We start from the raw sequence: 72,089 nt of genomic DNA on the forward strand, positions 1-72,089 counted from the left end.
TTACGTTTTCCAACAATGCCACAATTTCTATGCCCCTTCTGGAGTCGCACTTCAAAGTGTGCTCCAGATGGTACTACACACCATCTAGATTGGCTCATATGAACTCTTCAAATTCTCCACTTTGCTGGAGAACATGCGGTTTCAGGGGGGACCTGTTACATGTTTTCTGGAGCTGTCCTACAGTGATGGCTTTCTGGTCTGAGATTTCCTCTACCATTATTTCTAAACTCACAGGTTTTACATTTACTCTATCACCTCAATTGGCCTTACTTTCTCTGGATACCAAATGCTTAGATAGAACTCTGCAATCTATTGTCCTACACATTTGTATGGTGGCTAAGAACTGTATTGCCTTTCATTGGAAAAGCCCCACCTTACCCAATTCTAGTTTCATAATCAAATTACTCTCTCAACACAGAGCACTGGAACTTAAATTTGCTTTATCTAATAATAGTTTCGGTAAGTTTTACCAGAAATGGTCTAGGTGGGACCAGGCCTTTCCACCCTCACTAGTCTAAATAGATCTAATAACCAGATTTTAGGCCTATGATATGTTATGTCGTTGCACTGTCTCTTTTGATCCGTGTATCTTTATGACTTTATGATACTGCTATTTGTCAAGGGATGATTCCCTTGTTTTTCAGGCTAAAATGTTGCTGGCCTTTAACTATATGTTTTGTTATGTATGTTCTGTTTTGAGTTCTCCTTCCCCTTTCCTTCCCTCTTTCCTCGTTCCTTCCCCCCCTCCCTGCCCTTCCTTCTCCGTCCTCCCTACACTTTAAATTTAAAAACCCAATAAAGTGTTGGAAAAGAAAAAATTGTCATATTCAAAGTATGCAGTTTTTTCTTTGCAGCAAGTTCAGCTAGCAATAAAATGCCTACTGGTAACTGAGGAAGAGAGAGTAGGTCATAAAAATTGGCATATAAGGGGTTGACTTATAAAAAGCCCCTCTGCTGCATGGTATAGTAGAATTTACAATAGCTATCACTCATGTAAGAAGTGAAATCTGGCATTGTATTATACCTATATTTCTCTGCTGTATCTGTGCATCATGAATCGTGTTATGTGATAAAGGGGGGGCCCACTGAGACCCTCAAAAACCTGGAGCCGGCCCTGGGCCCAGCCCACTTTTAACTATTAACTCTCTGCTTTCCCTAATTCTAACACACCATGTACATTTGGAACACAAACAATTTAAAGGGGCACTCACATTACATTGCATAAAGTGAATACAACAGCAGACACATATTAACATACATGACCGCAATATTCAGCACAATACAGTTAATTCAACAAAGTGCACGGGGTCAACACATAGGAGAGAGAGAGGTTCCTACCACCTCCATACATTCCCTCCAGCCCTCTGGCCTTGAACTTCTGCTATCTGTACTTGCATCTATTCTCCTCATCTCCCTGTGATCAGAAAGTGTTCCCCTTTTTAACTAACCATTCCCCTGCCAAATTGGGGCTGTTCCCTAACACTTAACTGTTCCTATCCTGTACTTATATCCACCACAATATCCTATTTCTATACCTATGTCCTAACTTCTTATCCTTAGACATTCCCTTTACTTAATACATTAGCACGTTATGAGTTTCACATCACTAGAATCTAAACGTTCTATAAAATCGTTCATATTATATGATTCACATTTTCAATATAGATTTGTCCACATTAGTGCCCGTATTATTATTATTAATACACAAAAGCACACCTGTTTTATTAGAGTGGAAAAAGAGCATAATTGTCCCTGACACATTTTTACAAGTGTGTCCAGAAGCACAAGCTGGGCACAATGTTTGCGGGTGCTATAATATATGGGTGCTCTACACTCTTTGGAGGCACAATATATGGGCACTAAACTGGCAGATTTGCAATTCGCCCGAAAAAAGCACGGTGTGGATGTTACAAAATAGTCACTACAGCCATAGATAAATTCATTGAAAAGTGCAACTTCTACAATAAGGTCACTTTTGGAGTTTTTCTGCTGTTCTACAACCTTAGGGGCTCCGCAATTGTTGCCCGCGAACTATTCTATATGTTCTCCAAAAGCCAAATAGCGCTCCTTCCTTCTCAACCCTAGCGTGTGGACTAACAGTAGTTTCCAATGACATAGAGGGCATTACAGTGTTTGTTAGAAATTGCACAATAAATTGTTGGGTCCAGTTTAACCTATTAACCCTTGTGTAACTGACAAATTTGCAGCAAATAAAAAACTACTAAATATTACTACTAAAATGTGATATTTCCACGTTGCATTGCGATAAAATGCAGTGAGACACCTGTGGGTTCAAAATATTCACTACACCCCTAGATGAAATCCTTAGGCAGTGAACTTTCTAATATGGGGTCACTTGTGGGGGACTCTGCGGATTTAGCAACTCAGGGGCTCGGCTAATGGAGCCCACAATTTATTCAAACAGAATCTGTGTTCTAAAAGCCAAGTAGTGCTCCTTCCCATCCGATCCCAGCTGTCAGCTCATACAGTAGTGTACAACCACATATGGGGTACTGCTACATTCGGCAAAAATTGCACATCAGACTATGGGTCCATTTTCTCCTACTGCCCTTGTGTAAATGATAAATGTGGTGCTAAAACAATATTTTCATGGAAAAAGTGTATTTTTTGTTTTCACATTTAAATGTTATAACGTTTTGTGTATCACCTATAGGTTAAAAATCCTCAGGACACCAAAAGATGAATTCCTTGAGGGGTCTAGTTTCCAGAATGGGGTCACTTTGGGGGGATTTCTGCTGTTTTGGCATGTCAGGGGCTCTGCACATGAGACATGGCACTCACAATCTGTTTTACAAAAATGTACACTCCAAAAATCAAAGAGCGCTCTTTCCTTTCTGAGCCTTGCCAAGTGCCCAAACTGCAATTTTTGACCACCTATTAATGTGTTCAGGAGAAATTGCGTAACAAATGATTGGGTCTGTTTTTTCCTATTATCCATTGTGAAAACAACATTTTAGCTGAAAAAAAAACTAATTTTCGCTTTCACATCCACATTTTAAAAAGTTCTGTGGATCACCTATTTTTTCAGCATGCTCAACACACCCCTCAATGAATTCCATGATGGGTCTAGCTTTAAAAATGGGGTCATTTGTGGGGTTTCTGCTGTTTTGGTACATCAGTAGCTCTGCAAATGAGACATGGTGTCTGCAATCTATTCATGGCAAATTTATATTCCAAATACCAAATGTTGCTTCTTCCCTTCTGAGCCCTGCCATGTCTTCAAACAGAAGTCTTTGACTATATGTGGGGTATCGCCGCACTCAGAAGAAAGTGGGTAACAAACTGTAGAGTCCAGTTTTTATTGTCACCTCTTGCAAAAATAAATCATTAGGTTGTTAAAGATTAACATCTTCAATTTGACGCCCTAATGTTATCAAGTTCTGTGTAGTACCTGTGAGTTCAAAATGCTCACTATACCCATGGATAAAATCCTTAAAGGGTGTTGAAAATACTCGCTATTCCTTCGATAAGATACTTGAGTGTATTTTCCAAAATGGGGTAATTTGTGGGGGATTTCTGCTGTTAATCACATAAGGACCCTGTAAATGCGACATGGTAACCACAATCTACAGTGGGTATGGAAAGTATTTAGACCCCTTTACATTTTTCACTCTTTGTTTTATTGCAGCCATTTGGTAAATTCAAAAAAGTTCATTTTTTATCATTAATGTACACTCTGCACTCCATCTTGACTGAACAAAACCAGAAATATAGAAATTTTTGCAAATTTATTAAAAAAGAAAAAGTGAAATATCACATGGTTATAAGCTTTCACGTCCTTTGCTCAGACACTCATATTTAAGTCACATGCTGTCCATTTCCTTGTGATCCTCCTTAGATGGTCCTGCACCTTCATTGGAGTTCAGCTGTGTTTAATTAAACTGATAGGACTTGATAGAAGAGTGAAAATTTTAAAGGGGTCTGAATACTTTCCGTACCCGCTGTATTTCAGCCAAATTTGTGTACCAAAATTCAAATGGTGTTCCTTCCCTTCTGAGCTGTGCTTTTTGTCGAAATAGAGGTTTCTGACCACATGTGGGGTATCAGTGTGCTCAGAAGGAACTGGGTAACAAATTGAGGAGTCCATTTTGTCGTGTTATTCCTTTTAAAAGGAAAAGAATTGGGGCTAAAGCTACACGTTAGAGTTAAAATTACTATTTATTTTTTAGAATATTTAGAATTGAGAGTCCTCAGTGGTTGATACCTTTTAATGGCTAACTGAAAAGATGGTAATGGGTCGCCCTCCCAGGGCTGTGGGGTACTCGGTACCGGGCCCGATGAGCTTCAATGGGAGATGTCACGGCAGATGTGACCCGGCCCGTGGCCCTGGGCACCCATTGTAGAAGGGGTTGTTTCAGTGTGCTTAAAGTTTATAAGTGATTCGTGACGCCACCTGTGGTGTTCGGCAAGGGAGGTGTTAACCCGACGCTGCATGCAGATCCTCTGGGACTGATGATGTGGTGCAGAAAAGATGTTGTAGCCCTCCACAGGCAGGGCGATAGTCCCAGGGCAGTGTAGTAAATGAAGAGGTGAAGAGGCAGAGAATAGGCGCAGACAGTGTAGCGGAGGGCACCAAGATGTAGCCGTGCTGGATATGTTGGTGCAGGAATAAGTGGAGGACACCAGGGCATGTAGTTCCAAAGCTTTACTCACAGTCTTTTGTGCAAACAGGTGCCCGCTTCTGTGCCGTGTCCTCCGGGTCAGGGACCCAGTCAACCTCCAGGCCCGATAAAGCACTCCTTTCCAACACTCCACCAACATATGTGCCTTTTCTGAACGTCTCCTCTTATAGCGCCTTTGAATGAAGCAATCCTAGTACTGAGTTACACTGGAGTTCCTCCTGTCAAATGTTCCTATGAACTCTACTTGTACGGCAGACAGCTGTAGCCTGCTTCGGGGACTCCTTGCTACTAAGTCCCGGCTCTCTATTATGTTGCTGTTGTGCCCCCAAGTCTTGTGTGGGAATAAGGTGGTCACTACTTCTATTCCTCCGGTGTCTGCTGCAGGACCATTGGTATCCGTACAACCTCGGGGACCGGGCTTCGGCCTTGCGCTTAGAACTTGAAAAGGGTTCTCCTCTAACCCTGGTCCTTGTTCACTTATTCTCCTTACGTTCCGTGCTAATCCTTCTTTCTAATGGAGAATCAAGCTTCCTTTCTCTGTCTCCTTCCTGTGCCAGCAGCCCCAGATCACTGTGGCCTGCTGCAGCACTTCCTTCTTCCATCCCTCTCCTGGGGATCTTCTTTGTCTCACACTCTGGCCTTCTACATCCTCACTCACTGACTGAATGAATGACTGAACTGAACGACTTACTCAACTCTTCCCGCTCTTTTATGTAAACTCCACCCACCTCCCAGCACGTTTCGTGTTCCAAGCACGGAGCCACGAAGGGGTGCTATGCTATACTCCAAGCAGGGAGCCGCCGAAGGTGCTTTGCTACACTACTTTGTGGTGTGGGGGGTGCAAGTGTTGGAGCGTAGTTAGGAGTCTCCACCTTACCTGGAAGGTGGGGTACCACACCTCAGGAGGAGGTGCAGTACCACTATGGCGACTGAGGCCTCAGAGGCGCCACAGTAACACATTGCAAGCTTTCGAGACTACTCAGGTTTCTTCATTAGACATTGACTAATACAAAATCTGAAGAATCACATATTTATACACAGAACAGCACAGAAATAACACAATAGATAAGGCAAGTGATGTGAAGCAGAATTGTGTCATTATGGGAGAGGGTTAAACATAAATATTGGAGCAGTTCATAGATATGGAGCCTGAAAGTTTTTTTGCCCTCTGATGGGGTCCAGTTCTGTGTTGTGATGCCCCCAGAAGGTCTGAAGAGCAAATTCCTTAATTGATGTAAAAAGACATAAATCCATGCGACACATCCATTTATGTCTTTTTACATCAATTAAGGAATTTGCTCTTCAGATCTTCTGGGGTCATCTCAACACAGAACTAGACCCCATCAGAGGGCAATAAAACTTTCAGGCTCCTTATCTATGAACTGCTCCAATATTTATGCTTATCCCTCTCCCATAATGACAATTCTGCTTCACATCACTTGTCTTATCTATTGTGTTATTTCTGTGCTGTCTTGTGTATAAATATGTGGTTCTTCAGATGTTGTATTACTCTAGCCTGATGAAGAGACCTGAGTAGTCTCGAAAGCTTGCAATGTGCTACCATCTTTTCAGTTAGCCATTAAAAGGTATCAACCACTGAGGACTCTAAGTTCTGAATATTCTTCTATCTACTGGCTAACACGGTACAAAGATATATATCTTTCCTTCTTTCCTATATTTATTTTTTTCATTCCACTTTGCATTAATTCCTGTGTAGCACCTGAAGTTTTAAAAGATTTCCTGACAGCAGTTTTGAAGTATTTGAGGGGTGCGGTTTTTAAAATTATATAACTTTTGGGAGTTTCCAATATATAGTCCACTGAAATCTGAATAGGTCTCTAAAGAAAAAGGTTTTCTAAATTTCTTTTAAAAATAAGAAATCGCTGCTCAACTTTTAACTCTCCTAACATCCTATTAAAATAAAAAGATGTTTAAAAAATAATGCTGATGTGAAGTAGACATATGGAAAGCGTGACTAAATGGTTTAAGGATGTAAAAATTGAAAGTTTGAAAATTGTACTTTTTTTACATATTCACCAAAATTCCAATAATTTCACAAATAAATGTAAAACATATCAACCTAAAATTAACACTAACATAAAGTACACTGTGTCACTAAAAAACAAACACAGAATAACTTTGATATGTTGAAGAATTCTGTAGTTATTAAGGTTGCAACTGGCTCTGTCACTTAGGGTTTAAAGGGGTTGTCCTGTCACAACATAAAATTGGTCATCACTATCAGATTATTGGGGGTCTGACACCAGGCTCCCCACCCATGGATCAGCGATAAGCTGCTGTGTCAGCTACCAAATATAGACACGTTGAAAAGAGTTGCTTCTTTTGAATAGGAGATGTTCTCGAGCACCTGGCAGGGTCCCCAACAAATTGAATGGAGCTGCGCTTTGCTATTTGTTTACATCCAGCCGCCAGGAGATCAAAGACCAGCTGATTGGTGCCCTGTACATCATCAATATGTTATGACCAGACAACCCCTTTAAGTTTAAATAGGCATACAGCATTTTTATCACGCTTACCCTTATCTGCAGGAGTGTAGCGTGACTGGTCAGCGGTCCCGGCGTTGGGGAAGGAACTCAGACCACGGGGCTGTCAGCGGAACCAGTGCAGGAGCACAGCTTGGGAGGTCGCAGGACCTGTGGAGGGGGCGGAGCGCTTGCAGAAGCACTCAGAGGCTGCAGGACCTAGCACCACGTGACCTGTGATGTCAGAGGGGGTGGAGCTTATCGCAGGGACGCTGAAGTGACAGACAGAGGGCTCAGATAGCCAGGGGTTTATACAGTAGCGATAGTCAGGCAATCCAGAAGTCATACACAGGAGAATCAATGCGGTACAGAGTCAGGCAGAGCAAGAATGGTCAGGGAAGCAGGAGGTCAGACACGGCTCGAGCAGGACAGTACCAAATCAGGAAGCCAAGAGACAAAAACCAAAATCCCGACCAGGTCATACACACCACAAACACGGAAACAGGCGAGAGGCACTTAGCAAAGGCAGGGTCGGACACACTCAAGTATGAAGTATAAACGACAGGGAAGGTTGCTCGACTGTGGCCATAAATACCCTCCCTGAGACCAAAGAGAGGCTCCAACCATTAACCCTTCACTTGTCAGACCAAAATTCCAGATACCATGATATTAACCCTTCGGTTGTCAGACCAAAATTCCAGATACCATGACAGTACCCCTCCCTCAACGGGGGGCCTCCGGACCCCCAGGTCTTCCTGGGTATCGAGCATGATATGCCCTGAGCAGGCGATCTGCGTGCACTGATCTGGCCGGTACCCAGGAACGATCCTCCGGGCCATACCCTTTCCAATGGACGAGGTACTGCAAAGAGCCACGAACCCATCGAGATTGCACAATTTTTTGCACCTCGAACTCCATGTGGCCGTCCACTGATATAGGCTCCATGTGGCCGTCCACTGATATAGGCGGTGGTAGAGGAGTACGTTCCTCCCTTACTGAACCTACCTGCTTAAGCAAGGACCTATGAAAAACATTGTGCACCTTCAGGGAGGATGGGAGACGTAGCCGATAAGTTACCGGGTTAATCACCTCCATTATGACGTAGGGACCAATAAATTTGGGACCCAACTTTGCTGATGGCAATTTTAGCGTTATATTCCGTGTTGAGAGCCACAACTTGTCCCCACAATGCAAGTCCTGACCCGGACCCCTCTTTCTATCAGCAAAACGCTTGTACCTTCCCTGAGCCTTTTCAATACTTGCGCGAACCCTTGACCATAAACCACTGATCTGCCTAACCAAATCCTCTACCCCTGGACATTTTGAGTCCAACCGCGAGAACTCACCAAAATGAGGATTTAATCCAAGATTAATAAAAAAAAGGTGACATACCGGTGGACTGGTTAATTCGGTTATTAAAGGCGAACTCCACCAACGGTAATGCATCACACCAGTCGACTTGCAGTGTTGAGGTCAAACATCGAAGGATTTGTTCCAAAGACTGGTTGGTGCGCTCCGTTTGGCCATTACTCTCCGGATGATAGGCTGAGGAAAAAGACAAAGATATCCCCAACTTCCTACAGAACGCTCACCAAAATTTTGCTATAAATTGTGCCCCCCTATCCGACACGATATTGATAGGTACCCCATGGAGACGAATGATTTGGGAAAGGAAGTGTTTAGAAAGGACCTCAGCAGACGGTAGTTTAGACATGGGTACAAAATGTGCCATCTTTGAAAACCTATCAACTGCTACCCAAATGACGGTATTACCCTTGGAGGGGGGGAGGTTGGTAATGAAATCCATGGACAAATGGGTCCATGGTCTTTCTGGAATTGGCAGTGGTACCAATTCCCTGGCCGCCGGCAATGAGAGCTCTTAGAACGGGCGCACACCCCACAGGCCATGACATACCCCTTAATTTCTGAACACATTGATGGCCACCAAAACATTCTCTTTACCGCCTCATAAGTGGCCGCAATACCTGGGTGGGCCACCAACTTAGAATCGTGAAACTCTCGTAAGAGCTTGGACCGTAAGACCTGTGGTACAAACAATTTATTAGGCGGTTTGGCCCTTGGAGCTAAAGATTGAGCCCCCACAATCTCCCGCTCCAACTTTGACGAAAGCTCGGCTATTACCACCCCGGGTTGAAGAATGGACGAGGGAAGATCGGGGGCAGAAAGAGGTTCGAAACTTCGTGACAATGCGTCCGCCTTCACGTTCTTAGAACCAGGCCGGAAAGTTATGGAGAACTGGAACCGGGAAAAAAAAAGTGACCACCGAGCCTGTCTGGGAGTCAACCTTTTTGCTGTGTTAATGTACTCCAAATTTTTATGGTCAGTGATAACCGTAATTGGATGTTCTGCCCCCTCCAAAAAATGCCTCCATTCTTCAAACGCTAGTTTTATAGCCAAGAGCTCTCTGTTCCCCACATCATAATTTCTCTCTGCTGGAGAGAACTTCTTGGAAAAAAAAGCACAGGGTCTGAGATTAGTTAATGTAGCCGATCCTTGAGACAAAACAGCCCCCACCTCGGACGCATCTACCTCTACCACAAACGGCTGAGACGGATTAGGCTGCACCAGAACTGGCGCGGACATAAAGCAGTTCTTCAGATTCACAAAAGCTTGTTTGGCTGGAAGGGACCAATTCTTTATATCGGCCCCCTTACATGTAAGATCAGTAAGAGGTTTCACTATCTGAGAAAAACCCTTGATAATAATTTGCGAACCCTAGAAAACGCTGCAGGCCCTTCAGGTCCTGGGGTTGGACCCAATCTGCAATGGCCTGCACCTTCTTGGGATCCATATGAAACCCCTGTGGAGAAATGATCAGCCCTAGAAAAGTTAGCTCCTGCACAAAAAAGGTACACTTTTCTAATTTAACAAACAATTGGTTCTCCCTGAGTCTCTGGAGAACAATCTTAACATGAGATAGGTGAGACTGCTCGTCTGTGGAGAAAACCAAGATATCGTCTAAATAAATGACAATAGAGCAGCCAATCAGGTCTGCAAAAACCACATTAATAAAATTCTGAAAAACTACTGGTGCGCTGGCGAGACCGAATGGCATCACAAGATTCTCAACCCTTCAGTAGTAAGAAATGCCGTTTTCCATTCATCCCCCTCTTTAATACTAATAAGATTATAAGCCCCCCTAAGGTCTAGTTTGGAGAACCATTTTGCTCCCGAGAGCTGATTGCACAGATCGGGAATCAACGGTAAGGGATATGCATTTTTAACAGTGATTTTATTGAGTTCCCGAAAGTCGAGGCAGGGATGTAGGCCACCATCTTTCTAACAAAAAAGAACCCCGCTGCTACTGGAGAGACCGAAGGTCTGATATGCCCTTTCCGGAGACTTTCCTTTATATACTCTTTCATTGCCAAACGTTCAGGCCCAGATAAATTAAACAGACGGGCTTTGGGTAATTTGGCCCCTGGGACTAAATCAATGTTGCAATCAAAAGGCCTATGTGGGGGTAATGCCTCGGCCTCGCTTTCGGAGAACACGTCCTCGAAGTGTTTCAGGCACTCCAGAATGCCCTCCAGACACACAGAAGACTCCAAAACAGGATTTGCAGGGGAAACACAACACACAGCTTTATAGGAACAGTCATCACATTTCAGACCCCATTTAACAATTACCCTCCTCTCCCAGTCAATTACCGGGTTGTGCCGCTGAAGCCACGACATACCCAACACCAACCCTTCAGGTAAATTATCCATAATGAAACATTTCATCTCCTCCGCATGGGAGGAGCCAACCTGTAACACAAAGGTATTGGTGGCATAACGAATCCCCGAACGGGTGAGCGGGGAGGAGTCAATTGCCACGATTTTCAACGGGGTCTCTAACCTGACTGTCCCTATCTTGGCCCTGGAGACGGTGCTGGCACTGACCAGGTTTAGAGAGGAACCGCAGTCCACCAAAGCTGTGGAAAAAAACGACATTTGTCTACCAGCAGTTCAACATCAAGCAACAGCTTGGGGCATGAGGAAAAAGGTACCTGCGGGTCTGGGCAGCCTCCTCGATCACTACCCAGACCTAGAAGTTTCCCGCCGGCTGGAAAGACGAGGGACAGGATGGACAGTCTCTCCTCCAATGTTCTGCTTCTCCACAATAAAAGCACAGCTGTTTATCCCGCCGGCGTCTCCTCTTTCTCTTTGATGGATGTGACACCAATCTCCATGGGTATCGCACTAGCCCCAACTTCCTTGCTCCCAGCGAACAGAGGGGACTCGGAGTGCATCACCCCTCTGGCCCTTAACCGTCGATCCATCCGAACTGCCTGTGTCATGGCATCTTCCAGGGTATCAGGAGGCGGATGCAGGGATAGGGCATCCTGAAGGCGTTCTGCTAAGCCCCTACAGAATAGACCGCGGAGAGCCGCATCGTCCCAGGTGACTTCCGCTGCCCACCGCCGAAACTCAGAACAATACCACTCTGCAGAGTGCTGACCCTGACGTGCGCTCATCACCATGTCCTCCGCCAGTCGTCCTCTATCAGGCTCATCATAGATACGGCCCAAGGCCTCAAAAAACGCCTCCACAGTCATACGTTCTGGTGCGGTGGGTGCTAGCGAAAATGCCCAGGCTTGTGGGGCACCTTGCAACAGGGAGATAACTACCCCCACCCTCTGAAATTCTCCCCCGGATGAGCGAGGTCTCAGGGAGAAAAATAATTTGCACCCCTCCCGGAACGCTCTGAACTTTTTTCTCCAGGAAAGGAGTCAGGCAGTTTAACCGGGGATTCAGGGGACGTAAGGGATACATCCCTACTCTCGGAAGACATAGCCCCTTGCACAGTATTAACCAGCTGCTGCTGGGTATGAGCTATACTGCGCTGTTCAACACTCATTTTCTGGAACATTTGAGAGAGCTGCTTCACTTGCTCTGACAATGCCTGCATCGGGTCCATGACTGCAGCAGACCCACCACACACTCACACACAGGTAGTAACAGAAGGATGAGTGGGGGGAGGAAAAAGTAATAAGGTCGTTTATAATATCACGCTTACCCTTATCTGCAGGAGTGTAGCGTGACTGGTCAGCGGTCCCGGCGTTGGGGAAGGAACTCAGACCACGGGGCTGTCAGAGGAACCAGTGCAGGAGCACAGCTTGGGAGGTCGCAGGACCTGTGGAGGGGGCGGAGCACTTGCAGAAGCACTCAGAGGCTGCAGGACCTAGCACCACGTGACCTGTGATGTCAGAGGGGGTGGAGCTTATCGCAGGGACGCTGAAGTGACAGGCAGAGAGCCAGGGGTTTATACAGTAGCGATAGTCAGGCAATCCAGAAGTCATACACAGGAGAATCAATGCGGTACAGAGTCAGGCAGAGCAAGAATGGTCAGGGAAGCAGGAGGTCAGACACGGGTCGAGCAGGACGGTACCAAATCAGGAAGCCAAGAGACAAAAACCAAAATCCAGACCAGGTCATACACACCACAAACACGGAAACAGGCGAGAGGCACTTAGCAAAGGCAGGGTCGGACACACTCAAGTATGAAGTATAAACGACAGGGAAGGTTGCTCGACTGTGGCCATAAATATCCTCCCTGAGACCAAAGAGAGGCTCCAACCATTAACCCTTCACTTGTCAGACCAAAATTCCAGATACCATGATATTAACCCTTCGCTTGTCAGACCAAAATTCCAGATACCATGACAATTTTTATGTTTTTATTGCCTGTCCAAACCCTTTATTAATTAGTTGTATGTTATATCGGTTTCTGTTCACACCACATTTTAAATACAATTGAATACTACTTTTTATGTCAAACTTAACATTAAAACAGGAGTACCTAGATGAAAAAAGTATGCCATAAAATATTAATGCTGTTCCATTTAGTTGAGCTGAATAGATCCAGAATGATCCTGTATTTCTAATAGCAGTTAGTAACAGCAGGATGCAAATAGATACTCATCTAGTTACATCTTGTTTTAAATTGGATTTCACAATAGCACCTGCATAAATTATCAATAGATCTCTTACACCTGATAAGGATGCTCTGAAGAATATTGGAGATATAATTCCATGTCAACCATCTGCATACTATTGGGCATGGAATGGAATAAAACCCCTTAGGCCTTTTTCACATTTTCGCTTTTTGACGTCAGTCAAAATCCACCAGTTTGTGAAAAAAACGGATCCGCCCCTTTTTTGGCGGATCTGCTTTTTTCCCCCCATAGACTTGCATTAGTGGTTCCCAGGCGGACCAGACAGACCCTGAAAAGTTTTTTTGGTTTGACGCTCCGCTATTTTTAAGTGCGCATGCCCGGATGCTTTGCTCCGGGAAACATTTTAACCCTGAAATATTGTCCTGGAAGCGGCGAATCTCTCTCTTTCCTTTTCCAGGCTGAGGTCGGTTTAAATTATGGCACTTTGCATCTTCCGCGGATCCATCCTAAAAAGTCGTCCGCTGACATCCGTATGTCACGGATCAGTTGTTTTTTACCTTTGGCAGATTTCAGCTGACCGCCGACAACGGAAATGTGAAACAGGCCTTAAGCACGTGCAGTGGTAACATAACACCTGGTCAGCTTCAAACAATGGGATTCACACGCCCCAATGGCTGGCTGGTATGCAACCTTCTACAGAAAAAAACCCTGTGTATCCAAGCCATGCAGCCTGAGTCCTTTGTTTGGCCAGCTAGGAATTCATATAGGAGTTATAGAAATACTATATGTCCTAGTTGTACACTGTATACATTTCCGAGAGAATATGAATAACACAAAATTTTTTCCTCCACTCATGCTTAGCCATATATTGTCAAACTACTGAGTTTTCTCTTTTTAAATCATAATGACAACCCAAAACATCCAAATGACCCTGATCAAAAGTTTACATACCCTGGCGATTTTGGCCTGATAACATGTACAGAAGTTGGCACAAATGAGTTTGAATGGCTACTAAAGGTAACATCCTCACCGGTGACCTGTTTGCTTGTAATCAGTGTGTGTGCATAAAAGCTGAGTGAGCTTCTTGGATCCAGACAGACTCTTGCATCTATCACCCAGTCACTGACGTTTCTGGATTGTGAGTCATGGGGAAAGCAAAAGAATTGTCAACGGATCTATAGGAAATGGTAGTTGAACAGTTTAAAACAGGAAAAGGATACAAAAAGATATCCATGGAATTGAAAATGCCAGTCACCAGCGTTCAAACTGTGATTAACAAATGGAAAACCTGGAGCTCTGTAATAACAAAACCACGGTCAGGTAGACCAACAAAAAAATTTTCCACAACTGGCAAGAAAATTGTTTGGGATGCAAAGAAAAACCCACAAATAACATCAGCTGAAATACTGGACTCTCTGAAAACTAGCAGTGTGGCAGTTTCAAGATGCCCAATAAGGAGGCTCTTGAAGAAAAATGGGATGCATGGTCGAGTTGCCAGAAGAAAATCATTACTGCGCAAATGCCACAAAAGTATCTCACCTACAATACGCAAAACAGCACAGAGACAAGCCTCAAAACTTCTGAAACAAGGTAATTTGGTGTGGTGAGACCAAAATTTAACTTTTCGCCCACAATCATAAACGTTACATTTGGAGAGAGGTCAACAAGGACTATGATGAAAGGAACGCCATTCCTAATGTAAAGCACAGAGGTGGTTCGCTGATTTTTGGGGATATGTGAGCTCCAAAGGCACAGGAAACTTGGTCACAGTTGAAGGAAAGATGAATGCAGCACGTTATCAGCAAATACTGGAAGCAAATTTGCAATCATCAGCCCAGAAGCTGCGCATGGGACATACTTGGACGTTCCAACATGACAATGATCATGTCATTGGCTACAGTAGAACAAAATGAAGGTTACGGAGTGGCCATCTCAGTCCCCTGACCTCAATAATAATAATAATAATAATCTTTATTTATATAGCGCCAACATATTCCGCAGCGCTTTACAGTTTAACAGTTTCAAAACACAAGTCATAAGTAACAACATTAACAATACAATAATTAAAGCAAAATAAGACGACCCTGCTTGTGCTTACAATCTACAATATGGTGGGGGCGATACAAAGTACAGGTATGTATTTACAAGGATGTATTTACAATGATGGTCCAGCCAACTTGTGGGAGTGGGGGACAGATATAGTGAATGGGCTACACATGCCACTTACACATAAAATGACTTTGATTAGTGAACGTGATAGGCCGCTCTGAACAGATGTGTTTTGAGGGAGCGCCTAAACTGTGCAAATTGTGGATAGTCCTAATTTCTTGGGGTAGAGCATTCCAGAGGATTGGAGCAGTGCGGGAGAAGTCTTGGAGTGGGGAGTGGTAGGTGCAGATTCGTACAGAGGTTAGTCGAAAGTCGATTGCAGAACGCAGCCATCGGTTAGGTCGATAGACAGAAATGAGGGAGATGTAGGGGGAGTGCCGCACTGTGGAAAGTTTTATGGGTGAGAACAAGTATTTTGATTTGGATCCTATAATAAATGGGCAGCCAGTGTAACGATTGGCGAAGATCGGACACGTCCGAGTACCGATTAGCGTTGCAGTAGTCCAGGCGGGAGTGGATCAATGAGAAATTGAGGGGTTTTGTTGTTTCCATGGTGAGAAAAGGGCGGATTCTGGAGATGTTCTTTACGTGTAAGCAGCAAGAGTGGGCAAAAGATTGTATATGGGATGTGAAGGAGAGGTTGGTGTCAAACATAACACCCAGACAGCGAGCCTGCTGCAGGGGTGTTATTATGGTGCCACCCACGGAGGGAAATGTCAGATTTAGGGAGGATAGTAGACAGCATTGAGCCACTCTGGGGAGACCTCAAGCATGCAGTTCATGCTATACAAACCAGGAATTTACAGGAACTGGAGGCTTTTTGCCAAGAAGAGTGGGCAGCTTTACCATCTGAGAAAATAGAGAACCTCATCCACAACTACCACAAAAGACTTAAAGTTGTCATTGATGTTAGAGGTGGCAATACACGGTATTAAGAAATGGGGTATGTAAACTTTTGATCCGGGTCATTTGGATGTTTTCGGTTGTCATTGTGATTTAAAAAGAGAAAATGCATTAGTTGACAATAAATGGCTTCACCCAACCACTAACCATGAGTGCAGAAAAAGTTTTGGTGTTATCATTCATATTCTCTGAAAAAAGTTTGAAGAAAGCAGAAATTCTGCCGGGGTATATAAACTTTTGACCACAACTGTATATAATATATATATATATACCATCGTGTATATATAGATTATTGTCTAGTGTGCCCTTAAGGCTATTAAATATATATTTTATCCTTGGGCTGCTCTTTCATCTTGATCCACCAATCCACAAGTTCCGTTTCTTGGCCTAATCTCACATGCTACTCAGGGCGGGTTTCTGGTGTGCTATAACCCTGTTAAAATGTACCAGGCGTATATCAAACGAGGAACTAATGACAGTCCTACTGGGTTGATGAGGTTCTGTTTCACTGCTGCTAGTGAAAGGGGTGAGTGGGTTGTGGGTGAGTGTGGTGCCATGTCAGTGACTGCCACGTCAGTGGCTGCGTGGCCCACACCCTCTCACTCCCCGTGCCTCCCTAGGCCCGTGTGGACAGGGGAATGTCTGTGTAAAATTATGCAAAGCTGACCTTATGTGTCCCCAGGGGGTGCTGAACGTCACATTGGTACAAGTGGGGAGACCATACCATGTGATCCCACTGATGTAATATTGACGTCAGGTGGGGTGGCGAGGTGTGGATCCTTCACATTTCTTCACAGATACTTTAGTTTATAAAGAATTACCACAATCTACACCTACCCTGCCTAACTGACAGCTCCTCAGTGATCATCTTACTGCTGAGATCTTACACTGTTCAGTACAAGCTGCAGCTGTCAGTCAGGATGGGTAGGAGAAGACTGAATAATCTTGGACTCATGAGCTAATTCATTCAATAACTGGACTCATAAATTGTTTATCCTAATTTTAGGACCATGATTTTCAAAGTAAATAACCCAGCCTCATTAAATCTAAGATACCTATGTAAAAATGTATGCATTTTGCATTGTGAAATACACACTAAATGTAACTGGATAAAACTGGAGCACATTTAATAGAACCATTATTTTACAAAGACTGTTTTTAAAATAGTGACATATCTTTCTAAGGCCACGTGCACACGTTGAATATTTATCAAGTTTTTTTTACCTTAGTATTTGTAAGTCAAAATCAGGACTGGAACAGTGAGAAGAGGGAAAGTATAACACAAGAAATCAAATGCATAACTTCAAATATTTGTTTTACTCATTTATATAGTGGAGCACCAGACGCAAAGGACGAGATGGAAATAATACAAAATATAGATTAAACATGTAAATATAAAAAATATACACATATAACACCTGTAAAATAATATAGGTAAAATCATAAAGAATCCATACGTCCAACCAAAAAGAGTGAAAAAAAACACTCAGAAATAGATAAACCAACAACTTGGATCAGGTTTAAAAAGAGATTAATAGATAAATGAACATAAAATTGCTCAATGATATATAACAAAGGGAGGGACAATAATATTGAAAACAATGCCTTTATTTAGGGTGATTGGCAAAAAAGGCACTATTAGAAAAGGTGCCCGCACACAGATATAAAAATAACAATACAACAGAAACAAATGTAAATGACTAGAACGCTATGCAGGAAAGATGTATATCTTTGTACCGTGTTAGCCAGTAGATAGAAAAATATTCAGAATTGAGAGTCCTTAGTGGTTGATACCTTTTAATGGCTAACTGAAAAGATGGTAACATATTGCAAGCTTTCGAGACTACTCAGGTCTCTTCATCAGGCATAGACTAATACAAAATCTGAAGAGTCACATATTTATGCACAATACAGCACAGAAAAAATGCAATAGATGAGACAAGTGACGTGAAGCAGAATTATGATTATGAGAGAGGGAGAAACATAAATATTGGACCAGTTCATAGATAAGGAGTCCGGATGTTTTATTGTCCTCTGATTGGGGTCTCCTAATGTGTTGTGATGCCCCCACGAGGCCTTAGGAGCAAATTCCTTAATTGATGTAAAAAGACATAAATCCATGCAACACATTCATTCCAGCATTGAGAGTGTCAAAGGTCGTCATAAATTTATACTCACAGACTCTTCTCTCTCTCTGAGATGTGAAGTTACCTTTCAATACCAGTAATTTCATATCCCTGATGTCGTGGTCCATCATACAAAAATGTTTTGCCACAGGTAGATCCATTCTTTTTTCTCTTATTGTGTGACGATGAGCATTCATCCTTGTTCTAAGCATTTGCCCTGTCTCCCCCACATACAGACCCCAGTTGGACAGTTAGTACAAATCATTAGGTGCACCACATTAGATGTGATGCAGCTGAAAGTACCTGGGATCTTGTAGTCCTGATGTGAATTGGGGATCTTTATCTTGTCCGTGGTCATTATAGATGGACAGGTTTTACATTTTTTCTGGTTGCAAGGAAAGGTTCCTCCAGCTGTAGGAGAGGACAGGGAGCTTCTGACAATGATGCTTCTTAGATTTGGGGGCTGCCTAAAGCACAGTAGTGGGGGGTCTGGAAAAATGGATTGTAATCGGGCATCTTTTTGTAGTAAAGGTTGTAATTTCCATGCAACTCCCCTTAGCACTTCCAGATTTGGGTTGTAAGTGACTACTAGAGGCACCCGGGTATTTTCTTCTTAAGCTTTGAAATGTAGCAGGTGATTCCTTTACATTCTGGTGGCCCTTGTAATTTGGTTTTCAATTGTTCTTGGATGGTAGCCCTGATTCAAAAAGGTCTTTTTGAGGCGACCAAGGTGTTTGTCTCTATCCATGGGGTTGGAACATATGCGATTGTATCTGATGGCTTGACTATAGATAATAGAGTTCTTTATATGTTTTGGATGGAAACTGTCCCATTTAAGGTATGTTGGACGGTCGATTGGCTTCTGATACAGGGATGTCTCTATTTCATTGTTTTTTAGCTTAATGATGGTGTCCAAAAAGTTAATCTCAGTGCTGGAGTAGCTGAGTGTTAAATTGATGGTGGGATGAAATTGATTAAACTGTTCGTGGAACATCTTTAGCTGTTGCTCAGACTCCGTCCAGATGATTAAAATATCATCAATGAAGCGGTAGTAAGCCAGGAGCCTGATGGGGCATGAGGACAAAAAGTCGTTTTCAAGCTTGGCCATGAACAGATTTGCATACTGTGGAGCCATTTTACTTCCCATAGCTGTGCCAGTCTCCTGTAGATAGCTCTTGTGGTCAAATTCAAAGTAATTGTGGATGAGGATGAATTTTATGTTTCACCACAGCATCAGCATCAGTCCCTGTGTTTTCCATGAAGAATTTGCAGGCATTTAATCCATCTTGGTGTGGGATATTAGAGTACAAAGATTCCACATCCATGGTGGCCAGGATGGTTCCTTCTGGTAGAGGACATATTGCTGCTAGTTTATTCAATAGGTCAGTTGTGTCCTGAATGTAGCTAGGTGTATCCTTCACCAGTGGTTTAAGAATACCCTCTACCCATCCAGATACCTGCTCAGTGAGGGTGCCCACACATGAAATAATTGGTCTTCCTGGATTTCCAGATTTGTGGATTTTGGGAAGCATGTAGAATGTCCCTATTCTTGGACTCTCTGGTATCAGGTCATCACCGGCTGTTATGGACTGGTCAGGCAGACAAGATACCAACTTGTTTAGTTCCTTGTAATAATACTGTGTAGGATCCGACTCCAATTTTCTATAGTAGCGTGTGTCCATAAGTTGCCTGTTTGCTTCCTTCATGTAGTCTGACGTATTCATCATGACTATTGCACCTCCCTTGTCAGCAGGTTTAATGATGATTTCTTTGTTGGTTTTTAAAGACCGTATGGCCTTTCTCTCCTTGGCACTGATGTTGGATGCTTGTCTCCTGTTAAGCCCCCGTTACACACTGCGATATCGCTAGCAATATCGCTGTAAAGTCACCGATTTTGTGACGTTGCAGCGATATTGCTAGCGATATCGCTGCATGTGATACTTACCTCCGACCGACTCCCCCTCTGGTTATCGCTGATCGCGTGAGAAGCTGCTGGACCATTCTTCGTCGGTCACTTCCTGCTTGGCTTCCTGTGGCGCCGACGAGCGACGCGTGGAGCCAGGCGGGAGGACGCAGGATCGCCGCGTATGACAGGTTAGTAGCGTCCCCCTGTCCCCAGCGATGTCGCTGGTGAGATGTGCCTGTGTGGCAGCTCACTAGCGACCACCTAGCGATGCACCAGCGATCCTGACCGCGTCATAACGCTGGTCAGGATCGCTGGTGCATCGCTAGGTGTAACGGTACCTTTAGTGTCTATGATTTTGGATTTTAACAAATGTCTGAAGGAGTCTATATATTTATCCAAATGAGGGTTGCGTCCAGATGGAGGTGTCCAGTCTGACCTTTTCCTGCTACATTACAAAGCTAAAGAAGAAAATAACCGGGTGCCTCTAGTAGTCACAACCCAAATCTGGAAGTGCTAAGGGGAGCTGCACAGAAATTACAACCTTTACTACAAAAAGATGCCCGATTAGAATCCATTTTTCCAGACCCCCCACTACTGTGCTTTAGGCAGCCCCCAATTCTAAGAAGCATCATTGTCAGAAGCTCCCTGTCCTCTCCTACAGCTGGAGGAACCTTTCCTTGCAACCAGAAAAAATGTAAAACCTGTCCATCTATAATGACCATGGACAAGATAAAGATCCACAATTCACATCAGGACTACAAGATCCCAGGTACTTTCAGCTGCATTACATCTAATGTGGTGTACTTAATTATTTGTACTAAATGTCCAACTGGGGGTCTGTATGAGGGGGAGACAGGGCAAAAGCTTAGAACAAGGATGAATGCTCATCGTCACACAATAAGAGAAAAAAGAATGGATCTACCTGTGGCAAAACATTTTTGTATGATGGACCACGACATCAGGGATATGAAATTACTGGTATTGAAAGGTAACTTCACATCTCAGAGAGAGAGAAGAGTCTGTGAGTATAAATTTATGATGACCTTTGACACTCTCAATGCTGGAATGAATGTGTCACATGGATTTATGTCTTTTTACATCAATTAAGGAATTTGCTCCTAAGACCTCGTGGGGGCATCACAACACATTAGGAGACCCCAATCAGAGGACAACAAAACATCTGGACTCCTTATCTATGAAATGGTCCAATATTTATGTTTCTCCCTCTCCCATAATCATAATTCTGCTTCACGTCACTTGTCTCATCTATTGCATTTTTTCTGTGCTGTATTGTGCATCAATATGTGACTCTTCAGATTTTGTATTAGTCTATGCCTGATGAAGAGACCTGAGTAGTCTCGAAAGCTTGCAATGTGTTACCATCTTTTCAGTTAGCCATTAAAAGGTATCAACCACTAAGGACTCTCAATCCTGAATATTTTTCTAGAACACTATAGGGACCACACAAAAATTACTAAAAATGTGGGGACTAAAATAATAAAATAATCATCCATTATGATTAAAATTCATAGAAAAAATATTAATCTAGTCCCACATAAATACCCTATATGATGCTGCAGAAAAATATATAATATATATATGAAAATGCAATAATATGTCACCCAGAAATAATCCAAAAATATAATAGATGCATATATCCACATGAACCAAGTAAAAGGAAAGAGTATTAATAAATGTAAAATATAAACATATGTATATAAATATATATATATATATATATATATAAGGAGATTAAAAATTAGACATAGAATTAAATATACAATATATAATATAGATGCGGTGTATACACAGCCCGCATAACAAAATCCCCTGAGGCTGTTATGGTCCAGAAACACAAGTGTGAAACTAGGAGAACTTACCAAGGATTACATGCAGTAGAATGCTCAGCATATGGATGGCAAAGAAAGGGTTACTTGACAAGCAATGTAGCGGTGGTCCCGAAAAAGATTTGAACTCAGGAGCCACCGTGCTGCCCAAAATATATATCTACTAGTAGAATACCCGCGGCTTTGCTCACGGAAAATATGTTAAATTGTTTGTTATGGTAGCTAAAGTAAAATTTTCAGTGTCACCCTGAAATTGACATTTTCAGAGTGCTACAGTAACATTTTTTTTTCCACTTTAAATTTTTATTATTTTGGCATTTTACTAATTTGTCGTAACATTGATGTGAACAACTTTTTTTTTAATTTCAACATTTTTATTGATTTTACATATTCAATACATATTATGTAGTATACACTACAACTATTTAACTATATTTTATAAAAAAATGAAAATGTATGCACCTTACACAAACATATAAAACATTTACGCCCAAATAACAACATAGTGCAACCCTTTCCCCCTCCCTCATAGTCACACATAGCGACACACCAGAGATCCCGACATCGATATGACCTTGTCAGGATTGCTGGTGCATCGCTACATGATCGCTGGTGAGCTTCCAAACAGGCAGCTTCACAGCGATCAGCACCAGCGACGACGCGGGTAATAAGCGCGCGCGTCACTTAGTTACCCGCTGTTTACCTTGGATACCAGCGTGCTGGCGCAGGGTGATTCCATAAATTTTTCCCTCAGAATTGAGTGATTCCATAATTTTTCCCCTATGCTTGGTTTAAAAAAGTAACTATTACTGACTACCACATTTTTTGTTCTTGATTTCTTTTAGTGTTTCTTAAAGCCAGAAAGTTGCCATTTGAATTGACTTTAGTTTTTTGCCATGTCTGTGATCTCCTTTTTTTCTACAAAATTAAACAACTGAATGAACATCCTCCAAGGCCGGTGATTCCATAATTTTTGCCAGGAGTTGTAGAAACAAGGGGAGACTTGTGCTCGTTTCCTGCCTTCATGTGGCTGTGATGTCGCGCTTCTCTCACTAAATGTGACAGGAACAGTCATAGGAAAATGAAGTGCGTTATGGAGAGACGGAGAAGTTATGACACAGGTAAAAGGCTGATGAACACACATTTTTAGGACAAGCGTATACTTGCTGAAGATACTATAGATATTGGTTGCCATGCAATTTATCAACCTGGTAAAGATGAAAGTTTCTGAGGAATGTGTCACCAGGCGTTAGTCACTCAGTAAATAGCTATCGGACAGAATTTGTTTTGAAGCAATCATAAAATTACCTTTTGGCTTTCTTGAAGACTAATTACATCAGTCAGGCTAACTACAGACCAGATGTTACATACCCTACCAAATTATTTCTGACTCAAGAAAAATATACTGCTCAAAAAATAAAGGGAACACTAAAAGTTAGGTCAGCCTGTAATACGTTCCCTTTATTTTTTTGAGCAGTATATTTTGTAAAGATCCTTATAGAGTAACATTGGTTTCCATCTAGGTAGATTAAAGGGAACCTAAGAGCAGATATCTCCGTTTCATAGTCAAACATGCCTGTCTGAGATCATACAGTCAGTGCCCCATGGATTGGACAGATCTATTGGACAACCTAGCTACTTCAGCTCCTCCTGAAAGAGAATCTGTCAGTAGGATCAACCCTCCTACACCATTTCTGTGGAAGCTGAGTAAAATGATACCTTGATATATATGATCCGATATCTTTTTCTAGAGGAATCCATGTTTTTTTTACACGTAAATAAGCTGTTCAGGGCTATGAGCTGGACACTGATTGGTATGAGAATCTGCCTTGAGATTATCTTCAGTAAGGAGGTATTACCAATGTGATATGTAATGGCCGTTCTCCTGATCTCACTGCAGAGCTGTGTGTGATTATAACTGACAACTGCAGGTACCTCTCAGCTTCAGCTTCCATCTTATAGGCAGACAGTGGTGTAATATTGTTGTAATACAGCACAGCTGTGAGAGCTGCAACAAATGTGTTTTTAGGAAGACAACGTTCCGTTCTACTGGTCTGTGTTAGTTACTTGTCTCACACTGGTATCTCTCCCTTTCATTTATAATAATCTGTGGAGGCAGATTCTCTCACAGAACAGTGTCAGGCCCATAGTCTTGAATGGTTCAATTACATATAAGAAAAATGTGGATTTCTCTGGAATAAGATGTCGGATCAGAGATATCAAGATATTTTATTTAGCTTCCTATGACCCACATGCCCATATAGACGGTTTAGGAGGGTTAATCCTGCTGACAGATTCCCTTTAAAGTCTATTTATTATGTGTCCTCCTCTTTGCTTTATTGCACAAATTTACTCCAGTTTCTCACAGTATTTTATTATGAAAGTCTGAAATATTGGGCAAATTTTGTGACATTTTAGAGGAACATGTTAGTATTTGCTCTAAAAAGTCCCAAAAAGGTTAAAGATTCAAGTAAAAAGAATTATTTTTTGCGCAGAATTCAAGAGCATGTGCACTTTTTTTTTAAGAATTTGTCACAAAAAACATATACCACAAGACTAAAAAATAAAAATGAGTGGCAATTGGCACTTCTGAAAAGTGGCAAGCCTTCTAGCCTAGTACAAGTTTAGCTTTAGGCTCATTAAACCCTTACTGACCTAAGAAGTTTTCCTTTTTGCAGTTTTGCTTTTTCCTCCCCTTCTACAAAGAATAATAACTTTCTTTTATTTTTCCGTCCACATAGACGTGTATGCGGTCGTGAGTTTTGCGTGACGAGTTGAAGCTTTCAATGACATAATTCATTTTACCATATAATGCACCAAAAAAATGGGGAAAACATTCCAAATGCTGGGAAATTGCAAAAAAAATAAATAAAATAAAACAAAACACTTTTTTGCTCTTAAACCCATGAATGTGCTGTAAAAATGTCCTGGCATAATGAAGCTTTAGGTCTGTACGATTAAGGTAATACCAAACTTGTATCTGTTGCCATTTTCTGACACCCAAGACATTTTTATTTTTGTATCCACATTGCTGCATTGCTATTTTGTGCACTGAGCTGACATTTTTATTGGTACCATTTTGGAGTACATATGACCTTTTTATTGCTTTTTATTGTATTATTTTGTCAGCGTTTTTTTCTATGGTTTCAATAATTTTATATTTTGATAGATGGGACATTTTTAATTTCCTTCTTTTAATAGTTGAAAAGTGGTAATTCAAAGTTTTTTTTTTAACTTTATTTTTTATTTAAATTTTTTTTAGTCTTTTGAAGTTGCATTCACCACATCGATTACACTATACAGTGGTGTGAAAAAGTGTTTGCCCTTTCCTGTTTTCCCTTTCATTTGGATGTTTGTCACACTTAAATGTTTCAGTTCACCAAAGAAATTTAAATATTAGACAAAATATAGCACAAATAATCACAAAATGCAGTTTTTAAATGAAGGTCTTTATTAAGGGAAATCCAAAGCAACAGGGCCCTGTGTGAAAAAGTGATTGCCCCCTAAGCCTAATAACTGGTGGGGCCACCTTTAGCAGCAACAACTGCAATCAAGCGTTTACGATAAACAGCAATGAGACTTGTACGATGCTCTGGAGGAATTTTGGCCCACTCAACTTTTCAGAATTGTTGTAATGCAGCCACATTGGAGGGTTTCCGAGCATGAACCGCCTTTTTAAGGTCATGCCGCAGCATCTCAATCGGATTACAGTCAGGACTTTGACTAGGCCACTCCAAAGTCTTAATTTTGCTTTTCTTAAGCCATTCAGCGGTGGACTTGCTGGTGTATTTTGGAGCATTGTCCTGATGCATAACCCAAGTGCACTTCAGCTTGAGGTCTCGAACAGACAGCATGACATTCTCCTTCAGGATTTTTTGATAGACAGCAGAATTCATGGTTCCTTTTACCACAGAAAGCCTTCCCCAGGTGTTGAAGCAGCAAAACAGCTCGAGGCTACCACACTACCACCACATTTGACTGTTGGTATCATTTGCATTTCTGAAATGCTGTGTTACTTGTACACCGGATGTAATGGGACATACACCTTCCAAAAAGTTCAACTTTTCTCTCGTCAGTCCACAGAGTATTCTCCCAAACGCCTTGGGGATCATAAAGAAGTTTTCGGGCAAAATTGAGACAAGCATTTATGTTCTTATTGCTAAGCAGTGGTTTTCGTCTTGGAACTCTGCATGCAGGCCATTCTTGCCCAGTCTCTTTCTTATGGTGGAGTCATGAACACTGGCCTTAACTGAGGTCTGCAGTTCATTGGATGTTGTTGTGGGCTCTTTTTTAACCTCTTGGATGAGTCGTCACTGCACTCTTAGGGTAATTTTGGTCGGCCGGCTGCTCTTGGGAAGGTACACCACTGTGCCATGTTTTTGCCATTTGTGGATAATGGCTTTCACTGTAGTCTGTTGAAGTATCAAAGCATTAGAAATGGCTTTATAACATTTTGCAGACTGATGAATTTCATGTTAGGGCTAGCGGAACGCACCAAATTCTAAAATAATAGTAGGTGCGTTCGCAGCCCGGGGTCCATCGTGCAGAGGTGGTACACTGCTGCTAAGTAATGGCGGAAGAATAGAGCGGCGTAAAAACAGTCACACGTGGGTTACGTCACCCAATGTGAACAGGAGCGAACTCTGTTGATTCACAGAGCTGCACAGCCACTGAACGTGGATGCCAGAGCCTGTTTAACTCACAGAGCCCAGCCAAAGAGCGCACAGCAAGCAGCCACAGAACTCTACCCCAAGGACACATGGTTAGAGTCCTTCTAGGCCCACTGAGTGTGCGGCGTCGCAGCCACGAGCGCCGCTATAGACGCTGGCTATAGAGTGTGGAGCATGGGCACTGAGGCGTGCCGAGTCACTGACGATGAGCAATGCCTGACTCAGACTCTGACCTACCTACGCCTAAACCTGGGCGCTAGCAGGCTAGGCTGCACAACACATGCGTACCATGGGTAGGGGTTTCATAATGAGTCAGTCACCAGAGTCATTCATACGTGCATTCATCACTCACTCCTTATAGTCTGTAAATACAGTCTATCCTAGCGCATGGCCGAGCGGCCATGCTAACCTTTTATAGCCGCGAGCGTCCGGGACCTTCCTGGCTTCTCGGATGGGCCAATCCGAACAGGAGCAGGACCTGAGCACGTGACCTTCGATCTCCAATGGGAGATCACTCCACGGGCATGCTCAGTGGGCTGACAGGAGGACTTAGTCCCTGGAGAGACTCGCTGCTGACCAGCATGCGTTGCTATAGTTGGCCCAGAGGTGGCAGCAGCAACCAAACCCACAGAACTAGTCTGGGCAGAGCGCTGGGACCGACGAGTCTGCTGAGCAACCTCCTCTGTGGCTGGAGAGGAATGGGAGACCGCCAGAAGCAAGGCTCGGGATTCCCGCTGTGCAGTAACAGGAACCTGACGCCTAACATTTCAGTTACTTTGTTTCTCATTTGTTCTTGAATTTCTTTGGATCTCAGCATGATATCTAGCTTTTGGTCTACTTCACTTTGTGAGGCAGGTTCTAGTTAATTGATTTCTTGATTGAGAACAGGTGTGGCAGAGATCAAGCCTGCATGTGGCTAAGGAAATTGAACTCAGGTTCCTGAAGATGTGATAAACCACAGTTAATTTATGTTTTAAGGGGAGGAGGGGCAATCACTTTTACACAGAGCCCTGTAGGGTTGGATTTCTTTTTCCCTTAATAATAAAAACCTTAATTTAAACATGACATTTTGTGTTTACTGGTGTTATCTTTGACTAATATTTAAATTTGTTTGATGATCTGAAACGTTTAAGGTCGGTTTCACATTTGCGCTTTATAGCGCTGTGACGGCCTGCGCACGGCCACCGCTAAGCCCCGCCCCCTGCCGACTCCCTGCCCGCCCCATCCGGTCATCGCACGTGGGCGCTTGCGATCTGCGCACCCTATCTTTAGCATAGGGTGCGCAGATCGTGCGATGGCCGTGCGCTAGCAGGATTTTGCCGTGCGCTGCGCACTTTTGAAGGTGCGCCCGTGTGCGCCGAACACAGCATGTTGCATTTTGGCGCGCACGGCGCACCTTCAAAAGTGCGCAGCGCACGGCAAAATCCTGCCAGCGCATCCTATGCTAAAGATAGGGTGTGCAGATCGCAAGCGCCCATGTGCGCTAGTAGGCGGCGATGACCGGATGGGGCGGACAGGGAGCCGGCAGGGGGCGGCAGCCGTGCGCAGGCCGTGGCAGCGCTATAAAGCGCAAATGTGAAACCGGCCTAAGTGTGACAAACATGCAAAAGAATAGGAAATGAGGAGGAGGCAAACACTTTTTCACACCACTTTATACTGCACAGCAGAAGCATATGAAGACATCGCGGTTCTCCTCTGCCTGTACATGGCAGATATGGGGCATTAAGCAGATGCCTGGCTACAGGGGGACTCATCGGTTCCCCGATGTTGGGTTGCAGGGAACCGGTAGAAGTTGTGATGGTGCGCTGTCAGAGATTTACGCGGAGTGCGTCACTGGAATGGGAGCGGAGGGTTCTGAGGAAATCTCAAGAGAGAGAAAGAAAGAAAAAGAGTTTTAGTTTTATAGTTTATGAATTGATTGCCATTCCGCCTTCGTAGGACACTGCACCAGCTCCAGCCTTACTTCCAGGTCCCAGAACCGCTGCAGCCAGTGATTGATGAGGAGAGGTCAGCACTGAGGACGGCCATGCGATAATCGGGTGTATTCCCGGACAATTGATCTGTAATGTGGACACCATGAGCAGCGCACAGTCCAGGTCACGTGCGTACGGCAGGAGCGGAGACGGCACACAGCCCTACCTGTGAGCTCAGCTGGGCGCCGCGCTCGGGAGCCTCGGTCTGAGTCACGGCCACGCCCCCTGAATACGCTCTATCAGATAAGCTGCGGAGTCACAGGAGCGGCCGGACTATGCTGCGCTCAGTGCTCTAGCTCCGGACCGCTGGGATCTGCTACATGTGAGTACTGAGATCTGTGCTTGCTGGGATTTGTGGTGCATCGTAAGGCAATTAGTGCTGTGGTTGCTGCATGGGGGCGAGGCATTCTATGCTCCCCGGCACTTGACCTGCATTCTGCTCTTAGTTTCCCCCCCTCTGCTTGTAGAGGTGCGTTTTCTCCTAGCTCCAGTATGTACTCTGATGTTCGCCCTCATTCACACGCAGCGTTTCCCCTGTGCACCTAGCCCATCTGCTGACCCCCGTGTGTGATCTGGGTACCGGTGGCTCAGACAGACGAGGGCCCGTAGGACACTATGTGCCTTCTGTAGCTCACACGGGCTGTGCTGCCCCCGAAACACCAGTGCTGGCAGAGTGAGTGCTGTGTCTTGCTTTCTCTCATTGACTTGAATAGGTGAAGATTGCTCAGCGTTCACATGTTGCAGATTAAAAAAAAAACTGCTCAGAGTGAATGAGACTTTAGAAATCGCACTTCCTTTACTGGAGCTGTAAACTGGACAGGAAAGACTGCAGTGTTAATGCCACGTGTGAACTTCCCCCTAAAAGAAGTTGTTTTGGAGATGGCAGTGGCCCTGATTCTCTCTGCCCCCTGCTGATTGTTACCATGGTAACTACCTAATCGTGAATCCCACTAGACATATACAATGTGCAAATTATCGCCTGCTGGACCACAAGGGGTTACAAATACAAACAAGATATATATATATATTAGTAATGTTAAATCTTGTTCCTGCCCCTTGTCCATCAGCGGTGAGAGGCCCGGTGAGCCCGACAGCTGTGTAATGCTGAATATTCGGGTCAGAGGAATGGTGGCTGACAGAAGGGGTCTGTATATTACTGCCCCCAACCTGTGCGAGCACCACGGCCCCTCCGCCAGCACCACGTCTCACCCCTCACCTCCATAGCCTTGTGTCTTGTCTTGCTGTTTGCAAGTTTCTCCCTCCTTTTTATTTTTTTCTCACGCCTATAGCTGTATGAGGGCTGAGTTTTTGCAGGGTGAGTTGTAGCTTTGAATCCCTTGCATTTTACCATGTACTTAAAGGGGTTGTCTACTACAAGGACAACCCCATGATCTAAATGTTTGGTGCCAATAAAATAACAAAGCCTATACTCCCCTCCTGTGCCGGTGGGGTTCCCGCGGTGTCGGCACTTCCATTCCTGGGTGCGGTGTGACGCTGGAGTTCAATCAGCACTGCTTAGGAAAAATCGAACATAAAGAGGAGATGAGATGGAGGCTGCAGCCCGGACGTCCTCTTGATATTCGATTTGTCCAAAAGTTTGGTCAGTGACGCCAGTGCTGATTGGACGCCCGGCTCACGTGTCACCGCACGACAGCCCCAGGAACGTGAGTGCCGACACGGCAGGAATGGTGCCGGCGCAAGAGGTAGTTTTTTTTTTTTTTTTTTAATTAGGGCCAAGCAAGGGATGTGAGAAGGGTCTGTCCAAATCGTGGGCAATTTCTTTAAAGCTGTTGTCCACTACTAGGACAAACCCCTCTCGATGTGAATGTTTGCTCCCATGAAAATAAACTCTTCCATTCCCCTCCTGCATTGGCACCATTCCATTGATGTCGGCACTTGCGTTCCCAGGGGGCTCTTCAGTAGTTGTAATGACATGTGAGCCCTGCGCCCAATCAACGCCGGCATCACGGTCCCCACCTCCCTTCCAGTTACGCCAGAGCTGATTGGGTGCAGGTGTCACAACTGCACCTGGGACTGTGAGTGCCGACACAGCTGTAACAGGTCCAGTGTCGAGTACAGGGGTGTTTATCTTCAGGGGGCAAGCCTTCAGATTGAGAAGGGTATGTCCCAGTAGTGGACAACCCCTTTTAAGAGCAAAAAAAAAGGAATTCTGCCATTGCTTTTTGGGTTTTGTTTTGCGTCTTAAACATGACCTGGAAACAGTTCCCAGTACGAATACTACGACGAAGCGAAACATATATTTTAGTTCTGTCCTTTTTAGGGGACTGATAATACTATATATTGCAGCACTTAGGCTAAATCATTGTTCGCTAAGAAGCCCTGCAGATTGAGCTTGCTTAGCCGGCGGTGACTCCCCTCCCCTCCCGCGGCTGGGCTTGCCAAGCCGGCGGTGACCCCTGCCTGTGGCTGGAGGCATTCAGCAGTTGCATCAGCATTAGAATGCTGCAGCAGATTGACAGTGGCATTTAAATGACTGCCAGCAGCTGCTGTCAATCAATGATGTTGGTGATCATTACCTGTGAGTAATCTTGTGGTAAGGGGCAGAACCTGTCAGGTAAGGGATCATTTCTGCTTCATCAGCTCGTAATTCTAATACTTCTGGTTGGTCAGTAAAGGTACGAATGTAACGCTCATCAAATCAAGCCTTAATCGTGTTGCAGGGTAGCACATGGCTAGGGAAAGACACGTACTTTCGTCTAGTTAGCCTACCCTTGGGAGAAACCAGGGGTTGTTCCCTGCCAGACTACCGGAGGGTTATCAAATTGGGATCTGAGTTAAAATGTGCAGTCGCCGACCAAGAGCTCCTCAGTCTTCCGTCAGTGCGGACGTCTGCTGTGGTGACATGGTCAAGGCTGCAGCTAAGGCCTCTTTCACACTTCAGTCGCAAACTGTCAAAGTGTGAAAAAACGGATCCGTTTCCGCTACGTAAAAAACAAGCAGCCGCTCACTGGCTACAAAATCATTGTTACCTCCGTGAACTGCGGCGCAAACATCGCTGGAATGGCTGCAGCAGGCGGGTATAGATTGCGTTTTATTTCAGGTCCTTAATCGATTGCGCTAGGGTTGTCCAGTAGTTAACAGCCCCTTTAAAATTTGATTGTGGGAGTTTGAGTGGGGAGGTCTAGTCAGCTATTAGGAGTCCACGGCATTTGTGCAGCGGTCTGTTCACTGTTTACAGATAAAATTGTGTATGAATGGTGGTTTTGCTGCAGAAGGGTCGGATCACTTCAAAGTCTGAAGGACACATACTCATCAAGTCATGCGTGCAGAAAAAAAAACTGTTGCGTTGCATCAATTTTTTTCATCTATGTATTTTAGGACTGCCAATCCCTGGGCAAACAAGGTGAAAAAAAGACTTGATGTAAAAAATTTTATTCTTTTTCTTAACAAAGACCTTTGAATGAGCTCTTAGAGCTCCTTCAGACGTCTCTACAAATCTGATGGGGGTGAAGCCACGGCCATTCTGTGCACTGCAGACTGTGTGCTTGGATCGATTTGCATGGTGGTCTGGAGATGCTCTGACCCTGCTTCACATTTACTAAGTACAGTAACTTCTGTTTTGTCACTTGTGCTGCTCCTCAGGAAGTACTCGACAATGAGGAGGCCACATAATGCCCTAATGGGGTGCATTGTAAGCATCATTTGCAATTTTGTTGTGCACTTTCTCCTTTTGCATCCTTTTCCTGCCACCATCCCTCCTGGCCTTCTTACTTGGGTTGGTCAGTTTCCTAAGTCAAGATTGTGAGTTAGGGAAAAGGGCAGTCACACTGCAAGATATCAATGAATGAGTGCTGTAAAGGGGGAAAAAAAAGCTTCATGATGATCTTCCAGTGTAAAACAGGCTGCCGATCACCTTATACAGAAGCAAAACGCTCATTCGTCACGCCCGAAACCTGTTTTCACCTTACTGACCAGGCCAAATTCTTCAATTCTGACCAGTCACTTTGAGGTAATAACTCTAGAAACACTTCAAGGGATCCTACTGATTCTGAGATTTTCTCATGACATATTGTACTTCATGTTAGTGGTAAAAATTTGTTCGATACGACTGGCGTTTATTTGTGAGAAATCGGAAATTTGGTGAACATTTACATAATTTAATTTTTATTCCCTTAAATCAGTCATGTCACACAAAATAGTTATAAATAACATTTCCCACATGTCTATTTTACATCAGCACAATTTTTTGAAACATAATTTTTTTGTTAGGAAGTTAGAAGGGTTAAAAGCTTACTAGTGATTTCTCATTTTTTACAACAAAATTTACAAAACCACTTTTTTTAGGGAACACATTTGAAGTGGCTTTCAGGTGCTTCACATGAACTGAAGCATTGTGGAAGGAAAAATGAACATTAATATTTTCACAAATGTTAACTTGAGAAATTGGCTTCCAACATTTGTTGGGTAATTTCCCCTGAGTACGTCTCAGGGCTCAGAGGGGAAGGAGCGCCATTTTGTCTTTTTGTACGCAAAATTTGCTGGAATCTAGAGAGACCCTGATGTGCCTAAACAGTGCAACCCCCCCACGAGTGACATCATTTTGGAAATTAGACCCCCTCGGGGAACTTGTTGATGTGTGATGAGCACCCCACAACACCACCACCACCCAGGCGCTTCATAAATATATAACATTGAGCAGTCAAAATAAAAAAAATCTTGTTTTCGCCCCAATTTTATTTTCACAAGGGTAACAGGAATAAACATCCAACTAGCGGTGGACGCCGCGTTGGTGCAGGACCTCATTACATGATCATATTAAGTGTGACCCTATTTAGGGCTTTCCTGAGCTACACGTACCTGTCAGCCCTACATGCTTGCTGTAACAACTTTCTGCATACTTGCCCCTATATACCTTTTTCTTAGCAGTTGGACTGACGAAGGTCCACATGGGACTGAAACATCTTGTCATTTTTTTTTTTTTTTTGGACGGACTGCAATAAAATTACCTTTGGATTCTCATATTAAGTTGAGTGCCAAGTCTTATCTTTATATATACTGGCCTGGGAACTTACTTGTGCACCACTTCCCACGGTTGTGCTACGTTTTACACCATAACAGGAAAAAACAGTCTCAAACTTGTGCAATTTCTCCTGAGTATGCTGATACCCCATCTGTGGGGGAAAACTACTGTTTGGCTGCACGGAAGGTCTTGGAAAGAAAGGAGTGACAGTTTGGAGCACAGACTTTGATGGAATGGTCTGTTCGCAGTGGAAATTCCCCACAAATAACCTCTTTTTGGAAACAACACCTGTCAAGGATTGTATTTAGAGGCATAGCTATATTAATAATGCTTTTGTTTTTACTGGTGTATGAATTTATAATGTGGTCTTATGTGTAAGATGTGCAGAGTAGTGCTCTTTGAAGCAGTCCTTAGGCTATGTGCCCACGGTGCGTGTTAAAACGCACACCAAAAATCGGACTCCTTCCCAGAAATCGCGCGTTTTTTTCCGCACGATTTCACCGCGATTATGATCGCGATTTTGCCGCGATTTTCGTGTGCGATATTCAAGCACTTTCCAAGCGACTTGAAGCATCGCTTGGAAAGTGATAGGTTTGTCACACTCGTCAAACATAGTGTTTGACAAGTGTGACCAGGTTTTTACTATTGAGGCCGCCTATGCGGCCTCAATAGTAAAAGATAGAATGTTAAAATGCTAAAAAAAATAAAAAAAATCGGGGTATATTTACCTTCCGGCGTCCCGCTCTGCCATCCCGGGCCTCAGCGTTCCCAGTAATGCCTTGCGAGACCTGTGATGACGTAGTCTTGCGTTACTATAGCGATCTCGCGAGACCACGTCATCACTGGACCGTGCCGCAAAGCATTACTGGGAACGCTTAGGCCGGGAATGCAGCGCGTGACGCCGGAAGGTAACTATACCCTGATTTTTTTAATTTTTTTTACAGGGGTATGGTACCCAGAGCCTGGAGGACAGTCTCCTCTCCTCCACACCGTGGGTACCAACCGCACATGAGACGCTTCACTTCCCGCATGGTGGGCATAGCCACATGCGGGAAGTAAGCGATTCTCATGCATTCCTATTGGTGCGGAATCGCGGCAATTCTTTGCGATTCCGCACAAAAGAATGAGCATGCTGCGTTTTTTTTTTTTGTGTTTTTTTTTCCGCGATGCGATTCCGCCATGGAAATAAGCGCAGCATTAGCACAGCATGTGCGGAATGCCATAGGAATGCATGGGGGCCTTTCTGTACACGATTTTTAACCGTTTTCGTGCCGAAAATCGCGGCAAAAACGCTTAAAAATCGCTATGTGGGCACACAGCCTTAATGCAAAGGTCAGGTTTCCCAGGGCAGGTTTCACCATGGTAAATTGTGTCCTTTCAGATTCCCGTCTTTGAGCATACTCTGCACCTTTTGTGTTCTTTCCTTTTTGGCTGTTTGGGGAACCTCTCCTGGAAAATGTTGACCTGGGACAATATGAGCACTAACAATTTAATAGAACAAGGTATTCACTCCTTGCAGGAATGTTAATGGTTAAAGGATGATAGGGATAACAAATGTAAACAAGTCCAATGAAGGAACTTATGGTGTCCTCTGCAGCAGATGATCCCTGCAGGGGGGTTATAGAACCGGCAGGTTATGCCTCAGATGGGGTCCTATTAAATGATGATCCGTCTTCTGGCAGCAGTGGTCTGTCTCCAGTATCTTCTGCTGAGCCCCTAGTCCATAAGCGTGTGCGGCTGACGCAAACAAGACTTCAGCTCTTTCCAAGTTCAACGTGGATCTGTCAATGTTCACTGGCAAGGAAGGCTGCAGGTATACGTCTGGTATCTGGCCTTCTCTACTCTGCACGTGCGCAGTATTCAGTCATGGAGTGCCCGACACCTCGCTCTCTCGCAGTCACTCTGGTGGCGGGGGCAGGCATAGACAGTCAGAGCGCTGGTTCTCGGGGGGACTGAGCACGCCGCTCAGCCTGCCGTGCGCTGCTTGTTCACGCCAAACTGCCTTTGGCTGCGCTTTTTTTTTTTTTTTTTTTTTTTGTTTGTTTTTTTTTTTGTTTGTTTAAGCTGCCTTGCCTACCTGGGTCATTAGGTCAGTCTGGCTCCTCATTCCTTACCCCAGGCAATAAGGGAGGCAGCCTTAATATAGTTAGGTCCATCTACCTCCTGGAGGGTGGTGTTCACTTGGTTGGCTGTTGTGAAGGGGTTTCTCTTCACCATGGAGATTTGGAGATTATTCTGCGATCATCCACCACTATTGTCTTCCGTTGGGCGCCAAGGTCTTTTTGCATTGATGAGTTCACCAGTGCTTTCTTTCTCAGGATGTACCAAACTGTAGATTTTGCCACTCCTAATGTTGTAGCAATTTCTCGCATGGGTTTTTTCTGTTTTTGAAGCTTAAGGGCTCATACTCACTTGCAAGAGACTCGCACGATTCTCATGCGAGTCTCTCGCATGAAAACCTAACACTGCCGCTGGCACTGGGACTGGAGCGTGCAGCTACATGTTTCTATGCAGCCACACACTCGTCCCAGTGCTGGCAGCAGGGCCAGGTTTTCATGCGAGAGACTTGCATGAGAATCGTGTGAGTCTCTCGCAAGTGAGTATGAGCCCAAAGGCTGGCTTGTTTCACCTGCATGGAGAGCTCCTTTGACCGCATGTTTCCTTCACAGCAAAACCTTCCAAATGCAAGCACCACACCTCAAATTAACTCCAGGCCTTTTATCTGCTTAATTGAGTGACGTAACGAAGGGATTGCCCACACCTGTCCATGAAATAGCCTTGGAGTCAATTGTCCAATTACATTTGGTCCCTTTTAAAAACAGGGTGGCACATGTTAAGGAGCTGAAACTCCTAAACCCTTCATCCAATTTTAATGTGAATACCCTCAAATGAAAGCTGAAAGTCTGAACTTCAATTCACGATGGACTGAGATTGAGGTTCGAGAGTCCTCCCCCTCAGTGCCTAAGAGTGACGTCCTTGCAGGCGCACCTCCAAAAATCCTTGCTGTCAGACATAAACACAACTTCTGCAAGCAAGAACGATCTCCTCAGTTCCACAACAGAAGATAGGCAGAAGCCACTACTCTCTCGTCTTCGTAATTATAAACCCTCAGGCAAGGTTATAATAAACTTAAAACCCTTGAACCAAGTGGTAAAGTACAGAAGATGGAGTCGGTCAAGTCAGGCCACCAGCCGTTCTAGGCTGAGCGTGACTGCAGTCGTCAGCTTTCGGCCGCTAAGCAGCTTGAGGCTGGGCTGGGACCAGAATGGGAGACGAGCCCGCAATCACGGGTCATGTGTTTGACAATCCCCCTCATAGGACAAAATTGTGTGTTGGCCACAATAGACTGAGGGACGCTTTCTAACGTTCAGATTCATCCAGACTACAAGAAATTCCTCAGGTTGCGGTTTCGCAGGGTCCCCAGGTCAACCACTACCAGTTCAATGTCCTGCCGTTCGGGGTGTCATCAGCCCCTTGAGTGTTTACCGAAATAATGGCAGAGGCAATGATCTTCATTTGCCAGCAGGGGATTTGCATTGTCCCATACCTAGACAACCTTCTAATAATGGCTCCATCCATATCTTGCCTGAACCAGGGCGTAGAAAAGTCCCTGGAGATTTTACAGTTCTTGGGTTGGATCCCCAACCTGGAGAAATCAGACCTTCTTCCGTCAAGGAAGAAGTTCTTAGGGATACTCCTGGACTCGGGAAAGCGAGCATCTTTCTTACCCAGGGAACGACAACCTGACTTTGTTCAGAGGACCTCCAGGTTCAGAGAGCACCAACCCTGAGAGACTCAATGTCCATCCTAGGTTCGATTACATCGTGCATCCAAGCTGTTTCCTGGGCTCAAGCCTGTACTCCGGTGTTCGAAGTATCGGAATACTCCGTCCAAGAGAACCTCTCTTCCTGATCATGTGAAGGAGTCTCTCCTATGGTAGCTGGACTACCAGAACCTCCAGCGGGGCGTCAGCTGGGATCAGGTCTCCCGGAAAATCATCACCACAGACACCAGTCAGAGAGTCTGGGATGCTATAGTGGAGACATCACACTTCCAGGGGGTATGGCCCCCAGACCTCAAAGCCAGCTCCTCAAATGTGAGAGAACTGAAAGCTGTAGAGGAAGCATTGAAAGCAGCGTAAACCCTTGTCCAAATCATCATGTACGTGGACAATGCGACTACAGTATCCAACATCAAGGAGGCATGAAATTCTTCAACCAAAAAATTGGTGGCTGCAAGAATTTTGGGCAGAGAAAATGTCTGTTCATATCAGCAGGCGAACTTCCTCAGCAGGAAGGACGTTCATTCTGGGGAATGGAGCCTAGACCAAACGGTATTTGTCTCTGGTGTCAAGGTGGGGAAATCCCGATGTACACCTTTTTTGCCAGCTGTCAAAACGCGAAGGTGGAAATTTTCCACCCCCCTCAGTCCCACCGACTGAGCGTGGGGAGAGTAGATGCCTTCTCCCATCCGTGGTGGTTCGATCTGGCTTACGCCTTCCCTCCGATTCCCATGATAGCGAGAACATACGGACAGAACAATTCGCTACAATCCTAGTGGCTCCCATGTGGCCAGGGAGAAGCTGGAACTGAGCCCTAGGGAGCATGGGAACATGGCTCAGGAAGGCCCAATACTTCTGCCCCAGAGGGCCAATCTCCTTCACCAGGGCCCTCTACTGCACCCAGACCCGCACAGAATGAACCTTGCGGCTTGGCTACTGAAGCCGAAATTCTTAAGGCTAAAGGCCTTTCCGAGAAAGTGATCCAAACTCTACTGGGCCACTGGCCATTCTAGGCTGAGCGTGACAAATGCCATTTATGGGAAGGCTTGTAAGACATTCTCATCTTGGTGTTCCCCAGACCCCTTCCATCCTAATATCGCACAGATCTTAGAGTTTCTTCAAGACTGCTTAGTTCTAGGGCTCACTCCTAGTACACTAAAGGTTCAGGTGTCAGCTCTTAGTTCATTTTATGATCAAGATCTGGCAAGCCATCGATAGGTCAAGCAATTCATTACCTCAGCAACTAGAGTTCGTCCCAGAATCCGTGGTCCAGTTCCCCCCCTGGGACTTGAACCTAGTTCTCAAAGGCTTGACCAGGGAACTGTTTGAGCCACTGTCTTCCACGACTCTGAAAAACTTAACACTAAAAACTGTTTTTGGTAGCAATCACCACCACAAGGCGCAAAGGAGAATTACTGGCCCTTTCAATACAGGAGCCATACTTGACCATCATGGAGGATAGCATCATCCTAAGGTTAGATCCCTCCTTTATGCCTAAGGTAGTCTCGAACTTTCATAGGTTCCAAGACATTGTATTGCCTTCCTTCTGTCCAAACCCATCCGACACGAAAGAAGTCTTTCACACCCTTGACGTCCGTAGAGTAGTTCTCTTCTACCTCCAGCAGACAGAATTGAAGGATTGACTAGAATTTATTCATTCAAATTTCCTGTTGGAATAAAAGCAAAAAGGCGGCAAAAAATACAATGGCGAATTGGATCAGGCAAGCGATCAGCCTCACCTACTCGTCACAGAACGTTCCTCCTCCTACATCTCTGAAAGCCCACTCTACCCGTTCAGTATCAACATCGTGGGCAGAAAGAGGGAACGCATCTTCGGAGCAGATATGCAGAGCCGCCACCTGGTTGTCTGTCCATACATTCACCAGACGTTATAGACTAACTTTCAACAGGGATTTAACGTTTGGCAGATGTGTCTGCAGGCTGTTGTTCCTCCCTAAGAAATTAGTTGTTGGTATTCCTCCGATATGGCTGTCGTGGAAGGTGACTAGAGAAAATCGAATTAGTCTTACCGGTAATTCGGTTTCTAGGAACCTTCCATGACAGCACTAATTTCCCTCCCTATCTGATACTCTTATTGGATGATTCCTGCACTTTGGTAACTATACATGCTAGTGTGTCCAGAAAAAACACTGGTGGTAGCAGGAAGGGGAGGTTATTTAATCTCTTGTGCATTTCCTGTCCCCCATTAGGGCGGGGAGACATCCTCCGATATGGCTGTCGTGGAAGGTTCCTAGAAACCGAATTACCGGTAAGACTATTTATTTTATTCAAAAAACTGGGGATGTGTGTAAGTGGTGCCTTTATACTTGTATTGTGTCGGGCTTGTGTAAACGGTACTATTTATTACAAAGTAGATGCGGGGGGGGGGGGGCTTTAGAAACCCAAAAAGGAGTAAAAATAAAATCAGTAGATATGAAGAACAAGAAATTAAAAAAAACAAAACAAAAAAAAAAAAAACAGGGAGCCGAACACCGTGTCAGCTCTTGATGGCTGTAAGTCGCATGCACGGTGTGGTGGTGTGCACTGAGAGGGGAGAAAGGTAGGTGGGGACAAAAGTCCTGGAAAACAGCAAGCACGGACGTCTTGGCAGTGATTTGCGTCGCTGATCAGCATTTGGCGGCCGCAAGACGCACGGAAGAATCGTGCTAAAAATCACGCAATCAAGTAATGCTTAGCTCTTGGTGGCAAGAGGGGGATGGGGTGGATTAAATGGATCAGGGATGTCTTTCTTTTTCAGTGGCAGCACCAGCAGATGTGATGGCACAGGCCCAGCACAGTGTGACAGAACGACACAGGAACTGCCCTGTACACGTCCGCAGCTAGAATGAGAGTACATGGGACGGTCACTGTGGGGTCATATCACGTTTGTGCACGCTGGTGCAATTGACGTCTTCGTCCAGTCGTACCTGGCCCTGGTGACTCTGGTTGCTAGGCTCCAGCCAATGATCGGTGCTCTTGCAGCATCAATCATTGCCGGAAACACTGAAAACACCAATCGTAGTTGTGTGGACAAGATTCAGCAAGCACATAACGCGATCGCAGTGCTGCAATCTAGCCATGACGTTCCCATACCTCCAAGGTCGGTAAGTGTTTAACCTGGATGTACTGGGTACATCCAAGGTTGGGAAGGGGGTTAAAGGATAAGGTTATCACACATCTTAACTGTGGGCCAATGCATATAAAGATAATCTAGTTTATCATTCTCTTTTGAGAGCCTTACTGGTTGTGGTTAATGCACAAACTGATCACCAGTATGATCGGAGAGTTTGAGGCATAGTACTGGGAATGATCCTCCTGATAGTAGAGCTTTTACGTTTCTTTTTAAAAAAAAAAAAAAAAAACTGGAAGTGCATGCAAAGTGATCGTTGGGTTTTATACGAGTAATTCAGGCTGAAACAATAGACTTGTTGGCATAGACCCTGTGCTGGCTGCCAATAATGACCTAAGTACCTACACCTGAGCCGAGTCTTATCAGGACTTTTGATATTTTGAGGAAGTTGGTGTCTTATCGGACCCATGAAGCACTGATCAGTGTGCTGTAATATAATGGTGTGAGCATTCATGTCTGAAATCAAATGGACTGTGGAGAGAGACACTTATCGGAAGAGCTAACGTGGACATCCCATCAGCATGGACTCCAAAACCTGGAGTCTAGTTTAAATGGAGAGAAAAGGGTGTCTTGTGGGTGGTTTGGGTGTTTTGTTTTTTTTTTGTTTGTTTTTTTCTTCCGGACAGGGCAAAAGTACTGTAATTTTGGACGTTATGTAATGGTTTCACAAAGTTGCATAACTGTTTTTGGAGATTCTTTTTACATAAATTTGTAAGTGTTTATAGATGAAAATATGTTACGAAACCCACCTGTCATGCCGCTATTGGTTCAATATAAGTTGGGAGGTAAAATGCTTAATCCATGTCTCTTTGCTAGCTCCTTATGTGTCTTTCCTGACCTGGATTCCACTATCTAGCTGGCCATATGTCATGCATTACAGTGAGAAGCTCGGCACGGATTACGTCAAAGTTCCCTCAACTTTCTAGTTTTGTGTGGGTTTTTTTTTTTTTTTTTTTTATAGTGGCATCTCTTCACTTGGCCGCTACAGTATTTTATTTCCCATCAGATGGGATAAAGACCTGTGCTCTTTGTCCTCCCTGCGCTCCTCTGTAAGTAGCTCACTGCTGAGAGATTTAATGGCCGGCAGGCATAGGAGCAGTATTATCTGTAATCTGCATACAGAGGAATGCTGGAATAATCGCCGCTTTCTCCAACCACAGGACACCAATATAAAGCCCATGAAATAAACCTATTCTAACCACCATGGACTGTGCAACATGGAGCCATTTTACATGAACCAAAATTCTAGTATTGTCACACAATTCATCGAATTGCACAAATGGTGCTCGTTTACTGCCTAAAATCTACATTGACACCTAAAATAAATGTCTTCAGCTGCTATACGGATGCCTTATACAACATAGACGTGCTGCAACTAAATTTTTTTTTTTTAACTTTTTTCTTAGACTTTCTAGAATGGGCAAAGTACTTGCATTTGCTGTTCACAATAGTGTTAAGGGGGCTTTCTGGGAATATAAGCCAATCTGCTCGCTTTAGAGGGATTTTAATCGCCCATCCGTTGCAGACATCACCACTGCAACCAATCACTCAGTGCCTATACGGATGTAGACTGCACCAGCTGCTGAGCCACGCACAGTCTGTGGCTTTGTACAGGGCAATCCATCGATCAGGCTGCTGCGCTACAAAGCTCCAGATTAGCTGGCTTACCAGTGAAGATATGGCTGTAATATTACAGGGAAACCTGATTATTTGCTCTATAACCATTATGCATTGTAGGTTTATATAATGTTTGTACAAATCTTTGTTTCAGAGATGTGGGGTGTGCCAGAATCTGAGATCTACGCTATGGCAATGTGGTCAATCAGCGTTGGAGCTCTTGGAGCGGCAGTGATTGGGATAATTTTTGCCAACACAGACTACTTCCTTCCTACCACAGACAAGGCTACCTTGGAATATTTAGAAGACACAGATCTGAAGCCTATATCAGATGGTAAACGAAACTTATGGTACCATAAGTGGAATCTGAAAACTGGATTATTGCTCAGTCAGTTCTCATAGAAAACCTTTTGCATTGAATTATTTGGTCTTCAGGCAGCATATTATAGAGCAGGGGGAGCTAGGAGACTGCTGTGGGAAAAGATTCAGAACAAGGCTAGGGTCACACGAGCGCATAAAAAATCAGACCCATTCTCATGCAGTAGATATTGACAGCAGTGAACATGGTTGGGCTCCTGCAGTTGGACATCTACCATGTGTGGTGAGAACTCTTCTCCTGTGCCCTCTCTGCACATGGGATCCCCTGCAATCATGGTCATGTGTTTTTGTACATGCCTACATGCCCCATTATCTGTAATCCTAGAACATCTTTTTCCATGTTGTGCCATTTCGCAGAACTTTCCCATTCCCTTTGGACCCTGTATAGGGTCACACTTCATTGATGGTGCTTGCAGTGACCACAATGGTGGTGCTGTTTCCATAGCTTGAAGATTCTACCTGGACAATACAGCAAGGAGAGAAACATAACTGGAAGGACTTCTACTAACCCCACCCCAAAGTTCCCCTTGTTTGGGGCATGTCTGTTATTATGAGGCTACTGAGCAGTTTGTGAGAGTGATGAAGTTAGATGGGTTGTCGAAGTTACATGTGATGGCTGCGGTTGTAGGAATCCTTGTCTCATTGTCTTTATTTCATCTAATATATGGCCGATACGAAGTCTGTAATTTAGAAGGCCATTGTATAATTCATATATACGGTCTATCCAGGAGAGCGCAGAGCTGACTGAACAATAGACTGATATATGGTAATTATTGCAATTTTTCTCCTACAGATTCAAGGACCCTCAAAGCAAAAGAACTGTGGGAGAGGAATGGAGCAGTGATCATGGCTGTGCGCAGGCCTGGCTGTTTTTTATGCAGAGAGGTAATTAGTATACCGGTCTAATTTACTGAATATTCTACTTGAGGGGTTCAAAATTTTGTCAGATATTCTTGTAATGTTCTATACGTGCACTCATGTAGGAGCCGTCTTCTGTGTGGTTCACATTCAGCATTATACACCATTCAAAATCTGAGCTCGAAAACTGTCCATTAATCCTGACATGCCCAACAACCAATAGGACCGTCTCCTGTTCCTAAAAGTGTGCTCTTTATTGCTAGTGTGGACCCTTGGTTTTATTCATATGCACAGGATATGGGCACTGAAGTTGCACCACTCTGTGGGACACTTATTGCATGTATTTTGATGCGATTGTTTAACCCTTGGAGAGCACTCCCTATACAATACTTATTTCCGACCTTTGTATTTATTGCTACATTCATAGACCCAGTGGATTTTGCTCGAGTTGTGCACTTTGGGGCTAATGGATCGTATTCGAGATCAGATTATTATGAATGGTATAGTGTCTACTTTAGACGATCTACGGATATCTGTTTGATCTACTGCTGCAGATCACCATAGTGAACGTACCTGGTGCACCACAACCTTCAATATTGATTCACCTTTGTCTTACAAGATTCCATGCCTGCGGCTTCTTATCTGCGATCACTGTGATTTCTCTCAGAATCCGCCCCTCTTTGGTGTGTGTGTGGCCGTGTCTGGTGTAGCTCAGCCTTATGTACACTAACAAGGCGGCGCTGCAATATCAGACACAGCCCATGGACAGGAGTGGTGTGACTTCTGAGAAAACACATGCAGAAAGCTTTTTTTTTTTTTTTTCTAGTTATGTTTAGCTCTTAGACCGGTTTCACACGTCTTTTCTAGTTATTTCAGGTACGTATGACCATATGTAGGGAGAGACCAGTCTAGTGAGATGACATTACCGGGGACCAACCTCTTGGACTCCAAATCTGAGACGTATGGGCCCCGCCCGGCTTATAACGGACACCCTTTCAGAGAAAACCTGGAGTAATACACACAACTGTAATGGCTCAGTTGGTTCTTTTTTATTTTTGCTGCCTGGTATCCTGGTCTCTTTTGAGCACCAAGACCTGGCATAACTACCACCTCTGCATCCATTCTACCTATCAAGTGAATACCTGCCTGCTTGTCACCAACCTGAAATATAAGCACTCTCCATATAGAGTAAGATCTTTCCCTGCTTTAAAGAGAAATGGTTTACCAGGAGACCACAAAATGTGTAAGCAGTTCTGACTTTTGGTCACTTGCAATGTTAGCTTGATATACATTGTACATACAAAAGCTAATGCAAACCATGGTCATCAGGTACTGCACCCGCATTCTGTACATGGTAACAAGTGACATTTTCTGTAGCCTGCTTATGGTCCCACTATTGTGACACCAAGAGGTTGTGAGACTGGGGGGCTTTAAAGCATACTTTAAGTGTAGTGATGGGCGAACGTGCTCTGAGAGCATCTTATCCGAACACGCTCGGGTGGTGGTCGAGCATCTGGGAGTTCTCATATATATGGTGTCCGAGCCCCTGCAGCTGTTAGACAGCCTCAACACATGCAATTCCCTAACAAACAGGCAGTCCCCACGTGTTGAAGCTGTCTAGCAGCCACAGGGACTCGAACATAATATCCGAGCATCTGGGAGTGCTTGAATATTAACACCAGACCGTGCTCGGATAAGATGTTATCTGAGCACATTCACCCATCACCACTTAGGTGCTTTATTCATTATTGCTGTGAAACATGTATGACTGTCCTTTCCTGGGGAAATGCATTGCTTAAGGCTAGGTTCTCACTTATACTGTGCTTTCTGCCTAAACTGCAAAAAAAATTGAAGATATGTCGGGCAAAAATCAACTAAAAATGGGCAAAATGTAGTTAGAAAAAAGTCACGTTTACAGCATACTGTGGGTTTTTTTTTTTTTTCTTTTGTCCTTTACTTTTACAGACTGATGTTATGAAACCTAATCATGTGCAGACGTACCCGCATGTAGCTTTTTTTTTTTTTTTTTTTTTTTTTTTCCCACTAGCATTCTATAATTAGCCATGTGGAAGAAGTCACTGAAGATCATAAGCATTATTTCTTTCAATTCCTGAGGTTGTTTAAACAATAAGGCATGTCAGAGATTTCTTTACAATGAGAAATGAGGCAATGGAATGGTGTTAATTCTTTAAAATCCTGGTGTGAACTCTTGAACCTAATCTGCCACCTGCACTGCTTAACCAATGCCTGTATGAGAAGGCAGAGCTTCTGCTAGGGAAGCATACGGTTCCGTGTGTGGCGCCCAAGTGTCTTGTTTTAGAAAACTGATCACCTTTCTCTCTCTATTGCAGGAGGCCTCAGAGATATCCCAACTCAAGCCTGAGCTTGACAAGTTAGGAATCCCTCTTTATGGTGTGGTGAAGGAGAAGATTGGAACAGAGATCGACGATTTCCAGCCTTACTTTAAAGGCGATCTTTTTCTTGATATAAAGGTACTGAGGGCTTCGTGTATTTTACTTTTACATAAGGGGTTAACAAATTTATAAAAGAATGGGCAGTTTCTTTCCCACCCCCAACCTCCTCTTCCCCATTCAGGTAAAGTGGATATAACTGGGAGCGCAGGTGCTCTTCTCTTCCATCCTCTCAGTGGATGGCCATGGAACAAGGAGGTGGATAAAATTCTGCAGGTGAACAACTGGCTACGTCAATGGTGCCATCAGCAAGGATTTGGATTTCTGGATCACGGAGTGAATTACCTACAGTATATGATGGGGTGCACCTTACGAAGACTGGAAAACATGTATTTGTAAGTCGCCTTGCTACTCTCATCAGGAGAGCTTTAAACTAGAACAATGTGGGAAGGGAAACAAAAGGCCAGAAAAAGCCATACACCTGGCAAATGCTATTAAACTCTCCTATTAGAAGTGGAAAGGAAGAACAAAGACAAAAATCTAATAAAAATATTGGAAGAGAAACCAATCACAAACTAAAATGTTTCCCTACAAATGCACAAAGCATGGGCAACAAAGAAGGAGAATTGGAACTACTAACGCAGGAAAAGAAATGTGTCGTTGGAATCACTGAAACTTGGTGGGACGATACACATGATTGGAATACAAGACTAGAAGGAGACAACTTATTTGCAAGAAACAGACTTGATAAACGAGGAGGTATTGCATTGTATGTTAGAAAAGCGTATATCTGCACAGAGATTGAAGCTTCAGAGACTGGGAGTTCGGTGGATACTTGGTGAGAGAACAACAGAAATGACACACTTGTAGGCATTTACTACAGGCCGCCTGTGCAAGCTGACGATATGGATGAACGCTTTATGCATCAAATGGCCAAGTTCTCCAAAAAATATCAGTTGTCATGGGAGATTTCAATTATCCAGACATTTTGTTGGGTATCTCTCTCAGGCAAAACTAACAGGTCAAGCAAAAGCGAGTTAATCCTAATTATGCACAGTATAATGTATCATAATGTGAAAGACATGGGCCTGATTGCCAAAATGTATGTTTGGGTGGTGGCACCACAGCTTCCAGGTAACTATGCCCTACCCCTTATTTCATTCTCTGTATGTGTTGGTTCCCCCTGGTATTTTGAGTTACTACTCACTAGTGATGTGTTTTTTTTCATTAACACATTATCCACCTCACATTATGCTACATTATACTGTGCATCATTATGTTCACCTCACTTTGTGACATCATGTGTAGCTGTGGTGCTTCCTATTTCTCACAGTTTCTGTCTCTACCATGCAAATTCATTTTTGAAAGCTATTTTGCAATCTAGCAGTTTTTTATTGTATATCCAATAAATATTAGGTTTTTTTTTTTTTTTTTTTTGTATTTGATTTTCTGTGCATGTTTTTCTCCTAATTTGCTCTTAATTACTTTTTGCATTAAACCTGCATTTAGTTTCCATACTTTGAGACAGGGTCACTTGAATATTCACAATTTCTCTGTCCCTATTTAGCCCATATTTGTTTCCTTATAAACAGAGGAAACTGTTGAGACAAAAGCGGCTGGGACCCTAGGAGGTGCTATTTTAGATAACTAGAGGAGGAAGACCTGTGAAGACTTAAACTTCAAGGTTAAATTTCAGAAAGGCAGATTTTAAGGGACTCAGAGATTCGGAGGGATCCAATGGCTGGACATCCTTAAGGACAAAAATGTCCAGGAAGGATGGGAAATCTTGAAAAATGAGATTCTCAAAGCACAATTGTTAACAATTCCAAAAAGAGGGAAGAAGAGGAAGCATTTAAGGAAACCAGGATGGATGAACAGAACACAGAACTTTAAACATTTCTTTCTTCCTTTTTAGCATGTGTTTATCAAATGGAAAGAGGGAGGCATATCTAAAGACTATAATGCTGCATATCTAAAGAAGAATAGAACGCTGTCTGCAGGGCACAAATCAGATTATCTAAAGCTGGCAATGAATTAAGGCTTGCAAGAGACGTTAAAAGCAATAAAGGATTTTGGGAATATGTCAAAAGTAAAAAAAAGTCAAAGATGCTATAGGATTTTTTTTTCAGGATGAAAATGATGAAATGGTAAGAAAGGATGTTAAGAAGGCTGAACTTTTAAATTCCTATTTTGCATCGGTTTTCTCTCAAAGGAAATGTAACATCAACTGATCTTCACTGTCCTATTAAAGGAATAGAAGAATCCAGGATATCTATAAACAGAAAGATAGTGAGGAAACACTTAGCTAACATAAATGAATTCAAGTCTCCAGGTCCAGATGAATTACACCCCAGAGTACTAAAGGAGATAACGGAAGAAATTTTTGAACCACTCTCCATAATCTTAGAAAATTCTAGGAGAACAGGAGGAAGTCCCAGAAGACTGGAGAAGAGCAAATGTTGTTCCCATCTTCAAAAATGGGAAGAAGGTGGACCCAGGGTACTATAGGTCAGTGAGTCTGACTTCTATACCAGGAAAGGTCTTTGAACAAATTATTAAACATGTATGTAAGTATCTGGATAAGAATGAAGTGATTAGTCAGTCAGCATGTGTTGTAACTAATAAGTCATGTCAGATTAAATTTCCTTCTATGACAGAATCACTGACTGAATCAGGGAAATGCTGTAGATATAGTATATCTTAACTTCAGCACAGCATTTGACAAAGTATCTTGCCATCCTTATTGAAAAAATGACTAAGTATGTCATGGACAAGGCAAATGTTAGGTGGATTCATATCTGGCTTTGTGATCGTACCCAAAGAGTGGTTTTAAAAGGCTGCACATCCAGTTGGAAGAATGTCTCAAGTAGGTTACCTGGGCCCTGTATTGTTCAACACCTTTATCAATGATTTAGATGAAGGAATTGAGGGTAAATTGATTAAATTTGCTGATGAGACAAAGCTAGGAGGGATAGCTAATACTAGAGAAGAGAGGATTCAAAAAGATATAAATAAACTGGAGCCGTGGGCAGTAACTAGCAGAATGGTTCTTAACAGGGAAAAATGCAGAATACTATGGGCAATAAAAATGAAATAAAAGCATGTACAGAATGGGAGGAATAGGGCTAAGCAACAGCACATGTGAAAAAGACTTGGGTATACTAATAGATCACAGACTGAGTGGACAGTGTGGTGCAGCAGCAAAAAAGGCAAATGCAATTCTGGGATGCATTAACAGAAGCATACAGTCTAGATCATGTGAAGTCATTATTGCCTTCTACTCCTTTTTGGCAGGGCTGTGGAGTCGGAGTCAGTTTTGGTTGGAGTCTGAGTCGGTAGAAATGTACCGACTCCAGCTTTAAAAAAAAATGTATTAATATTTCATAATTGAACTTTCATATGAATTTTATAAACGTTACTCAAATATATATGTTCTATCAAACTATGAACAACAGTGATAAGCAGTTCTGCTGGAGATAGAGACATTTCTTACTTCTTGTGTGTCACTGTTCTCCACTGCCCTTATCTAATCTTATACTTGGTTAACCTCATGCTGCCCCAACCCCCCTACTTACAATGTATGAAACTGAAAGTGAAAATGTGTTGCAAATTCTTAGTAGTAAAGCTCCTCCTCTAGACTAGATCATACTAGGTGTGCGTCTTCCAAGCATCTCACAGCTGCCTGCTACTCAGAATAGGAAGACTGTAAGAAGTATTATCCTTTCAACAAACTTTGCATCAGTTAACTGTGAGTACATGAGGAATAATAGTATTACTGACCACTATATCAGTTGTACGACCTGGCAATAATTTTGTACAATTGTTTTTAGGAAAAACAATTGTCATTTGGATTGTGAATGCAGAATTAAAAACCTGACAATGTCAAAGAAGCATCACATTAAATCAGCTGTATTTGAACATTTCACCATCACTCAAGATAGAAAACATGTCTGTCAGTGTATGACAAATGATCCAGACGAAAACAAATGCTGTGAAGCCAAGATGAGTGCATATTCAGGCAAAGATAAAAATGCTCCTACCAGAGCTTCTAATCTAAAGAGACATTTACAGCGCTTTCATCCAGAAGTACTGAAAGCAGTGGATGAGACTGCATCCAAACCAATGAACCAGTTCCCAGGTCTTCCAGCCAAACAAAGGAGCAGAGAACTTTGCAGCCATCAGTTGCAAGATATTTTGTCAGTGACAAAGTTACTGTGACAATGACAGTAGATACATTTAAAAAACAGATCATAGAGCTTGTTCTAAAGGATAGTGTGCCTATTTCATTATTTTCACGACCAGCTTTTGTGTCTGAATGGGGAAATGGCCCGCAAGCTTGGTGTTTCTCTGGAGAGAGAGAGTATTAGAAAATTAGTAATCGAAGAAGCTTTTAAACAAAAGGAAGAACTTAAAAAAACTCTCAAGGGACGCTTTCTGTTTCTTAAAATGGATGCCTGCACACGTCAGAGTGAACTATTTTGCCATCAATGTCCGATTTGTTTGACAAAAATGAAATGGTTACCAAGACATTGGCAGTAAAAGACACCAAAGCTCATCACACCAGTGAGTTTCTCCAGGTCTTGGTGGAAAAGGTTCTGCAAGACTATGAACTTAAAAAAGAGCAAGTTCTTTCTGTCGTAACTGACAATGCTTCAAATATGATAAGTACTATTAAGCTAATGAATGAGAGTAATGATTGTGACCAGCAGCTAGAAGAACATTCTGGGTCCACAGACACAGAAATGTTTGAAATAGAGGAACACAGTATTGTAACTGAGGAGCAAACTGAAGTTGCTTCAGATGAACAGCAACATGATAGTTTAGATCTTGTTGAAACTGTGTCAATATGTTCTTTCATTCATCACATGCGCTGTGTTGTGCATACGCTACAGCTGGCTATAAGAGACAGTCTGCAAGAAGGACATGCTGCTGCACTGATTGGCAAGGTGAGAAAATTGGCTACTGTTTCCAGAACCCGTAAAGTTGAATCAATTTTGAAGAGACGTGCTGGAAAAGGGGCAATTATTGATCAAGCCACACAATGGGGCAGTACTTAATGATTCAGCGCTTGGTTGAACTGAAAACCTTTCTTGTAGACATGGCTAACCCTCAACTGACGCTAAATGAATGTCAGTGGAATCAGGTGACTGAGCTGGAAAAATTGCTAGAGCACCCATTTACAGTGACTAAAAAATTACAAGCAGAGGACTTAACTCCAGGTATTTTCTTAAAGGAGTGGAAGAACCTGATGTTTCGCCTGTCCCAAAGAGGAGGGTTAATTGCAAGTGGCATTGCTACATCAATGAAACGGAGAGAGGAGCTACTATTACAAAATAACATTCTTTTGGCAGCTGTTTATGTAGACCCAATGCATTGGATTCTTCTAGATGATCAACAGCTAAGTAAAGGAAAAGAAGCTCTGTTTGAAATAGCAGTAAGGATGAAAGGGTTGCAGAACAGTCAGGAGGAACAAGAAGAATTTGGTCGTCCTGCCACATCTTCACCCTCCTCATCAACTGATGAATTTAATTTCGAAAAATATTTGGATCACCAGGACCGTGCAAAGCGTTCCCGCATAGAGGAAGAGTCATCCCCATCAAGCAACACAGCCAGTACATTTCAGCAGAATTTTTCATGTGCACTAAAAGAAATTGAGAAATTTGACCGTTCATCAAAAATAACAGTGCAACAAGCGATTCCTCTGTATCCTGACATTGTCAGAGATGTTGCCCGAGTGGTTACTGCTTTGCCACCAACACAAGTTAGTGTAGAGAGGTTGTTCTCTGCTCTCAAAATAATTAGATCAGATTTGAGGGCATCCATGAAGGAGGATCTGACAGAGGCAATACTTTTTCTGACGACAAATTTATAGATTTCCTCTTAACTGCATATTTACTTACAGTTTAGAAAAGTTTATAAAAGTTATTTGCTATATTTTAATTGTATTCTAATGTAGTTTTTGCTCTAAGTGGTCTGATTACTTATATGATGGTGAGAAACTGAATAAGCACGATGTTTAATATTTTACAACAGTAAATTTGTTATGAATTGGCCATTTATGAAGGAGTCGAGCCTGATAAAATCCAGGAGTCGCAACTGTGGCTTACCGACTCCACAGCCCTGCTTTTTGGTCAGACCTCATCTGGAATACGGTGTCCAATTTTGGGCACCACATTTTAAAAAAGACATCAACAAACTGGAGCAAGTTCAGAGAAGAGCGACCAGAATGGTGACTGGTCTGCAAACCATGTCCTATGAGGAATGGTTACAGGATTTGGGAATGTTTAGTTTTCAAAAAAGACTGAGGAGACTTGGCTGTCACATTGTAGAAGGATCATCTTTAGGCCGGGGTCACACTTGCGAGTGCAGTGTGAGAAACTCGCGCGAGTCTCTTGCATCAATACCTGCCACTGGCACTCAAGACCGGAGTGTGCTGCTGCATGTCTTTCTATGCAGCTGAACGCTCCGGTCCAAATCTTCAGCGGCAGTGCTGGGTTTTGTTGCAAGAGACTGGCGTGAGTTTCTTGCATTTGTCTCGTAAGTGTGATCCCGGCCTTGTTCTCATTTGCACAAGTGAAGACTTTAAGCAATGGGATTGTCATGATACCAGTGCTGGTGGACCGGCAGTTCTGTGGTTAATTGTTTGATCTCAGGGCAGACTCTTACCTGCACACCTGGGACTTATTATGGTGGCCTCTCATTGGTTCTGGGAAAGCTTCTTATTTCCCCAGGAAGCTCCCATCCCCCATCAGTTATAATTTCGCCCTTGGAATTGTGTGGTGACCCCTGAGTGTGTTTGTGCTGTGTTCTGGTTGCTTGATACTGTGTACGACTCAGTCTGTTCTCTGGATATTGCTTGTTTTATTCTGCTTGGTACCTTCTATGTCTGTTTGGTTTTGACCCCCGACCATCCGTTCTGTCTCATCCCTGGTACTTTACTGCTATTTCTGTGTATGACCTCCATTTTGTCTGACTGAGTATTTCTGCAAAAAATTAGGGATATCTGTCCTTTTCGTCTGCATACCATCCTGTGAGTAATGGTCAGACGGAATGCACTAATCAGTCTCTGGAACAGATCCTCAGATGTCTGACTTCTGCTAGACAGAATGACTGGTGTGATATACTGCCGTTGACTGAATTTGCCTGCAATAGTCGGGTGAGTCAGTCCACTGGTATGTCCCCTTTCTTGATCAACTATGGGTTCAGTCCTCATTTTGGTGAGTTTTCTTGTCTGGATTCGGGGTGTCCCAGGGCTGAGGATTCTGTTCGGCAGTTAAGATACATGGGCAGAAGTCCAGCGGTGTATATCTAGGTCTCAAGGCAGGTATAAGTTTTTCACGGACAGGAAACGAACACCTGGTCCCATGTTTCAGGTTGGAGAGAAAGTTTGGCTCTCCACGTGAAACATTAAGTTAAAGATTCCGTCAGCCAAGTTGGGCCCCAAATTCATTGGCCCATACAAGATTGTGGAAAAAAATCAATTCAGTGGCGTATAGGCTGTGCCTTCCACCCTCTTTCAAGATCCCTAACGTCTTCCATAGATCTCTACTGAAGCCTTTTGAAGCAGTCCGGGGAGAATCTGAGTCTGCTGCTCCTCCGGTTTCGGTTGAGGGACACGTGGAATATGAGATTGGTCACATCGTAGTTTCCAGGTTGGTACGGCGGTCAGTGCAGTACCTAGTTCATTGGAATGGGTTATGGGCCAGAGGACAGGTCCTGGGTGCCGGCCCGGTTGATGCATGCGGATCGCCTGGTTCAGGCTTTCCATGCTAGGTACCCGGGCAAGCCTGGGGGTCCAGAGGCCCCCCATTGAGAGGGGAGGTACTGTCATGATACCAGTGCTGGTGGACCAGCACTTCTGGGGTTAATGGTTTGAACTCAGTGCAGACTCTTACCTGCACATCTGGGACTTATTATGGTGGCCTCTCATTGGTTCTGGGAAAGCATCTTATTGACCCAGGAAGCTCCCATCCCCCGTCAGTTATACTTTCGCCCTTGGCATTGTGTGGTGACCCCTGAGTGTGTTTGTGCTGTGTTCTGGTTGCTTGATACTGTGTACAACTCGGTCTGTTCTCTTGATATTGCTTGTTGGATTCTGCTTGGTACCTTCTATGTCTGTTTGGTATTGGCCCCGACTATCCGTTCTCTCATCCCTGGTACTTTACTGCTATCTCTTGTGTATGACCTCTGTTTTGCCTGACTGAGTATTTCTGTATAGTGTCCTGCCATCTCTGAAAGCAGGACGCTAAGCCCTGCCCCCTTGCAGTCACATGACCGTAGGTCCTTCACTGCTTGCTAAACTTCAGCGTCCACAGGTCCTGTGTATCTATACTTTCCGGCTGTACATGACCCCGGTCCCCCCTACAGTTCGGCTGAGTCCTTGCTCAGCGGAGGCTGCACGCCGGTGCTGGGGCAGGATCCTGACAGGGATGAAACTGAATGGGACGAGACACAGATTCGATATTAGAAATGACTTTCTGACAGGGTGATCAATGAGTGGAACAGGCTGCCATCAGAGATGGTGAGTTCTCCTTCAATGGAAGTCTTCAAACAGAGGTTGTACAGATATCTGTCTGGGATGATTTAGTGAATCCTGCTTTGATCAGGGGGTTGGACCTGATGACCCTGTAGGTCCCTTCCAACTACCATTCTATGATTCTAAATCAACACGCCACTGTTAAAATGCCAGATTTGTCATTCGGTGGGGGGGCTAATTTTAACCAAGAATGATTTCAGGACTCTGCTTCAACTGATAATACTATATAGTGAATGGGCTACCAAATATACACTGGTACTTAGTACTAATACTAATTACTAGTCATTTATGGCACAACTTGGTAGATGGAATCAAAGCACTTTCTGTAAAGGTACAGTTCCTCTATCAACTGCTATTTGTATCCACTTCTGTTCATTCTTCAGAAACGCTTTTATGGCCCTCAGAAGAGGAAAATGATGTTGCTGGGATTTATACGGTTGGGAGTTTGGCAGAATTTCCGTAGAGCCTGGAAAGCTGGCTTCGAGGGTAACCTGGAAGGGGAAGGCCTTATTCTTGGTGGCGTGTTTGTGGTCGGCTCTGGGAAGCAGGTAACATAAATTTCTTTCTACAATGGTTCATTTACTAGTGTTAATGATATTTGCTAGCATAGTTTTTTTTTTTTTTTTTTTTTTTTTTTTTTTTTTTTTTTTAATGCTCTTTTTCTGATGACTTGGCCGATGTGTTTCCCCTTCACATTGACATCACGGTCATGGCAAATGTGCAGTCCTACTAATCGGAAGCCCCGCCAAACCTTTCTCTCTGCTTATCAATCACTCCTAAGTAGTAATTCATGGAGGGGGTCTTTCCACCTTTGACTATTTATAGCATAACAAAATATATACCATAGGTGGGCCACTTACTATAAAACACTGAGGCAATGGTGGCCAATGCCAGCTGCTATGGAGAAAATGAACTTGGCATGAGGCTTGGTTGTTTCCACAACTCTCAAAGATCTAATGGGAAGGAACCACTCCCCCATTGAGCAGCAAGGTCTTATCTGACACTGACTCCTTACCTACAAGTGCATAATACAGGCTAGAGAATCCTTATTTTCCCAATAAGGTATATCCCATTATTTTTTTTTTTTTTTTTTAACCTGTCTGTTATCTGAAAACATGGTCAAGAAGTTGCCAAAAAACCTTAAGGACATCTACTTGGTATTCAGTTTCCCCATAAATATTCCATAACCTGTGATGTAAATTAATAAATTACTTATAGTTTCACTACCTACAAAACCTGAATTTTTAAATGATTAACTCCTATAAAAACAAGAATATTGCCTCGGTGCAACAGTTTAAAATGTCTGATCTAGTCACACACGTTGCAGTGGATTTGTACACTTTCAATTTGTTTCATATAGAGATGAAATAACATAAGTGCTACTTATTAAATTGAGTGTGATTATTCCTATCTTGGTCTCCAAAACTTGTGTAAGCCTGGATGTAAATGATGGCATCTGAAGCCGTTTTCTGGCAAACACTCATTTGCCTAGTGGCCACATACCTTCCCCGCACATGCAGGCTCTGCTGAGCATTCATGTGCTGTAACTAGAAAGTGGAAATTAAGGTTCGAGCTCCATGGTGACTTTCCTGAGGGTACTGTGACAATCTGCTGTGTTTGTGACCCCCCCCCCCCCCCCGACGAGTCACCCAATGTGATTCCATTCACTTGTACTGCACTGCGATGTAGGAAAGCGGCCAATATCGCCGTCTAGCCTCAGCCCAAATTGCTACCTGACATCTGTAAATATAAGGATAGGGCATATTAAAATCTAAATGCCCAATCTTCATTTATTGCAGTGGGAGACTCAAAGATCCCTTAAATATTAGTCAATCGGTTGACTGTCCCTGCTGAATTCTGTGAGTTCAGCTGATGCATGAGTATGGCCAGTTTCTGTGAGCGCAAATGTGCCGCCAGGGTCTGAGAATAAGAGGATGGGGCATATTAAAATCTAACTGCCTGATACTTGTCTACTGCCACATGCACCATCAGAGGAGAGATGGGAGGCCCCAAATGTTAAATGGATGGCCAGTCCACCTCTCAGATATTGCAGTGTTCCAATAATACTGTATATACAAATAATTTACACTGGTTTTATAGTGTTTTATGCAAATTTTCAGCTGTTTTACAGTACCAGCAAAGTCTATGAAAACCATGTGCATGCAGTGGTGTGTTTTTGTCTTTGTTTTTTTTTTCTTCCCAGGATTTTGTGCTTTGCAAGAGTTGTTGATGTGGGGTGTGTGGGTTTTTTTTTTTTTTTTTTTTTTCAAATGCACCAGAAACACAGGTGACAGGTTTTGCTCATGTTCGTGCTCAAAACTGCTTTCTATAGGACAGGGCAACCCCCCCCCCCCCCCCCCCCCAAATTCCTCAAGCACTAAACTTGTCTTGTGCATGTTGATGAAATCTAGCATGCAAAAACTGCTGGCAAAAAAACACAAGGAAAACTTTTTTTTTTTTTTTTTGCAGCTTCTTTCCTACTAAGGCCAAGTGCACACGTTGCGGCTCTGCAGCGTTTCAGGCCCTGCAGGTCCGCAGCAGATTTAGGTGCGTTGTACAGTACCTTGTTTTCAATGGTAAACTGGAAAACGCTGTGCACATGCTGCGGATTTTTTTCACGTGGATTTGCTGCGGGTCACAATCTGCAGCATGTCAATTCTTTGTGCGGAATCCGCAGCGGTTTCACACCTCCATTGTAGAGGTGTGAAACCGCAGGCTAATCCGCAGGTAAACCTCAGGACTTTTGACCTGTGTATTTACCTGTGGATTTTTGTAAATCCGTGTGGGAAAAATCAGCAGCACCTAAAACTGTGTGCACATAGCCTAAGAGATCAGGTTTTGCTGCAGGAAAAAAAAGCGCTTAGTGTGAGCTTACCCTTAATGTACGAGACAGCTTTATAGTGCAGATGCGACATCTTTGCTTTTATAACTCTTTGCATTTTCACAATTTCCAGGGAATTCTCCTTGAACATCGAGAGAAGGAATTTGGAGATAAAGCAAATCTGACAGCTGTCCTCGAAGCTGCTAAGAAGATAAACAGAAACACGGAAGTTCATTAACACGTTTGATAGGTTTCCTCATCTAGCGGCAGATTCCGATTAAAATGAGATTCTATGAATGATGCTAATTTTCAGCTGTTGAATGCAAATTATTTATTAAAGTGATAATGGAAGCGATGTTGTGTTTTATTCACGAATGTACACGAGATATTTCAGGTAAATTATCGACACTTGTGTTGGCATCAGCGTTGCTCATAGCTAATTTGCTGCTTTCATTTTCAAAGGTTGAAGTTGATATCTGGCTGTTATGGGTCACAGTAACTCCTTTCTATTGCTCCAATTTTAATATTTGTTTCCAGTTTGTGTTTTCCATATGCCATTTTCCAATAACTTATACAAGAAATATTGTTTCCAAAATAAATTTAGCTTCAATAAAAAATGTCCTCTTTTTCAACAATGGTAGATCCCACACCAAGATAGATGGTTTCCTGTACTTGATAGGGAACTCTTTTGTCCTGAATGTATCGGTGATACCCAAAGAAGATAAGGTTTACCAAGGCCCAGCAGGTTCAACCAGCGGCCCTGTCCTTGATGTGTCTGGTGCAGAAGTCATTTTTGAAGCGTTGCAGTGGGTCCAGGGTGGCATGATTGTCGTCATACAGGCACGAGTAGTGGTTCCAGTCTCTGTAATCGTCCGTCTACCGCGCTTCCCAGGTCTGTGCAGGGTGCGCATGCAGGGGATGGTTAACCCAGGGGTGATCAACACTTCGCTGGTGCCTTTTCCAGACCCACCCGGAAGAGATGTGCTGGCTGGCTGGTTCTGCATTTAAAATGCAGTTAGACCTTCAGAAGAGTGGGTCCTTTGCTCCGGCAGTCCCTCTAGCTTGGACTGGAGCACCAGCACAAACATGAGCTGCTTCAGGACCAGCAACAGAAAACTGGTAGCAGGAGTGATGGTAGCTAGCCCACAAAGCCTCAGTTCCAGCAAGGTGGATCTTGACAAGATGGATGAATCCACAGCCGCCGGAGATCTATCTTGTGATATGATTCAGCCTTTGAATCCAGTACCCTTGCTAGCCTGAGTGGTAAGTAATCTTTGTGAAAACTCACTTTATAGCAAGGCTTCTCTTGTCACTTTTGTCAGGAAAAACCGATGAAATGTAGGCTGATAATGGAATATGGGTTCTGTAAGGAAGGGTTGCCTGGTTAATGGCAGCAAAGTGTTTGTCATACTTGTATTGAGCACACAATTTGTGGAGAATCCCCTAACTTTGTCTCAGTTTAAGATCTGGTATTCGGGCAGAGATCAAGAATTCCGTGAAGTCCTGCGCAGGAGTGTCTATTGGGGATCCGGCAGCAGAATGAAAAAAAAAAAATCAACTACAGGTGAATTGAATTTGATATTTTTTTTCTGTGTGCTGGATAAGTGACTACTTTTTTTTTTTTTTTTTTTTTTCCTTTCCTCCCCCCCCCCCCCCCCCCCCCCTTTACCCATGATGGTATGGCTGAGGGATCTGCCCTGCAAGTACAGTAACCTACTGAAATTAAGGAGCGGTACCTCCCCTCCCCCCCCCCCCCCCCCCCCCCTGCTTCAGTTGGGTTCCTGTCCTGGATGAGATACCAGTGATGGGTGAAGAATAAATTGATTACCCCAGGCCTGTCCCTGTGTCGGAAGAGCAGGCTGTGTACCTGTGTTGCCTTGTTGCCAGCCTTGAGGTGTCTGGAAGCGCCATCCACAAGCTCCCCAGGGGCTTGGTTTACGGGCAGGTGCCACAGTTAGTGCTGTTCTGGCTTGGTTTGCTGTGCCGCCCTCACCTTGTTGCCTCTTGTGCCAGCTTCCTGCTGGTCTCAGTGTGATTAGAGTGGCCGGGGCGATAATGATTTTATTTCTATAGCGCCAACATATTCTGCAGCATTTTACATTATAGAGGGGACTTCTACAGAATAGACATTACAGCATGGCATAGCAATAAACACATAGATCAAAACAGATACCAATAGGAATGAGGGGGCAAGCTTACAATCTATAAGGGAAAAGGGGAGACATGAAAGGTGGGTGGTAACAATTGCTTTTATTGCTTAGATCATCCCTAGTGTAAGAATCGGGTGTTCCTATTGCTGCATGAACCAGTTAACAGTCTAAATATGTAACAGTACAGACAGAGGGTTATTTAAATGCAAAAAGCATGTGGGAACATGATGCGAGGAACCTGGATATGTTCAAAAATTTTTGAAATGAGTCACACAGGAATATTTAGGTTAGTGCGTTGAGGCGATAGGCCAGTCTGAACAATTGCGTTTTTCTAAGGCACGCTTAAAACTATGGGGATTGTATTTGCCTGGGTAGTGCATTCCAAAGAATCAGCGCGGCACGTGAAAAGTCTTGGAGACGGGAGTGGGAGGTTCTGATTAATGAGATGTTAACCTCGGGTCATTAGCAGAATGGAGGGCACGGGTAGGGTGGTAGGCTGAGACTAGGGAGGAGATGTAGGGTGGTGCTGAGCCATGGAGTGCTTTGTGGGTGCTGGTAATAAGTTTATACTGAATGCTGGAGTGGATGGGTAGCCAGTGTAAAGACTGGCACAAGGTAGAGGCATCGGTATAGCGATTGGTGAGGAATATGATCCTGGCTGCAGCATTCAGGACGGATTGGAGAGGGGAGAGTTTGGTAAGAGGGAGACCGATTAGTAGAGAGTTACAATAGTCCAGACGAGAGAGAATAAGAGAAACCGTAAGAGTTTTTGCAGAGTTGAAAGTAAGAAAGGGTCAAATTCTAGAAATGGCTTTGAGGTGCAGATAACAAGAGCGAGCCAGTGATCGGATGTGGGGGGTGAATGAAAGCTCGGAGTCAAGTATGACCCCAAGACAGCGGGCATGTTGCTGTGGAGTAATGGTGGAACCACACACAGAAAAGTCAACGTTGGGCATAGGTAGGTCAGTAGAGGGAGGAAACACGAGGAGTTCAGTTTTTGACAGGTTCAGTGTCAGAGGGAGGACATGATGTTAGAGACAGCGGCAAGACAATCACTGATGTTTTCCAAAAAGGTAGGCGTGATATCAGGAGAAGTGTATAATTGAATGTCATTGGCATAGAGATGGTACTGGAACCCAAATCTACTGATTGCTTGACCAATAGGGGCAGTATACAAAGAGAAGAGTAGGGGGCCTAGAACTGATCCTTGAGGAACCCCAACAGTAAGGGGAAGATGAGAGGAGGAGGAGCCAGCAATAGATACAGTGAAGGAGCCGTCAGAGAGATAGGAGGAGAACGAGGAGAGAACGGTGTCCTTTAGGCCAGTGGAACGGAGCATAGTGAGGAGGAGCTGATGATCCTCAGTGTCGAATGCTGCGGAGAGATCCAAGAGAATTAGCATGGAGTAGTGACCATTAGATTTAGCTGTTATGAGATCATTAGAGACTAGTGAGGGCAGTTTCAGTAGCGTGTAGAGACCAGATTGTAGAAGGTTGAGGCGAGAGTTATGAGAGATAGCAGATAAGATGGGTGTGGACCAGGCATTCCAGAAGTTTAGAGATGAAGGGAAGATTAGAGACAGGTCTATAGTTGGCGGCACAGTTTTGGTCAAGGGATGGTTTTTAAGTAATGGCTGTATGATGGCACGTGAGTGGTGACAGCAGGGGAAAGGGACTGGAGGAGATGTGATGGAATGGGGTCACTGGTGCAAGTGGTTGGGTGAGAAGATGCAAGGAGCCTGATTACTTCTGTGACTGGTTCAAAATCAGAGAGTGAGCTAGATGGAGAGGGAGGATAGTGCATGGTATGAGGTGATTGGGAGATAATTTCCTGTCGGATATGGTCAAATATTTTTTAGAAAAAGTTATCCAGATCGTCAGCATGGAGATCAGTGGTTGGGACCTGCACTCTTTGGTTAACTAGGGAATGAAATGTGTCAGAGATGTTTCGGTTTATTGGATGGTGAGGTGATGAGGGTGTTGAAATAGGTTTGTTTTGAGAGGTGAAGGCGATATCCAGAAGTGGTGCATACCATTGACATCAAGGGAGCAGGGCACGCTGGGTATGGACGTGCCCTACTGACGTAAGGGGGTGTGCCAGAAAAAAGCAGCACCCTACGCGTCACCGGCCAGGATACTAAGCAGGACGGTGTGCCTGGTCGGCTTTTGCGGGGGAGAGCAATCATCTGGACCGGAAGCGAGGCCCACAAGATGGCGCTGGCTACCACTTCTTAAGGGTGAGCAGCAGAGCGGGTCACTGCTAAAGGCTCCAACTAATCGTACAAGGTGATCATGGACCAAGGCAATCTTCAGCAGCCAACAGTGGTAGGAGGAGCAGAGCATCCCAGGACTCCTGTGTCCAGAGAGGGTACTTTTACATTTCCCGCCACAGCCTTCAAATCCTGTACCCTTGAATAACAGCGGGTGGTGAGTGATCTGTCAATGTCACCATTTGTTAATAGACCCCTTATTGTTTAAATCATTCGGAGAGGCCTAGGAAAGTTAGCTTTAAGGGGAACGGAGTGTGCGGTGAACTGGCAGGACCTCTTCTCTGACTGCATCCACAGGACCATTAGTGAGGAGACCCCTGACTTTGCAGCAAGCCTTCAGTCCATTATTAGATCTGAAGTGGAGGGCTCCCTTTTAAAACCTTGTTAAAAAAAAGAGAAGAAAGAAACTGAGGTTTCTTTTACCTCAGACTCTTCAAGATCATCACAAAGGCAATGCCATACTGATTCCTCGTCCTCCTCCTTGGACAGTGACATGGGGGGGGAAACCATGATTCCCGGTGGAGGACACGGATGAGCTGCTTCAAGCCATTAGAACCACTATTGGCCTAAAAGAGGAGAAAGCGGCCAAGCCTCTTTAGGACGTGATGTTTGGAGGATTAGAGAAAAAGTAGAAACGCAGTTTCCTGGTCAACTCTAAGGTCCAGGCTCTCATTAGCAGAGAGTGGAGGACACTGGAGAAATCAAGAGCTCTGCCCTCATCCTCAAAAAGGTGATATCCTTTTGAGGAAAAGGATGCAGAGTTGTGGGACAAGGTCTCTAGAATCAGTGGCACTATGGTTAGCTCTTCTGAGAGGTCAGCACTTCCCTTGAAAGATTTTGGGGTACTCTGGGACCCATTAGATAAGGGGGACACTTATCTAAGGCACACATGGGAAGCAGGAGGTCTGAAACCAGCAATCACCGGAACTTGTACTGCATGTTCCTATATATTTTGGCTACAACTGAACAGATTAAATCGAAGGTGCCAAGAGAGAATCTTGTCAAATATGCCTCTGTTGCATAGAGCCGCAGCACTCCTGGCACATACATCCACTGACTCTGAGGCTGGCAAGACTGGCCTTATGGCTCAAGAGCTGGCCAGGGGATCTGCAATTGAACAAGTTATGTTCCAAACTGTGTGATAACCAGTTTTCTTTTCCAGTAAGGAGCTAGCAATATCCTTGAAAACAAAAGCTGGTGACAGGAAGAAGGGCTTTTCCAGGTTCTCACTGGAGCCGAGAAGGGCTTTTTGGAGGAAAAAATTCAATAGGGAACATCCTCCGGGAGAAAGAAGGAAGTGGAAGGTAGAAGTAAAATGGAGTCCAGATACATATTTGGTGGTCCTTCCTCCACTTCTAAGAAGTTCTCACAATGTTGCCAGAACAGCAGTACAAGGAGGCTTTCCCTCTTCATTCAGGCCTGGGAGACCATCTCCTCCAGCACCTGGGTCCTGGATATAGTAAGGGAAAGCCTGAAAATAGTTTTACCATCTGCTGCATTAAACATTTGTAAAAACCCTCTGAAGATCAGCAGAAGAACAACTTTCCCTATAGATAGGTTCTGGGCCTAGTAGACAAACAGGCTCTTTCCAAAGTCTTGGATGAACAAAAAGGAAGGAGATTTTATTCCTCATTTTTGATAAGCTGGATGGCTCATTCAGGACAATCATAAATCTGCGAGGTCTCAATCGCTAGATAAAAGAAATCTCACCTTCAAGATGGAGTCACTAAATACAACCATAAAACTTTACAATTGTTTTATGATGGTAGTTGACTTAAAGGATGCTTACTATCACATCCCGACCCATCCGGACCATCAGAAATACACGAGGGTGGCCCTGTACATTCAAGGAGAAGTCAGACCTTTTCCGTTCCAAGCTCTTCCCTTTTGGGTTGTCAATAGCCTCAAGAGTATTCATTAAATTGGTAGCAGAGATGACAGCCTTTTTTTTTTTGTGTGTGTATCTGGAACACAGACAACGTTCCTTATCTGGATGAACCTATAATAGTAGAAAGATCGGAGGAACACTATGCTATACAGTTGAAAGATGTTACAGTAATCTTACAAGAGCTGGACTGGATGATGAACGCTCAAAAACCAAGACTGCAACCCCTAAGGGTGCAGATATTCTTGGGTCTCATACTGAACTCTGAGCTGCAAGCTTGTTTCTTGCCCGAGAACAAAGTAATAAAGGTGATTGAACCTGACCTAGGCAGCCATAGAGCTTCCACAGATGTCTCTGTAGGGAACCTTAACATCTTGCATCCCTGCAAATGGGCCCTATTCCACACCAGGCAGCTGCAATGGGAGATAATGTCTGCACAGAGATCGCTAAAAGGGCGTTAAGAAGGGAAGGTAGATCTTCCTTCAGAGACCCGGAACTCCCTCAGATAGTGGACAGAGCAAACTTAACATCAGGAGTCCCATGATGTTAAGTGATTATGTTGTGAGGCCAGTAAACAACATAATCATGGCAGATGCAAGAATCTCGGGTTGGGGGCACACCTGAGGGATCAGGCAATTCAGGGGTCTTGGGCACCTTTTGGAGCTAGAAAAGTCATCAAATCTAAAGGAATTGTGGGCAGTGAAAAGGGTTCTCGAAAGCTTGCTTCCTCTCCTCTTGGATCTCCATGTCCGCATTGTTAGCCAACAAGGCCACAGTGGCGTATATCAATCACTGGGGGAGGAGCGAGGTCCCACTTGCTAATGGTAGTAGCAAACATCCTCCAGACAGAAGTTTTTTGTTTTGTTTTTTTTTGTCCCTTTATGGCACTACACATAAGGCGATTGGAGAACGTCGAGGCAGACTTTCTAAACCGCAACAAACAGGGGAATGGGCCCTAAACCACAGAGCATTCCAGCAGATAGACTATCTATGGGGGTTGCCGGAAATGGATCTGTTTGATGACAGACAACAGAAAGGTAAAAAGGCTTTGTTCTCTCAACCCCGGGGAAAACCCATTTGCAGTGGACAAAGTCCATAGTTTTCCCTGTTAGGCCGGGGTCACACTTGGAGTGTGAGGAGAGAAACTCGCGTGAGTCTCTCGCGTCAATACCCGTCACATGTATTTCTATGTAACAGCACACTCCGGTCAGAGTGCCTGCGGCAGTGTCGGGTATTGATGCGAGAGACTCGCCCAAATTTCTCACATCACACTCACAAGTGTGACCCTGTCCTTAAGGACAGTGTCACTATCAGGTCCATGGATCCTGATGTAGATACCGGACCTTCTCATGCAGGGGCCAATATTCCTCACTCAAGTAAAGGGCTTCCATCTAGCAGCGTGGAATTTGAAAGGGCAGTACTGACTAACGGGGGGTTTTCGCTGGGGTTAGATTCTACTTTTGCTAAAAAGTAGGAAACCCATGGTGTTTTTAGGAAAGCCTTTTTAGGTCAAAAGCCTCCAAACTGACCCATCTAGAGTTCCTTCATTCAGGGTTTGAGCTGGGGTCGGCTACAAGTACTCTTAGGGTTTAGGTGTGTACTTTGGGTGCATTGTATAGTTGTAACCTGGCAGCTAATACTTGGCTTACACGGTTCAAGGTTGGACGTCGCTCACCCTCCTAGCAGACATTAGTGCTACTAAGAGGGCCATCTTGAGTGACAAATATTTTACAGATATTGTGTCTATTGGTTTCGAAGGGGGCTTCCGTTAGGGTGTCTAAGACCAAATTAGGTCCCACGGAGGGATTGCAGGTATGTGAACAGGAGCCGATCGTTCGCAAGCTGTAATAAATCATGATAACCACTTATTCCCTGCTATATTGTGGCCATACAGTGCCCCTAATGCGGAGACTTGGACTTTCAGTGTGTTTACTGCCATACCTAAGTCTTTCCCTTTTTGTAGAAATTCCAAGATAGGAACTATCAGGATTTCTGTGGTATGAGGGGTTGTATGGAACTGCAGAAATTTTTTCCATATTCTTGTATAAATCTGAGTAGTGGACTGCTTCCTGCTCTGCAGGAGCGTAGCAATTAGTGTTTCGGAAAACCCTCTTGATCTTAGTAGCTGCCTCTCAAATTTCACGTCGTCAAGTGTAAGCTGTCCACTTGGGGGTGGAAAAAAGGGCTTGGGAGAGTAGGTTGGGAATCGAAGGGAGAACCCAAGGATCTGACACCGACATGGTTCGTAGCCATGAGAACCACGGTCTCTTGGGCCAGAATGGTGCTATAAAAATTACTCTCGCCTTGTCCTCTCTGATCTTCCGAATGACCTGTGGTAGAAGGATTATCGGTGGAAAGGCATACGCCAGGTTGAATTTCAATGAGGCCTGGAGGGCGTCCAGTATGTCTGGATGATCTGACGGGGACAGGGAGGCAAATGTTTTATTTGTCTGTTCTCCTTCGTAGCAAAGAGGTCCACCTGAGGTTGCCCTCATAGAGCTACTATGTCCTTGAAAATTCGGTGATTGAGGCACCACTCCCCTTGCCGAAGTGTGTGTCGGCTTAAGATGTCTGCCTCTTGGTTGATCTTTCCCTTGATATGGAGGACAGAGAGGGACAACAAATAATTTTCGGCTAAGTTTAAGGTTCTTGCCGCAGAAGACATCAGAGTCTCTGATCGAGTACCTCCCTGTCTGTTTAAATAGGCCACTGTGGTGGTGTTGTCCGATAAGATCCTGACATGCTTCTGCTGGAGCTGTGGAAGAAAATGATGTAGAGCATAATATACTACCGTCAGCTCCTTTAAATTAGATGAGTAGCACAGTTCGTCCCTATTCCACCTTCCTTGACAGAAGCTATTCCCCATATGGGCTCCCCAGCCGTGGGGGCTAGCGTCGGTGGTTAAGATATGAGATGGTATTATTACCCATGAGACTCCCGTGTACAGATGGTTACCATCTAGCCACCATTCTAGAGAAGTCAAGACATCCTGGGATAAGGTTATCTTGTTCTCGAGGTGACCACCATGTTGCCTGTCCTCTTGGAGGATCTGATGTTGCAGTGTGCGGATGTGATATTGGGCCCACTGGACTGACGGGGGAAAATGAAGTGAGCGACCCTAATAGAGCCATTGCCTCTCTCAGGGACATATGTGGTCTGTTCATTCCTGCCTCAACTTTTATCTTTTATGAGCGCAACTTTTACCTGAGGGAGCAGACATTTCTGAGTCGTAGAGTCTAACTGGAACCTTAAGAACAACTGAAGGGAGTGTGGAACCACTCTGGACTTCTGGAAGTTGATGATCCTGCAAAGATGAGACCATATCAGCCACACGTCTAGTACACTGAGTGATCGAGTTCCCGATAACTAAGAAGTCATCCAGGTAAGGCACGATTAGGGTGTCTTTCTGACGAAGACAGGCCATCACCTCTAACATCACTTTGGTGAAGATTCTCGGTGCTATAGAGAGACTGAAGGGCATGGCCGTATACTGAAAATGATGCATCTTGCCTTCGAATACCACTGCGACCCTTAGATACTTTTGGTATCTGTCATGAATAGGGAGATGATAGTAAGCATCTTTTAAGTCAATTCCTGCCATTGCACAGTTTGGAAAAAGAAGTTTAATGGTGGATCTGATTCCATTTTACACTTATAATTTTTTATAAACGTATTAAGCCTCCTTAAATTTATGATTGTCCTAAACGTACCATCTGGTTTGGAAACTAAAAATAAAGGATAGTAGAAACCTCTACCACCTTGTCCCCCTGGGACTCTTACTAAAACCCCCTTGGATAGTAGGCTCCGAATCTCTACTTCGAGGGCCTTTTGTTGCACTACTGAGTTAAGGCGGGTTATGATAAATAAATCGTGAGGAATTTGAAGGAATTCTAATTTTATTCCTTCTTTAATTATACTTGGAATCCATGAACTTGAAGTTATTTGTTCCCATTTTGAGAAAAAAAAATTCTGTCTACCCCCTACTGGGGGGACGGATTGTTCAGTATTTATTTTCTTTTTGGAATGTTGAACCTCTAAACATGCTACCCTTTTGCTTCTCTTTTGTGGGCCATCTAGTTGATCTATCCGTTTGTCTCCTTTTCCCAAACGGTTGCCTTTTAAAGGTTCTCCTGTAGAAAGGGATAGAAGAATGAAAGAAAGCCTTCTTTCTTTCTTTCACTTTGGCGAGTATGTCGTCTAGGGCTTTCCCAAAGAGAAACTCACCCTCGCACGGGGTTGCGCAAATGTTAGATTTTGATTGCGCGTCCCCTTCCAGCTTTTCATCCATAGTGCCCGCCTGGCGTTGTTTACAAGACCAGCCGATCTCGCTGCTAGCCGCAGGGTGTCTGCCAATGCATCGGCTATGATGGCTGCCGCCCCTCTAATTACTGGAATAGGGGCCCGTAGTTTTTCCCTAGACACCTTCTGCTTGATCTGTTGATCCAATTGGTCCAACCACACGAGCATTGACCTGGTGGTACATGTGCTGGCTACTGCTGGCTTAAAAATGCCTGTAGTAGATATATTGCACACTCACCCAGTGAAGCTTTATCGGATGAGATGGCTGAGACCCCATCCTGGATCTTGATTCTCCCGCCTCACTCCTGTGAGCGGTGTCCATGGATCCCCTGGCAGCGCGGTCCCTGGAGGAGCTGCCCCCAGCGGAGTCCCCTGCTGGAGCGTGCACTTCCCCTGGAGATGACATGGCTCATCGCCGCTTACCCCGTGGCGCTTTGCTTAAATATCCTTTCCCTCCTTTTTTTTTTTTTTTTTTCTCTCTCGGAAGTTGCTCCTCCCTTCCTGGTTCACTCGTGCCTGCGCACTTGCACCGCCTCAGCCATCGTGCCTCAGAAGTACACCCATTCGTTCCGGGACTTGGAGCATCTGCGCCGGCCGGCTCCAGCGCCACCGCTCTGTATGCGGCCCGCTCCTCTCACCATGACGCTGCCGCCACCGCTGCTTGTTGGATCTCCCTTTCTTTTTTTTTTTTTTTTCTTCGCGCCCCTGGCGCACGTACCGCTCCTGCAGCGGCGGCCTCCTGCCGTTCTCGCGGATACTGCACAGGCGGCGTGCACAGGCCCAGGTATGTCTTCCTGAAGGATAATCCTGGGGTTCCCTGGGAACAGGAAACCAAAAACTGAACTGAGGAGGAAAGGCGGACCGCCCCCTTTTTTCTTTCTGTAGGGTTTCCTGTTCCACAGGGGTGGATCCGATACCTTCAGTGGGTGCTGTCGTGGCGAAGGGTGAAACAATCATATTCGTGGCTCTGACATCAGCCCGTAGGGTGAATGATTTACAGGCCCTTTTTATAAACCCTCCTTATACACAAATGAGGAGAGTCGTGTTAAGACCTGATCCAGCTTATCTTCCCAAGGTGGCATTAAACTTTCATCAACGTCAAGAGATTGTCTTACCCTCCTTCTGTAATAACCCTAAGAATCCAGAGAAGAGGAGGTTTCATAATCTTGATGTTAGAAGGACGCTGTTACAGTACATATCCATGACTAGCCAGTGGAAGAAAGCCCAGTCCTTTTTTGTAGCCTTCCAGGGTAGTAAGAAGGGTTACAGGGTGACAAAAGGTACCATCGCCAGATGGATTAGGTGCTCCGATCACAGACAGCATCAAGGCTCATTTCTCCAGAGCCATGGTGACCTCCTGAGCAGAGAAAGCTGAGGTATCAATTTGGTAAGGCCACTACCTGATCCTCACCATCCACCTTCTTTTAGGCACTATAGATTGGATCTACCTTAACCTTTGATAAAAGGGTGTCTTGCTAGCAGTGGTCCCTCCCTAAGGCGTTTCAAATTTTTAAAAAAAATCAAACACATATTTTGTATCGCCGTGTTCAGAATCGCTCGATCACTAAACGGCGTAACGAGAAAATTCAAAACGCCAGAATTGCTTCCTTTTGGTTGCAGCAACATTGCATTATAATGCAATAACGGGCGATCAAAAGATTGTGTTTATACCAAAATGATATCATTAAAAATGTCAGCTCGGCATGCAAAAAATAAGCCCTCACCCAACCTGAAATCACGAAAAAATGGAGACGTTATGGGTATCAGAAAATGGCGCTTTTTTTTTAAACAAACTTTGGAACTTTTTTTACCACTAAAAATAAAAAAAACTTTACATATTTGGTGTCTATGAACTTGTAGTGACCTGGAGAATCATAATGGCAGGTCATTTTTAGCATTTGGTGAACATGGTTAAAAAAAAAAAAAAAAAAAACTGTTGGATGGCACTTTTTTTTTTTTTTTTTTTTTTTTGCAATTTCACCGCACTTGGAATTTTTTTTTTCCCTTTTTTCAACTACACAACATGGTAAAACCAATGGTTGTACCAAAGTACAACTTGTCACGCAAAAAATAAGCCCTCACATGGCCGTTTTGACCAACAGAGAATGCAGACAGGCTTGCTCTCATAAAAATAAACAAAGGGTGGATTGACCTACACTTTTCCACGCCACCAGATGACAGCAGTACAAAGTGTTTGTAATATTCATATTTTAATGAGGCTCCTCAAATGTTGCATTTCAGTCGTCTATAGGTGACCGTCCTCATAATTTGGCTTTGTACTTTCTGCAAAGCCTTTATGACTGTATAAGTACATCTACTACACTTTTAATATATTTTCTTTCAATTTTTTTTTGTGGATTCAAAGACTTCCATGCAGTTTAACACGGTAATTGTATTTAACCAATTTCTGACATTGGGCGTAATAGTACGCCAATGTCTGACATCCCCCTCAGCGCCGGAGTCTGCACCTTTCTGGGCACGTGACAGGTGATCTATAGAGCTGACGTGCCCGCAACAGCCGCGGATGGAATCGGGATCCATCTGCTGCTGTTAACTAGTTAAATGCCACTGTCCGTTTCTGACAGGTGCATTTAACTCGCATGTACCGGAAGTGTGTTGCTAATCCTGCCCATCGGTGACCCCGTCAAATGATCGCTGTTCAGCATGACAACTAGAGGTTGAAGCCGACCTCTATGGTTGTCATTGCTGGATTGCTATGAGCGCCGCCCCGTGGTCGGTGCTCATAGCAAGTGAACATTTCTGCTACATATAGGCGATGATCAGAAGTACTGCAGACTATTGAAGCATGCAAAAAGTAAAACAAAAAAACAAAAAAATTCTAAATCTAAAGTTCAAATCACCTCCTTTTGCCTCATTCAAAATAAAACCATAAAAAAACAAATATACACATATTTGGTATCACCGCGTTCAGAACTGCCTGATCAATGTAAAAAAAATTAACCTGTTTGCTAAATGGCGAAACAACAAAAAAAAAAAAAATCAAAATTTCAATTAAATGCTATGTAGTGGTGATTAAAAGATCATATCTACACCAAAATTGTGTAAATAAAAATGTCAGCTTGGCGCGCAAAAATTAAGCCCACTCCGAGCCCCAGATCATGAAAAATGTAGATGCTACAGATCTCGGAAAATGGTGCTTTTTTTTTTTTTTTTTTTTCCTTACAACTAAAGACCCTATACATGTTTGGTGTTTATGAACTCGTAATATCCTGGATTGCTTCACAGATATGTTTTTTCAATTGAATGGACACCCGTGGGTTTCTGGATATTTGCCGGCTGCAGCTCGTGCACAGTAAAAAGTATTGACGAGTGAGTTGTGAGCGGTGCTGATCAGCTGTTTCCTTTTTGCAATACAGTATCCATATACATGGCCCACCCAGGTGTATCCATATAAATGGCCCACCCTGTAGATGCGATCATGCTGCAGCGCAGGTGATTTTTTTTATTTTTTTTTTCAATGTGTGTATAATATTCATCATGTAAACTAGGAGGGAGGACACTGAGGGATCAATGACCTGTCAGAAGAAATACTGGTGAATACTTAATCAGATCACCACATGAAGACCCTCCGCCACAAGACAGATTTCATCAACCAAGGTATCATTTTAATCAGTATAATGGCGCTGAGTTGACAGTGTGTATGTTACTGTGCACAATCCCGCTGACAGGTTCCCTTTAAGAATGAACGGACTGTTAGTGCACATGATTGACCTTTGCTCAATACAGACAGTAATCTTCAGAGCTCAGATTCTGGATCAATAGAGGCCATAGTGGTTGGAGTCCAAGCGATTGGAAGGGTATCCCTTATCCTGTAGATAAAGTATAATTTTCTAACTTGAGAACATCGTATTAAAGTTACAGTATGCGCATGTTTTGTTTTTTTGCTATTGAAAAATCAATAGGAAGTGTCAATAGGAAAAATGCTGTTTAAAATATGAATTTTAACTTTATTTTGACTCCCTTCCCCCCTCCCTCTTGTGTTATGAACGAGTGAAAAGACGCTCATAGGACTGACATCTGCAGATTTGAAAACCCTTTTGGTTTAACCCCTTAACGACTGCCAATGAGCATTAAAACGGTGGCAGCTAGGGGACCTTATTCCCTCATCACTGTTTTAAAACAGCAATCAGGTATAAGTGTATTGCGTCCCCAAATTCGGAAAGTCTCTGGGGTTTCAGCTATAATGCCATTCAATAAGAAGGGTGATATAAAAAAAAAAGTGATCAGGTTTAAAAATCAGATCTCTTTTCTTTGACATAATAGGCCCCACAAGGTACCTTAGTAATGAACACAAAACCGCGGCCCTCCTCTTGCTGAAGAAAAACAACGGGTGCATGCGCAGTGCGCCCGCCGAGATCTGCTTGTCTGCACCTCACAACCGTAGGGATTT

At 43.9% G+C, this 72,089-nt stretch overlaps 1 protein-coding gene and 1 long non-coding RNA gene across 2 annotated transcripts; one reads left to right on the forward strand and one right to left on the reverse strand.

Annotated features, from left to right (window-relative positions):
- Positions 1-28,201: 28,201 nt before the first annotated feature.
- On the reverse strand, positions 28,202-28,686 carry LOC141088659 (uncharacterized). Its single transcript, XR_012232013.1, has 2 exons — positions 28,553-28,686; positions 28,202-28,453 (listed from the first exon to the last, which is right to left on the reverse strand). It is a non-coding gene; the product is annotated as an uncharacterized lncRNA (long non-coding RNA).
- A 51-nt stretch (positions 28,687-28,737) lies between these two features.
- PRXL2A (peroxiredoxin like 2A) lies at positions 28,738-57,426 on the forward strand. Its single transcript, XM_073574808.1, has 6 exons — positions 28,738-28,884; positions 42,226-42,405; positions 43,243-43,334; positions 45,659-45,799; positions 54,638-54,802; positions 57,209-57,426. The coding sequence occupies exons 2-6, from the start codon at positions 42,228-42,230 to the stop codon at positions 57,311-57,313; spliced, it is 681 nt and encodes a 226-aa protein (XP_073430909.1). The 5' UTR covers positions 28,738-28,884; positions 42,226-42,227; the 3' UTR covers positions 57,314-57,426.
- Positions 57,427-72,089: the final 14,663 nt, after the last annotated feature.

This window comes from Dendrobates tinctorius, unplaced genomic scaffold, assembly GCF_039654945.1.
Source record: "Dendrobates tinctorius isolate UK_male_01 unplaced genomic scaffold, ASM3965494v1 ptg000040l, whole genome shotgun sequence".
Taxonomy (NCBI): domain Eukaryota; kingdom Metazoa; phylum Chordata; class Amphibia; order Anura; family Dendrobatidae; genus Dendrobates; species Dendrobates tinctorius.

What these genes read in the sequence shown, in the direction of transcription:
- PRXL2A (XM_073574808.1), top strand. Translation starts at nt 42,228, where the DNA reads ATGTGGGGTGTGCCAGAATCTGAGATCTACGCTATGGCAATGTGGTCA. An exon ending in TCTGAAGCCTATATCAGATG is followed by an intron (nt 42,406 to 43,242) that starts GTAAACGAAACT and finishes TTTCTCCTACAG; the next exon opens with ATTCAAGGACCCTCAAAGCA. An exon ending in TGGTCGGCTCTGGGAAGCAG is followed by an intron (nt 54,803 to 57,208) that starts GTAACATAAATT and finishes CACAATTTCCAG; the next exon opens with GGAATTCTCCTTGAACATCG.